Raw genomic sequence first — 72,089 nt, 5'->3', positions numbered from 1 at the left:
GGAATTTGGGAAATGAAAAGAAGAAAGATGGCTTGTAATGTGCGTTTAAATAAAATCAACTAGAATGGTCTTTCATTATCTTTTCTTATAATAAAATGGTAATCTAAATTCCCAATATTGAGCATATAATGTTATATTAAACACAAACTTTCGTATATACACTAAATTTATACTTGATGTTGCTCAATCCGAGGTAGTGCACGAACCGAGGAGAGCAACCAGATAGTCCTTTCCAATAGGGCAGAGCTGAACTACAAGGATGAGGCTGCATTATAAGATCTGCGATCAATAAAGGAAAAGTCAGAGGCCCGATGAGCTATCCTCGGGTAGATACTCCAATGCTCAAGTCAGTAGGAGGTGGTAGATGGTCGGGCCGAGCAATGAAAGAGTTGGTCCGAGCTAAGAAGTAGTATGTGTGTCAAAAGTTGGGGGTCCCTTACCTTGAGCATGGAGTACCTTTTTATAGCCGAAGATTCGTGTCCTGATCGGATTGGGCTTCTGGGATTGTCGGAATGAGGTTAGCCACCGATGTATTTGGGATAGAGTCTCATTCCCCAGTGGATTCATCTTCCTTACTCCTCTTTATCCATAGTTGTGCTCATCCATGTGACGTATAGCTAACGTGGCTGAAAGGATAAGATGGGGGGGGGGGGGGGGGGGGGGGGGCACAATAATAGCGTGGCTCAGCCAAGCTATGCCAACATGGCCAAGTGATGACTGGGTGGCCACATGTCTTTCAAGACCAGCTCGGCCATGACTCGAACACCACTCCCACAGTTCTGAAGTCGAGGAATGAAGTGTTCCCACTTCGTTCCTCGGCTGAGGAACTTCCAAGTTGATGTCTGGTCCCTTGATGTTCCTCTATGTTTGCTAGAATGTGAGGTCCACACAATGTGGGCTGTGGCTGGGGAGTTCTTCAATCGTCGGCTGTAGAACTCAGAATATTCTAACTTCAGAATCCAAACACCACTCCCCCAGTTCTGGAGCCAAGGAGGGGGGATGCTCGGTTGAAGTGTTGCACGGACGTGTAGCTCAGCAGGGCGTTGAGGTGTCAAGCTGAGCTTCGGGGTTCATCTCCCTGGTGGAGCCGAGGAAGGGCTCTTCGTTCCTCGATTGAAATGTTGCGTGGTTGCTTAGCTTGGTCGGCTATCGAGGAGGGGCTTTCCGATTCCTGTGGAGGCCGAGCTTCGGTGTTGAGGTCATTGTGATGCTCGGCCATGGTGTGCCGAGCTCTGAAGTTGGGAGCTTAGCTCGATTGGGTGTCGAGGAAGGGCTTTCTGATGCTGATGGGAGGCCGAGCTTCGGTGTTGAGGCGCCAAGCCGAGGAACTTTGAGTCGAAGTATTCGTATTTCTTGGCATTTGACTGTGAGACGATTTGTACAACCGCGCAATGTAGATGGTGGTCGGGGAGTCTTCAATCGTCAGCTATGGAACTTTAAGGTTTTTAATTCTGGAATCCAAACACCACTCCCCCAATTCCGTAGTCGAGGAGGAAGAATGCTCGGCCGGAGTGTAGCGTGGTTGGTCATCCTGACTAGGATGCCAAGGTGTTGGGCCGGGCTTGGTAGGCTAGCTGTTTCGGTGCTCGACGATGATGTGCCATGGAAGATTGTCAAGGTGCTGAAGTTCAGGTCACCATGATGCTCGGTGATGCTACATCGGGGAAGGTGTCGAGTCATCAAGCCAAGGAAGGTTCCGAGCTTTGAAGTCTGGGTCTCTCTGAGGCTTGGTAGTGCAGTGCCAAGGAAGGTTCCGAGCTTTGGAGTCAGCACCTCTCCGATGCTCGGTAGCGTCGCGCCGAGGAAGGTTTTGAGCTTCGAAGTTAGGTCTCTCTGAGGCTCGGTAGCGCTGCGCCGAGGAAGGTTCCGAGCTTTGAAGTGTAGGCCTCTTTAAGGCTCGGAAGTGCAATGCCGAGGAAGGTGTCGAGCTTTGGAGTCTACGCCTCTCCGATGCCCCGCCAAGGAAAGTTCTGAGCTTCGAAGTTTGGGTCTCTCCAAGGCTCTACAGCACAGTGCCGAGGAAGGTGCTGAGCTTCGAAGTCTACGCCTCTCCAAAGCCAGCTAGCTTCGCACCGAGGAAGGTTCCGAGCTTCGAAGTCTAGGTCTCTTCAAGGCTCAGTAGAGATGCACTGAGGAAGGTGCTAAGCTTCAAAGTTTGGGTCTCTTTGATGCTCGGTAGCGTCGTGCCGAAAAAGGTACCAAGTTTTGTAGTCAGCGCCTCTCCGAGGCTCGGTAGCGCTACGCTAAGGAAGGTACCGAGCTCCAAAGTCTAGGTCTCTTCGAGACTTGGTAGCGCAGTGCCGAGGAAGGTGCCGAGCTTCAGAGTTTGCACCTCTCCAATGCCCCGCCAAGGAAGGTTTTGGGCTTCAAAGTTTGGGTTTCTCCGAGGCTCGGTAGTGCTACTATTAGACAGTTTTGTATGCCCTTAGCTTCAATCAGAATGATGTACTTTATGAGTTTATTGTAAATGAATAAAAGTGCATATTTGATTCATGTTCCCTTGGTATGTTTCTGTGTAATACCCTTAAACTGGACACTTAATGAGACTCGTGTTAGTTTAGAATGTTCACAGCCAGTGGATCGGTCTAGGGAGACCTATCCTGACAAGGTTGACACTGTGGTGCCACCAAGTCGGTTGGGGTGGTCTGTCTCAGCTGCCAGAGTGAGACCCTAGGCACATATAGTGTAGGATTAATTGAATCTTTGAACTGGACCAGATTTCTAGTATTGCCCTGGACCTTGGAGATTGATGGGCAAAACTGGAAAGTTACACCCGACCCCTAGACTCGATTATGATACTGCACTAGGTGTCGAATTGGGTTGTCTTTGATATACCATTCAATGAGATCCTTAGCGGGGGTCAAAACCTGGGTATGTTGGGACAGTCTGAGAATTCATCTGAGTGGGTGATCATAGTGACAGGATCAGCCCTTTTGTCGGACAAAGGTAATGATCGGGGATGCACTCTTACTGATGGAAACCAAGACTGCCGGCAGCCGATTTCAACTGTTGAGATTTGTTTTGCAAAGTATATTTAATATGAGATATAAAAGTATATATATTATGGTTTCTAAAATGTTTGCAAGAAGGTTTTAATTCCCAGGATCCATATAAGTAGAGAGTGCAACACTGTTCCTTGCAGCCAAGGGAGAGGTCCTCTCTTGTCAAGCAGTCTATGATCATTATGGGCTGAGAGGTTAAGTGTAAGACCATTGAGGATAATACTTGATGGGCTAATCTTGCATCTGCCCATAGTCACTGGGTGTTACAAGGTGGCTTGGCCCAAGGACCACTTAGGGTAAGTGTTGGGCCCATAGAGCCCATTTGATGGGTTTCAAGGGGTGCATTGCCCATAACAGTGTATTCGGCCAGGCCTTGTAACAAAGGCTAGGCCAAACCCATGTGGCTGATGTGTAGATCAATGCTTGGGTCCCACGCCATACAAGGAAGCCCAACTGGGCAGCAACTAGGAAGGTTAAGTGAGTACATAAGCTTAATGGGCCTAAAAACCATTTCGAACTGGGCTATTTAATTAGTTAATTATGGGGCGGATTCTGAGATGGATTAGCAGATAGGATAAGGTCTTGACCCTATCCACTTAGAGAGTCCAGATCTGAATGTGATTCAGATCTTGAAACCTCCTAATGAGATTAGGAGAAAGCTAATTCAACCTACAAATAAGATAAGTGTTTATCCCTATCAGCTAAAGAAAGGTCTGATCCAAATATGATTTGGATAAGCAGCTCCTAATTGGATTAGGAGCTGATCCTTTGGGTTAACAAAAGAAGGAGGGGGCGGCAGCCTTTAAAAGAAAGAGATATTCACATCCTCTTGAGTGCTGAAATCACAGAAGGAAGAATCAAGCATCCCTACAGAATTCTTTCTCGCCGCCTCCCTATTCTTGCCGCCCCTGTTTGCCAGTTCGATCTCCAGTTGTGGGAGAAGTCAAGATTCAATCTTGACATCAGTTCTTTGAGAAAGGATTGATAGGAATCTGTGCTCATGTGCCATCCTACTATTTCTTACGAAGGACAGAATTCTTGGAGAAGAATACTGTTGATTCTGCTCCATCCTGCACTGCGCCATCTTCAGTGGGAGTAGTCTTTGGATCCTTCCTTGAGCATGAACACCTTCGTTGGGAGATACTATTTTTCCGTATCAGGTATAATCTTCTCCTACTGCTTTTGGTTCAGATCTGGTTCAGTTTATGGTTCAAGAATGATCCTTGAAAATATGATTTTCTAAATAGGAAATGCGATTCCCAATTGAAGGGAGAGAAAAATTTTTGAAATTCGCCCCCTTTATTCCACATTCTTTGGGCATCCATACGATGGATCTCTCATACCTTTAGTGGTATCAGAGCCAGGTTCAAATCTTGAACCAATTTGTTTCAGATCTGAACCGACGCAAATGCGTAACAAGTGTTCTCTTCGCCGCGTCATCAAGTGCCAACCACCGTGCCTACAGCCGCCACTCCAGCGTCCAAGTGTGTGTCACGGGTGGGCTATGCATGTACTTTTGTATGGGAGATTGCCAATGGCATTTGTAATACTGTAGTATGCTTTTTCACCTTTTTGATGTTTCTTATTGTCACTCCCCCAAAAGCTTAACGTACTCTTTGAGGGGAGGTAGGTAGTAGAGTGAGCTCATAAGCGTGTAAAGGTTAAGCACGAGATCCCCTCGACACTGTACTGTGTGCTTGTGCTTACCACTGATTAATGCAATACAAATAGCCTTTTGCAAATTCGTGTGCCATCTTGTTGCCTTTTTGTGTGTGTTTGCTTTGTTGCGTAGGCTTACTCGCCCATTTCGAGTGCCGCACAGGGCCCCAACGATTACCCCCGTGATAGTTGGTATCAGAGCAGGAGCTCCTTTTAAGCCATTCGACCCACAATGCGAGTTACAGCATGAAGCAAAATAGGGACATCGTAGAGGAGATCGAGCATGGACTCTCTGCATCCCATGAGGCCGATGATGCGCCCGCCGATGACATCGACAAGGACAAGGAACCGAAGACCAGCAAACGTGAGAAATCTTCCAACAAGCATGCAGCCGTTGAGTTGCGCATGCTGCGTTGCGAAGCCACCGTAGGTGAGATGCGAGACTCGATAGATGAGCTGCATCAAAACATGGAAGCCAAGGACAACACACTAGTTGAGATTGAAGGTCGCTTGAGTGGAGTCGTGGACGAGGTCCGAGACATAATTAATGGCACGCTCAAGCAAATTTGCAGCACTGTGCACCAACAAGAAGCAAGCTCCTCCAACTCGTAGGTCCAAAACAGGCTTGACAGTTTTCAAGCCCAGCTCGATGAGATGAAGAATGAGTGGGCAATGTGGAGAAGAAGCACCTCCACATCAATGGCCGTCCAGGCCCAACTAGATGAAATGAGAGCGGAGTGGGCCTCACTGAAGTCCACTGCATGTGCCGCCTCCGACACCCAAGCTCAATTAGAGGAGCTCAAAGCAGAATGTGCAATCTTGAAGAGGGTCGTCGCTAATCCAGCCAGCACTTCCTTTGCACATACTCCCTCCCACATCAAGATTAGGGAGCCAACTCCCTATTCGGGTACCCGCAATGCACGAGAGCTCGACAACTTCCTGTGGCAAATGGAACAATACCTTGTCGCCACCAATATGACTGATGAAATGACTCAGGTATGCACTGCTACTATGTATTTGACTGATGTCGCTATGTTGTGGTGGCGCAGAAGGTGTGTTGATATAGAACATGGTACGTGTGTTATCCGTACCTGGGCTGACTTTAAAAGAGAGCTGAAGAGACAGTTCTACCCAGAGAACGTGGAATACCTCGCTCATCGCAAGATGAAGACTCTCAAGCACGGCGACTCCCTCCATGACTATGTCAAAGAGTTTTCATCCCTCACATTAGAAGTCACCGACATGTCAGACAATGACTTATTGTTCAACTTCATGGATGGCCTAAAGCCTTGGGCCGAGCTCGAGCTCCAATGACGCAATGTTCAGAACCTTGCCTCCGCCATGGCCATGGCTGAACAACTTATTGAACAGAAATTATCGGATGACGAAAGAAGCAGACCAACCAGCCCGCGTACTACACATTCGAGTGGGGGAGATGGACAACCAAGTCCCCCGAAGGAGAAGCCACCCTTCAACCACAAACCAGTCGAGTACCACAAAGGGAAGAAGCCCCAAGGAAGTCTAAGCTACTACAACAATAGATATCAAGGGAGACCCAGCCGTCCTCCCATTTGCTACATTTGTGAGGAGGAGCACTTCACCAGGAATTGCCCAAAGCGAGCAAAGATGAATGCCCTCATTGCCAAGCTAAGTGATGATGAGCAGAGTGATGGAGAACGGAGTACCCATGCGCCAAGAGTGGGCGCCCTCCAACTTTTCAATGCCATGATGAAGAAAGGGGCTACCTCCAAACAGCCCTTCTCAATCAAGAGAGGACCAAGGTATGTTGATGTAACCATTGGCGGGAGGCCAACCAGGGCCCTAGTTGATGTAACCATTGTAGAGGCCAAGAGACTTAATTTGGCCGTCTCAAAAGAACCTGGCTGGCTCAAAGCAGTTGACACAGGTGCCAAACCTACTGAAGGCATGGCTCGCCGAGTAAGACTACAACTAGGCACCTGGGATGGAGAGATTGACCTCTCTGTCGTCCACATAGATGATTTCGATATTGTCCTTGGAATGGACTTCATGATACAGGCAAAAGCAGCACCAGCGCCTCACCTCGACACCCTGATGATCTTGGACGAGCAGTCACCTTGCATGGTAAACATGATCGCCACCGCCAGCACCAAGAAGAAGCATGTCTCTGCCTTGCAACTCCAACACCACCCTCCACCATTGATAGCAGAGAGATCTACAACAACCACCATTGCAACCAGAAGTGATCGCAACAAATCCGGGAAGAAGTCAGTGCCAGTGCCAGTTCCAGTGCCGCCACAACAACAGCAGCGGAAGCCACCTTTGCAGCAGAAGCCGCACACACCCACAACTAGTGGGCCCAACAGAAGACCCAAGGCTGTGTCAAACTTTGCCCACACCTACTACCACAACCACTGGGGAGAGCGAGTGCCACCCGAGCCATTTAGGGACCACATTCACATCATCCCTCAAGATAAATCCTGTAGTAGACTTCCTACCATGAAGCAGCCAAGCAGGGACTTAACTTAGGGACTAGCCATAGGTTTTCCCACCATCAAGAACATCCACTAGCATTCTACCCAACCTACTATCTGGGCCTTGTAAGAAACCCGGTTCGTAGAGCAGTCGAAGAACCTTCTTTCACCAACAACAAGTTCAAGCCTCAAGCAGAAGCTAGTCTTCGAGGACGAAGACAAAATTGAGTGGGGGAGACTGTAACAAGTGTTCTCTTCGCCGCGCCATCAAGTGCCAACCACCGTGCCTACAGCCGCCACTCCAGCGTCCAAGTGTGTGTCACGGGTGGGCTATGCATGTACTTTTGTATGGGGGATTGCTAATGGCATTATAGTAATACTGTAGTATGCTTTTTCACCTTTTTGATGTTTCTTATTGTCACTCCCCCAAAAGTTTAACGTACTCTTTGAGGGGAGGTAGGTAGTCGAGTGAGCTCATAAGCATGTAAAGGTTAAGCACGAGATCCCCTCGACACTGTACTGTGTGCTTGTGCTTACCACTGATTAATGCAATACAAATAGCCTTTTGCTAATTCGTGTGCCATCTTGTTGCCTTTTTGGGTGTGTTTGCTTTATTGCGTAGGCTTACTCGCCCATTTCGAGTGCCGCACGAGGCCCCAATGATTACCCCCATAACAAATGGGTAGAAGGCGTTCTACCCGATTTGCGCAGATATGGGTTTTGGAAAATTTGTTCCCAAAATTAATGTGCGAATAATCTGAAATTAATTTTATATAAATCTGATTATTATTTAGAACTGTTCTTTATGATTTTCTTGATTTATGGGTTGTTCGTACAAGAGGAGATCGAAATCTTAATTTGCGCAGGGAACCTGCGATTTTGTAGTTTTTGGATTATTTTGTTACATTTGGTCTATAAAATAATTTTTTTTTTTTTTAGACTGAATGTATAGGTATTTGATCTGATGTAATCATTAACAGAAATAGGATTTCTATTTATTTTATTTTTGGATTGAAGATGGAGGCGCAGAAAATGAGATTTCGCAGAGAAGGAGATTTCACAGATGGGAGAATTACAATCTGCGATTTGCAGTTTATGAAACTGCAAACTGTTATCTAACCTCTATTTTGCAGGATGGATTGTGCGAACGGCCCCGATTGACTTATTCTTGATTTTCTTTTATCAATATTTAATTTCAGATTATTTTCTTGAATTAAAGATTTAATTAAAGATCAAACCCTAGACCCATTTGAACCAAGATTGGTTCAAACTGTTTGGACCGAATCTAGGATTTAATCAAGGCTGAAAGTCAGCCCTAATTTTTCCATTGATGGGCCTGAGGATTGATATTTAATTAAATGGTTAATTCGGCCCAACCTGTAAAGGCCCAGTTTTAAATAGTTAAAACAGCTAAAAGCCCACTTAAAACATAAAGCTATATGGGCTTAACCATTCGACCCATATACCTAGATAATATTAATGGTTAATATTATGGATTTAAAATGGGCTTCAAATGGGCCTTACAGATGATTAAATTGGATCAATTTATCCCTGCATAAGATGTATGGATGTGTGATGTGCTACGTACATGGGCCATAAGTGCTTGGCCCATGCTCAATCGACAGTGGCTCTTACACACACCATGGCTGAATGCATATCATTGCCATGGTGTCCCTTTTGGTCATTGGATGACCTCCCTCAATGGTGGGCCCCACACCTCATCAAGAGGTCACGTGCGGAACCTTAGCCGATTTAGGCCCACCAAAATCTGGTTTTATGAAAGTCAATGGGAGCCACTTTGGTTTGACCTAAAATTAGAACTAGGGCGTAATTAATTGTTCCCTCCAGCTAATATGAGTGCATGTGATAGGGAGATTCATATGATGAACTCTCTAAAGACCTTCCATCATTAGCATGAGGATGGGTCCTTCAGTAATGAGGAAACGCACCAGAAAATGGGCTATCTATTTGCTGTTGGGCTTGTCTAAGTGTTTCATAAGATGATAGGGGCATCATAGACCGATGTGGGAGGGGCTTCACCAGAAAATGGAAACTCTCTCACGGTACCTTGGCGTTCACGAATATGATGGGTAAGCACTCACTAGACAGAAAGGTTTACCTGAAAACGGCTCTGAACTTTGTCTGACAGAGGCCAAAGGGAAAACTCATATGATGAGTGGATATGATCCTTCACAGAAAGGTGGTGGGGCTATGCAGCTGAAACAGTTGGTTCCATGCACCCTATGTGATTTCCCACATTTCTAGAGACAACCCGTAGTCTCCGTCACTGAGAAAGGAGGGAAATCTCAGAGATGAATAAATGGAAATGGAACGTATATTAAAATCCATATCTATGAAATGAACATGAATCAAATATGGTTGTGGACTGATGTTTGCTCTTTTATTAGAAAATGGCAAACGGATCATTTGCAAAATTGCTTGATGACAACAAGTTGAAGGGCCCAAATTATGCCGACTGGTATAGGAACCTTATGCTGGTCCTAGCTTCTGAAACGTTAGACAAAGTGGCAAAGAATTCTGCCCCAGAGCGTTCGGGTGATAGGGCTTCTGAGGCCCGAAGGAGAGACTATCAGGAATGGGGGGAGAAAAAACTCCCTTGCCCGGTGTTATATCATTGTCTCCTTGGACAATCCAATACTGAGGCAGTTCGATCAGATCGAACTTGCCAAGGACATATTGGACAGTCTCAGGACGATGTATGAAGAGCAAAATCGTTATACTCGACAAAAGGTCTTGAAACAGTTCATTACCGCACAAATGACCAAGGGCCAACAAGTTCACGACCATTGTCTTCGGATGATGGGATATATCAACGAACTGGAGGCTCTTAGATCCGGGCTGGACCTTGCGACACAGAAACTAGACGGTCTCTATGTTCTACATCCTTCTCTAGAAACTAACATAACCGAAACTACGTCGGCTGAAATCCCCAAGAAGAGAGCCCGTGATACAGTTAATCCCACGTGTCTGTGGCATTACCAACTTGGCCATATCGGTGTTGACCGAATCACACGGTTGGTAAAGGATGGTCCTTTGGATTTTCTAACTGTAAAAGATCTTCCCACCTGTGAACCTTGCCTGCAAGGCAAGATGACGAAACGGCCATTTAATGGTAAGCCTGAAAGAAGTACAGGCACTTTTGACCTAATACATACTGATGTATGTGGTCCCGTGAGTGTTAGGACACGGAATCAACACGTGTATTTCATCACCTTCACAGATGATTTTTCACGATATGGTTACGTGTACCTACTGAGACACAAGTCTAAATCCTTTGAAAAGTTCAAAGAATTTTGACAAGAGGTCGGGAAACAGTTAGAGAGAGAAATTAAAGCCCTTCGATCAGATCGAGGTAGCGAGTATCTCTCTGATGAATTCAGGGACTACTTAAAGGAAAATGAGATAGTATCACAATTAGCTCCTCCTGCTACACCACAACTTAACGGTGTTTCAGAGAGGAGGAATACGACCTTATCCAGATGAACCCTGTGTCTACAGGAAGTACAGTGGATATAAGGTTACCTTCTTGGTTCTGTATGTAGATGACATTCTACTCAATAGGAATGATGTAAGAATGTTAACTACGATGAAAGTATGGCTTTCACAGCAATTCTCCATGAAAGACCTTGGAGAAGCCTCCTATATACTGGGTCTTCGACTCTATAGAGATAGATCGAAACAGATAATAGGATTATCCCAATCTGCTTACATTGACAAAATAGTCAAAAGATACAGCATGGAAAACTCCAAGAAAGGAAATGTTCCTTTCAGGCACGGAGTCACTCTTTCCAAGAAGATGTCTCCCAAGACTTCTGAGGAGATTGATGGCATGAAAGACGTTCCCTATGCCTCTGCCGTAGGGAGCATCATGTATGCCATGTTGTGCACTCGTCCTAACATTGCTCAGGCAGTGAGTGTAATAAACAAATTTCAGGCCAACCCAGGGCAGGAGCACTGGACTGCTGTGAAAAACACACTTAAGTACCTTCGAAGGACAAAAGAGTTTTGTCTAGTATTCGACGGTAGTTCACTACTGATCCAAGGGTATACATATGTTGATTTCCAGTCGGATCCAGATGATAGAAAGTCTACATCTGGATATGTTTTCACGATAGGATCATGTGATGTTTGCTGGAAAAGCAGTAAATAAGGGTCCACTATAGACTCCACGACCGAGGCCGAGTACATTACCGCAAGTGAGGCTACCAAAGAAGCCGTGGGAGTAGTTCCGTCTAGCACATCACCCATCCCATTGTTGTGTGACAACAATGGAGCTATTGCTCAGGCTAAGGAGCCACGAGCCCACTCGAAGTCGAAGCACATCGAGAGGAAGTACCACGTACTGCGGGAGATTGTTGGTAGAGGGGACGTCTTGATTCAGAAGGTAGCGTCAGTGGAAAATGTAGCAGACCCATTGACGAAGCCACTATCACAGAAAGTGTTTGAGAAACACGTGGAAAGCATGGCATTCCGGCTTGTACCTGATTGGACCTAAGTGCAAGTGGGAGCTGTTAGACAGTTTTATATGCCCTTAGCTTCAATCAGAATGATGTACTTTATGAGTTTATTGTAAATGAATAAAAGTGCATATTTGATTCTTGTTCCATTGGTTTGTTTCTGTGCAATACCCTTAAACTGGACACTTAATGAGACTCGTGTTAGTTTAGAATGTTCACAGCCAGTGGGTGTCTTTGATGTACCCGACCCCTAGACTCCTAGACTCGATTATGATACTGCACTACGTCGGACAGTTTAGAACGTTCACAGCCTGTGCAATACCCGACCCCTAGACTTGATTATGATATTGCACTAGGTGTCAAATTGGGCTGTCTTTGATGTACCATTCAATGAGATCCTTATCGGGGGTCAAAACCTGAGTATGTTGGGACAGTCTGAGAATTCATCTGAGTGGGTGATCATAGTGACAGGATCAGCCCCTTTGTCAGACAAAGGTAATGATCAGGGATGCACTATCACTGATGGAAACCAAGACTGCCAGCAGCAGATTTCAATCGTTGAGATTTGTTTTGCAAAATATATGAGATATAAAAGTATATATATTATGGTTTCTAAAATATTTGCAAGAAGGTTTTAATTCCCGAGATCCATATAAGCAGAGAGTGCAACACTATTCTTTGCAGCCGAGGGAGAGCTCATCTCTTGTCGGGCAGTGTATGATCATTATGGGCTGAGAGGTTAAGTGTAAGACCACTGAGGATAATACTTGATGGGCTATTCTTGCTTCTACCCACACTCCCTGGGTGTTACAAGGTGGCTTGGCCCAAGGACCACTTAGGGTAAGTGTTGGGCCCATATAGCCCATTTGATGGGTTTCAGGGGGTGCACTGTCCATAACAGTGTATTCGGCCAGGCCTTGTAACAAAGGCTGAGCCGAACCCATGTGGCTGATGTGTAGATCAAAGCTTGGGTCCCACGCCATACAAGGAAGCCCAATTGGGCTGCAACTGGGAAGGTTAAGTGAGTTCATAAGCTTAATGAGCCTAAAGCCCATTTCGAACTAGGCTATTTAATTAGTTAATTATGGGGCGAATTCTGAGATGGATTAGCAGATAGGATAGGGTAAGACCCTATCCACTCAGAGAATCCAGATCTGAATGTGATTCAGATCTACAAACCTCCTAATGAGATTAGGAGAAAGCTAATCCAACTTACAAATAAGATAAGGGTTTATCCCTATTAGCTAAAGAAAGGTCTGATCCAAATATGATTTGGATAAGCAGCTCCTAATTGGATTGGGAGCTGATCCTTTGGGTTAACAAAAGAAGGAGGGGGCGGCAGCCTTTAGAAGAAAGAGATTCACATCCTCTTGAGTGCTGAAATCATAGAAGGAAGAATTAAGCATCCCTGCAGAATTCTTTCTTGCCGCCCCTGTTTGCCAATTCGATCTCCAGTTGTGTGAGAAGTCAAGATTCAATCTTGACATCAGTTATTTGAGAAATGATTGATAAGTAGTTGTGCTCACGTGCCATCCTGCTGTTTCTTGCGAATGACATAATTATTGGAGAAGAATACTACTGATTCTGCTCCATCCTGCATTGCGCCATCTTTAGTGAGACCTGTCTTTGGATCCTTCCTTGGGCATGAACACCTTCGTTGGGATATACTGTTTCTCCGTATCAGGTATAATCATCTCCTACTCCTTTTGGTTCAGATCTGGTTCAGTTTATTGTTCAAGAATGATCTTTGAAAATATGATTTTCTAAATAGGAAATGTGATTCTCAGTTGAAGGGAGAGAAAAATTTTTGAAATTTGCCCCCTTTATTCTGCAATATTTGGGCATCCATACGATGGATCTCTCATCCCTTCAGTTATGCCGAGGAAGGTGTCGAGCTTCAAAGTCTGGGTCTCTCCGATGCTCGGTAGCGCAGTGTCGAGGAAGGTGCTGAGCTTCGGAGTCTAGGACTTTTTGAGGCTCGATAGCGTTGCACCGAGGAAGGTGCCAAGCTTCGGAGTCTACGCCTCTCTGAAGCCAGGTAGTGTCGCACCATGGAACGTTCCGAGCTTCGAAGTCTGGGTCTCTTCGAGGCTCGGTAGCGTAGTGCCGAGGAAGGTGCCAAGCTTCAGAGTCTACGCCTCTCCGAAGCCAGCTAGCGTCGCGCCGAGGAAGGTTCTGAGCTTCGAAGTCTAGGTCACTATGAGGCTCGCTAGCGCTACGCTGAGGAAGGTGCCGAGCTTCGAAGTTTGGGTCTCTCCAATGCTCGGTAGCACAGTGTCGAGGAGGTGCAGAGCTTCGGAGTTTGCACCTCTCCGAGGCTCGGTAGCGCTACACTGAGGAAGGTGTAGAGCTTCGGAGTCTGCGCCTCTCTGAGGCTCAGTAGCGCTACACTAAGGAAGGAGCCAAGCTCGGATGTCTAGATCTCTCTAAGGCTTGGTAGCACAGTGCTGAGGAAGGTTTTGAGCTTCAAAGTTTGGGTCTCTCTGAGGCTCGGTAGTGCTGCACCGAGGAAGGTGCCAAGCTTCGAAGTTTGGGTCTCTCCGATACTCGGTAGCATAGTGCTGAGGAAGGTGTTGAGCCGTTGAGTCGAGCTCCCCTGATGCTCAACGATGTTGCACCAAGGATGGGCTCTCTATTCTTCGACTAAGGAATTTGTAGCTTAATTTTCGGAATCCGAACATCACTCCCCCAGTTCTGAAGTCGAAGGGTGGAGTTCTCGGCCGAAGTGTAATGCGGCTTCCCTTTGTTGGCATTGCTGTCAATTGCCCTGCCGAGGATTGAACAACTGCAGGTTGCTCTTAGAATTTTGCCTTCTTTTGTCTTTTTCTTCTTTGATAGCTTAGTATGCTGAGCTTTAACTTGCTATACTGATGGCTTAACTTAATGAAACTGTTTTGTTCTAAACTTGTGTGCATACATACGAGTTGGTTCCTCGGCCTTACCTTGGCCGAGGTCTAGGGTTGACCATGATTTTTAGTCTCCGGCTAGTGGTGCCAGAGTAAATTCCAAGCTCTCATCTTTGGGACTCTTAATTTCTGGTCTTGGAAGCCTTTGGGCCCTTCGTGGGTCAGCCGTTGTTCAGCTGGCTTTATGACGTTTTGTCACCAAAGTACGAAGTATGATGACCACCCTTTGGCCTTGGAGGGGGGGAGCGATCTTCTCCAATTTGGGCTCTGGCCGTTGATCAGCCAAGTCAGATGTTTGACTATACGCTGCTAAGCTAGCTACTAGTTATGCGTTAAGGGCTCGAGCCGTTATAGGTCGGTTGAGTCGGTTTTCTTAGTCGGTGATACACTGACGAGCTTCGTGTCGTGCTTGCTGGTAGGTCAGCTAATTCAGTGTTGCGCTGCCCACGTTGCGCAACATTTTTTACGCGGCCTACATGATGTATGTGCAATGTGTCGTGCATGCGTCGATCAGTCGGCTATGTAGTGCGGCTGTGTAGCGTGGCAGTGTAGTGCAGCGGTGTAGTGCAGCTATGTAGCGCGGCGGTCTAGTGTGGCAATGTAGCGCAGCAGTCTAGCGTGGTTGTGTAGCGCGGCTGTGTAGCACAACTATATAGTGCAGCTGTGTGTGTGGTTGTCGGGCTTGTAGGAGCGGGCCGTGGAGGCAGACCACCTTGTTGTTTCTTTCTTCTCACGCTTGGACCACGCTCCCCTCCTTTCCAATTGACGCATTTTGGGGTCCTCGGTATGAAGATCGTCCTTCATACGCGTTGGGGCATGTAGGGGGACGGCCCAGTTGGGCGATGCCACGCATCCTAGTGTCTGCATCATCTCGAAGATCTTATCGACTCTCTTGCATTGCTCGGAACTGTACAGGATCAATCGCGGGTGGAGGCTGTGGAATTTCTTGATGCAGAGGGCTGTGATGGTAAGATTCCAAAGATGGGAATCGGCCCATTGATCATTCGAACTAGTTCTTGGGCATCTTGATCGCTTTCTAGATTGTGCGGTGAGGAATGAAAGATTTTCGGGAAAGGCTTTTTGTGTGTTTCCCACAAACGGCACCAATCTGATGTTGCTCAATCCGAGGTGGTGCACGAACTAAGGAGAGCAACCAGATAGTCCTTGCCAACAGAGCGGAGCTGAGCTACAAGGAGAGAGCTGGTCCGAGCGGAGCTGAACCAGTAGTATGGGTGTCAGAAGTTGGGGGGTCCCTTACCTTGAGCATGGAGTATCTTTTCATAGTCGAAGATCCGTGTCCTAGTCATATTGGGCTTCCGGGGTTGTCGGGATGAGGTTAGCCACCGAGGTATTCAGGATAGTCTCATTCCCCAGCGGAGTCATCTTCCTTACTCCTCTTTCTCCGTAGTTGTGCTCATCCGTGTGACGTGTAGCTGATGTGGCTGCAAGGATAAGATGGGGAGCCAAAATAATAGCGTAGCTCGGCCGAGCTATGCCGACGTGGCCGAGCAATGATTGATCGGCCACATGTCTCTCAAGACCAACTCAGCCATGACCCAAACAATACTCATAAAAATACAATCTAATTAAAAGATAAAAAAATGTATTTGTTAATGGATATGAGAGAATATTAGTTATAAACTAAATAAAAAAAAGTTGGTTCCTCCACGTTTTAATAGATTATAAGACTAATTTGCATATAAAATATTAATTGTAAGAGGAGTTATTGTGGTTCAATTAATATGTTTGAAAGATATTACAGAGTATGATAAAAATTCTCAACTGACTGTTACTATTTGAAAGATATTACAGCGTACAATTGAATTACCAAAATATGGTTTTTATACAATTTTAGAGAGTGTTCATACTGCCCCTCAAAAGATGTTTTGTTTTTCAGGTAAGAGGACTCTACCATGGTGTGCTTCAAATGGTAGGTTTTGAAATTCATTAATGTCATGTTTGGTTCATAGAAATAGAGGTTTGAAATTGGAATTGGAATGAGCCTTTCTGATTCTAATTGTTTGGTTGGGCGGTTTCATTCTTATTCCTTGTGGAATGGCATTCGTCCATTTGAGGGGATGAATTCTCATTCTACTTTTCATGTGAACCAAATAGATTATGGGAATAGATCATTCTGATTCTGATTCTAAAGGATTTTGATTCCAATTCTGACTATGAACCAAACAGACCCTAAGTACCTGTTTGAGTGGGTTTTTACATAGTGGCTTATCGCATTGTAAGGTAGTGCCACATAGAAAGCCGTGAAACTATATTTGGTGAAAAACCCGAAAAGCCAAACAATGCTTACATTGAGCTGAGAAATCAATTTTTAGATGAAGCTAGTTGTGGTAGCTTCTTCAAAGTAATTTAGGCAATGAAATTACGGTAAAGCCCTCGGGCCCCAATATATTGTGGTGGTGTAGGTTTCAATTTTTAAAGCATTAAAATTGCAAATATAAATACTATTATCAACATATACTATACCAATGTTTATTAAACATCCCAAGGTGTGGCATGTTTAGAAACACAAGATTTTGATTTATAAAACCAATCACAAACCCATCACGGACCCAGTCAGTTTAACTGTTTAAACTGTCACCCGGTCAAGATTCCAGGTCCGATTTACATGAAACTTATTAATTGGTCAAAAATCGTCCAACTCAGGTGATCGAACCATTGATCCATTTAACCTGATCACCGGGTCACAACTTGTACACTTTGTATAAACTTCCGGAGGCTATAACATTGTGCTTAAATGTCCGATTAGAGTGATCTTTTTTTATTTTGAGTAACTTTTTGAGACTTACGTATCCCAAGAGTCATAGGTGCCCTGCCCCGCTATTTTCGCAAAAAAAAAGAAAAGAAAAAACTTTCTTTGGCCTCATATCATAATTATTAGCATTTTTACAAATAAAAAAAATTAAATTAAATTTAAAAATAAGTTAAATATAAAACAATATTTATATACATATATTACATCTAAAAAATAATTATATATTTTTATTAATAAAATATGTATTTATACATACATATACAATTTGGCCTCAGTACCGAACACCCCCTTTGAAATATGTATTCTAAACATTTTACCGAACCAAATGATCTACCCCAGTACCGAACACCCCCTTTGAAAGCATTGGTTGGATATTATTTTCTTACAAATTAAATAATTATTCTTTTCTGGGCCCATTTCCAAGGGTAGTTATAAAAAAAGACTAAAAAATAGTAAGATGACTGACTTTTTTTTTATGGATATTGTTTTTTGACTTTGAATTCGAAAAAGTAAAAGAAACGCTTTGTTGAAAAGCATTTTTTTCTTTGGCTTCATTTATTTATTTATTTTTTCAATGTGAAAAGAGTGAAAAGTTATCCTTTCTTCTCATATAGTTTAATTATATTTCTCCTCATTTTATGTGGGGAACTTTGTTATCTGCCCCTTTTCACAAAGCATATACAATTTGAAAAAAGACTTTTGAAAACACTAAACAATTAATAACTTTAGGCTCTGTTTACGTAAGCTTTTGCTTTTGAACTTTAGACTATAGGAAATAGAAATGAAGCATGAAGTGTTTTGAGTGTTTATCAAGAGTTTCTTTCAAAAACCTAATAATCTAGCTAAAACACTTTAGATTATTATTATTATTATTATTATTATTATTATTATTATTATTATTATTATTATTATGTATGATGTGATTTGACAGCACATATTTCTTATAAACTTGTATTAATCAATCCAAGTGGCAACGGCAATACAAGGCTATGTACCAAACACCTCCTTAGAATATGAAGATCCTTTGGTAGACTATAGAAGGATGCCATATAAGAAAAGACATTAATCAAAGGGCAGATTTCTCAAATTAATCATACTAATTGACTAATTATACTCTCACCATTTAACTATTGTCTTTCACCACCCGTGGAACCCTCAGCTGTGAAATGATGAATGTTTTTCGTCTTCCACTAGTTATGAACTCTCAGCTGCGAAATGATGAGGGCTTTTGTTCCGTCTTCCACTCCTGATGAACCCTCATATCCTGAGGGTATCGACGACAACGTGGGAACAGTCAGCTTTGCAGCTTGTCTCTTCATGACCGGATAATAGAGGTAAAGAACAGTCTGTAAAATGTTACCGATGACAAGGGGAGAGAGGGAGAAGAAGAGGAAGAGGGAAGAAAGGAAGAGAGAGAGAGAGAGAGAAGAGATCAAAGCAATTCTCGTTGTTGGCTCTGTTCGGTTTTGCAAGCTTGAAGAAGCTGAACAGGGTCGTCGGAAGGTAGAAGAAGAAGAAGGAACTGGAAGTCTAGACCCAAGAAAAGCCAGTTGAACCTCAACCACCGGTTAAGAGATGGACCTCTTTCAAGAATCTGCCATTAAAGCTCTTGCAAAGCTCAAGAAAAATCCCAACACACACACACAGTCAAATAGATTCATTTCAAGGGTCAGGGGGTCAAGGGTGATCATTGATTTCGTTGGAAAACCGTCCCCTTCGACGCCATAATATTAACGAATTCAAGCTCACGACACAAACCGCTAACGAATTCGTATTGCCACTAAGATATGCTTTGCTCTTATCTTCTTGATCTCAAGCCGGGCAACATCCTCCTCGATGCCAACTTCATTAGCAAGCTCAGTGACTAAGTTCCGAATCGAATCAAAGGCCCTTATACTTTGTCTTTCCTAAAAGATATTTTTTCCCTTTTAGTGGTTAATTCATTTTTCAGTCACTAAAGAGAATTTCATCTTTACTTGCTTGTTGATTCAGAAGGATTTGCAAAAGAGAGAACACGAACCAACTCTTCATCAACAAGATTCGATTACTTGAATCTGAACCCCCAGCTCAAAAAGAGAAAACAATATCATTAAAATAAAAAAAGAAAAAAAAATTGATTAATTTTTTTAACCTCTTTCCGCATCAGAGTCTTGGGGAAACTCAAAAAGAGATAATAATATCCTTGAGTCTCTGTTATGTCTCCTTTGCCCTTCATGCCACCCATGTCTCCATCTGCAAATGGTATTAACCACTCATCCTTGGCTAGGTTAAATTTGGAGTTTTGAATTTAGGTTACCAGAACAGGTTGATGTTCAGAAGTTGGTGGAAGAAATTGAGACGGTGCAGATTTATATGAAGATCTAATAGGGTGGATAGAGCAGAAATTCCCCAACTTCCCCATCCTCTCTTTGTTAGTTCAACCACCATTTTCTTCTCTCCTAACTGTACTTCTCTCTCTCTACAGTGAAAAAATAAAAAATAAAAAAAAAAGAAGAGAGAGAAAGAGAAGAATTGTCTTGCCCAAACCCGTCATAAAAGGGTAAGTTAAGAATTTTTTAAAAATACAAGTGGTGTGATATTACATGTGCATGGTTTATGATGGAGCATTAACAATAAGGGGAAGTTTTAGGTAATTATCAGAAACAGTAGGAATGGTATAAGCCAATAGCTAAATAATAAGGATAGAGTTAGTCAATTAACTAAACTATAAGGATAGTTTAAAAATTTTTTCTCTAACCAAATGATCATGATGATGAAACGTTTTTAGAGCATATCAACCATGCATCATTTCCAGAGCTTTCAAAGACTTCAAAATAATGACATAAGATGAATTTGGGCCTGGTTTATCTTCAATATGGGATATGAATGATAGGCCATGATCATCCTACTCTAAAGTCAGATGCCTGGGGTCCTATATCCTCAAACCCAGAGCTTTTGCTTATCTTTCTTTTCCTAGCTCTGCTTGTTTGCAGTGCAAAACTGCAAATGTGGACCTAGTTTTTTGTCCATTTGTTTATAGTCATGATTTTACACTCTAATTTCATATAAATTTGCACTTTTTGTCTCATTCACACTTGTTTACAAATACAATTTTACATCTAAAAAATTGATATAAAATTTGCATCACTTTCCTCCCATCTTAATTTTCTTTCTAAAAGAACCTTCTACCTTAATTCTCTCTCATGTGAATGGGGATCACATCATTTTACTTTTTTTTTTGGATATTTGGTGCATATGCACCGTTAATAATTTCCCCTGACCCCTTTTTCCCGAAGTACTGATTGCGAGATTTGATTCATCATCAACATGGAAATAAACCAGTTAGCACACCATCAAGTTAGGCCTCGTTGATGCATCATTTTACTTCTTTTCTTACTCAATTACTCCTCCCAAGCAAATAATCATCCTTGCTTTCCATTCTCTATGATGTAGAGTGAAAAACAGTGAATCACATCATTTTACGTTTATTTTACTTCTCGCAAAGAAACATGCTTAAATGTTTTTGGAATTATAAGGTGTAACATTGGTGAATTGAATTGATAGAACCATCTACCCTGTTCAACCAGCCACTAGATTTTTGTATTATTTTAATTTTTGAAATGTTTTTATAATGATGATACCACAGGTTTGGCTCGTTAATCCAAGCGTGTTGAATTGTTGACCTCTACTGGCCAGGTTCAAAACATTGGTATACCGTGTAAGGTACTAATTGGCCCTAATTTTGAGTTTTGATGAGATGAACTATATAGATTTCAGACCATCAATGTTACGAATTGGTGGCAGGTATTAATTGGACGCCATTTTGAGTTTTAACAAGGCTAACTAAATGAAATTCATTTTTTTTTGGTAAAACAGGAAAATAATAGAGGGGTAGCATGTCCCCAAAAATTTAAGTAAGAAATTAATGTTAAAGGTCTTGCAATCAAAACAGAAACTTCATGAGCTTTGTTTGCTAACCACTTAGCAGCTATATGTGTGCTTCTCTGAAAATATGATGTTGGTGTTGAATTTTTCCTTCTAAGCTATATCCCATTCCCTGCAGTCTTCAATGATAGGCTTTAATCTCCACGGCGGTTTGGTTTTGTCGTTGAGGCAGTTGATGACGAGTTTTGAATCACCTCCAACAACAATGTACTCGTTTCTAAAATTGTTTGCTACATTGTGGGCCTCTCAAGCAGCCCAAGCTTCAGTTAAGTTAATAGTGGTAAATCTGATTTTATAGGCTTTTAGGTCAAGAATATTTTTCAAATGGTCCCTTGCAACACAGCCTATAGAGGATAGAGCAGTGACCATTTATACATGAGGCATCAAAATTTATTTTAATAGCATCTAAACATAGACTTATCCATCTTAGTGGGATCCAACTTTTTTCCTTTTTTTTCTTTCCCTTAGGAGACATAGTAGCAGCACAACTAATGAACCTTTCATGTCTTCTTCTCAAGAAACCGTTCAACTTAACTGAATAGATTTGTGTTCTCTAATATACCCTCTCATGCAAAGGTCCATTGGAGTTGAATGAAGTGTGAACAAGCACAGGTCCACTCATACAATATTAAAGAATTGTTCAATCCAAAAACTTAAGCTATTAGGTAAAATCTCTGAATAAGTTTCTATTTCCTTAACACTTTTTCTAATTTAGTGATTGAATAGTTCTAATAAAATGTTATTGGGAGTAGCAAGCATCTTCTGTAGTGTACTCTCCACCTTGAAAGGTTTTGTGGGGTGCCATTTCATGAAATCTGGGGCCCGCACTTGATTCCAAAATTTGGTTGTTTGTGAAATTGAAATTAAATGAGCCAATTCTCTCCTTTTTCAAGTTCCACACATTACAATTTACATCAGCTAAGCAAATACATAGGAGGTCGGACGAAGATTTTTCACATTTAAGAAGTTTCAAATTTTCAATTCCTGAATCAGATAAATGTTGAGTCCTATAACAGTTTTGGAACCAGAGGTTTGGTGATCAGATTTTTTTTTTTAAGAATTTGGTTGATTTGGATTCTTGAAATGGTGGAAATTGAAATAACTGTGTTGGTAAATACACCCGTGACCCGAGCACATAAAAAGGAATTTTTTTTAATAAAGAAGAATGCGGAAGAGTTATATAAACTCTGAAATAGTGGGAAATTATGTGAGAAAATGACAAGCCGTAGATTAAGGTTGTATTTAGTTTGATAGGAAATAAGAGAAAAATAGAAAGTTAGGGAAAAGTAGTTAAAAGAATTTCACAAATTTTGTTAAGAAATTTTTCATAACTTTTAATTTCTCTCATATTTTCAAGCAAAGCAAACATGGTCTAAAAAGTAAACATTTTGAAAAATTGGTGGATAAGACATTATATAAGTTATGAGGTCCTTTTATGGAATGACATTTTACACGTTTTATCCACTAAGATTATGTTTGGTTTGAAGGAAAAAGTAGGAAAAAAAAGAGAGACAAGAAAACCTATACAAGGCTTGTGAAGTTTTCCTACCTTTCTCTTCCTTTTCATACTTTTTCTTTCAAACCAAACATAGCCTAAAAGGCGAAGAAATAAGCCATTCAGTTCACGTATCAGCTCTTACTGGATGACCCCTAAACTCGCATCAGGTTCATCAGCCATAAGGAAGGAGCAACAGGAGCTCAGCACAGTCAAAAAATTTTTTTCTATAGATTTATTGATTCAGCCTGCAATTTTATAGAGCCTAGTATTGGATAGTATTGGATTTTTTATCTTTGGGTTAGACCTGAGACCAAAACTTCAGCTTTTATTTATTTAACTTTTTAATTTTTTGGGCTAAGAGTCTAAGACCACATAACCTAAACTTCGCTCAATTATACAAATATATACCTACATATATGTATACATATTTGAATACATGCATGCATAAACACATATATATTAATTTTAATATGAACTGCCAAAAAAAATTCTATAGATTGGTTGACTAACTCGAGCCCCGACGAAAACCTAACCCAACCCAAATACCTCAAATTTCAATATGGATTGGGTCAAGGTTGAACAGATCAGACCATATCTAAGGCTCAGTCCAGACTTGGGCCTTAGATCCAATTATTAGGTTTCACCCGGCCCCAGGCTGTCTTACTTGCATCCTTATAAACTGAGAGGCCCACAACCATAGATTTTTCTGCAAACTTAAAATTGAACTGAACCCAAGCCCGTCCAAGCTTGGTACCAAGGATAGGCTGAGACTTGGCCTTTCACTTACAAGCCAAAAAATTGAGCGTAGAATGTCAGATCAACATAATAACGAATCCTAAGGATTTTATTTGTTTGCACTGCAAATATGAATTGGATATAAATTTTGCAGCCAGTTTAATTTTTACATTTGTTTATTTGTAACTATGAGTTACATTCCTACCTGATACAAAATTTGTACCTCATTGTCTCATTTACACTCAATGGAAGTGTAAATATTGCATCCCAAAAACTGATGTTAAATTCATATCACCTTCCTCCTATTTCAATTCTCTCTCATATGAAATGAGAACCATTGAACCACATCATCTTTCTTCCTACCTGAGTCCTAAACAAATAATCCTTTTCCTACCTCCAGTCTCTTTCATATAAAATGGAGACTATTTCATTTTGCTTCTTACAAACAAATTAGACAAGGTCAAATCTAAAGTAAAAGTAAACTAGAATTTACAATCAATCTATTTGCGTTCCTTGCATGCATGAGTGCAAATTTCCATTTGCACTGCAAACAAACTAAGCCTTAACCAAACACAATTACTCAAATTAGAATATCAGCTAAGATTGGGTGGAAACTGCAAAGCCTTTTGCACCTTTGACAAGGCCATTGAACTTGAATCTCGCCACAAGAAAGTTATTGTTGCTGATATAGAAATTTCTGTTCCACTATTTACGCAAGACTTGTGAATAAACGGACTCAGCAAACTTGGATGCCTTAATCAAGTTTATATTCAGGTCAGGTTCGGAACCAAGACGCTACTAGGAACGCAACTGGGGCAGGCCCAAGCCCATGTATATAATAATATGGATCAGAGTGCAGATGCCAAAGGAAAGAGTGGCAAAATAGGGGTGTCAACGGTATTTGAAAATTCGATTTCAAATTTGAGATTCAACATAATCGAATTGAATTCAGATAATTCAGATATCTAATCGGTTGAATTTGGATATGACTTGATTCTATTTGATAAATATCCGAATTCGACCAATTATTTAATTTTTGTATATAATATATAAAATATTTAACGTTTTATATAATTTATATATATAATAAATAAATTTTATAAATAATTTATATACTTTATATAAATAAAATATTTATTTTATATATTTATTAATTACCTAAAATAATTAATTAATCAAATCAAATATTTGAATGTTTAATTGAATTCGAATTCAAATATTAATTTTTAATATCCATCGGAGATCGAATCAAATTCAGATATCAAATTTTTTAATCAGATTCAAATTTAGATATTGTCTGATCCAATTCAAATTTGATCCATTTACACCCGTAGGCAAAAAGTGGCAACAAAAAGAAATTCAACCCATGCCCAAGTTTTTGTTAGGGATTAGTCCAATTTTCACATCAAGTTGAGCTGAGCCTCTAGTTGAGGGACCAGCTTTTAGGGTTGGACTTCAGGTAAACTTTATTGTTTGTGTTCATATGTTGCTTTACACATGGAGAAAGAGAAACCCAATTTTAGGTTCAGGTATATACACTAATGAAATAGACTTTTCAAAACAATTAGCTGAGGAGTCAATTCACATTCAGGTTTGATCCATTGTAAAGACACTATTAAGAGTACCAAACTACCAGTTGATTTGAAAACAAAGCCAAACTATACTATTTGAAAATAAATTGGGATCTTAAAATAAAACACAGAAAACATGTTCTTGGCTGTATGTGATTTCTTTATTTCCAAGATTGAAATAAAAATGCGTTGTTGAATTTCTGGTTTAAAGATTTACCAAAACTAAATTTTGATTTATACATGTTTCCATATGGTGATTGATATCATGTTTTGTAGATTATATAAATATCCATACTCAAAATTTTATTTTTGTTTTAGAAATCATTATTTTGATGGTTGGAAGAAACGCAGATTGTTTTTTGTTTTGAAGCAAAATCTTATTGCTTTTGCTTCTCAAAACAAAAAAGAGTTCAAATTATTTATTTATTATTTTGATGTTGAAAAATGAGAAGAAAAGCACTCATATTGTTCTTTAATGCTTTAGTTTGTGTATAGCAGCATTGTCCTCCTACAGAGTTGGCCATTATTATCTGATTCAAATAATCCCAAAAGTTGTACATTAGTGGTTGTGCCTTGGGGTTGAGCTTGCCTATGCACAAAATAGTGGTTAAGGTGATATGCTTTATAATTATACCCTAAGAAATATCAAATCATTATAATAAGACAACTAGACCTTAATAATAATCGGACAACCATTTTCGTTGGTAGATTTATAATAACTAGTTTGTTGTTGGGCATCTAATAGCTAGTTTTATTAAATGCCCCAATAGTTAGTTTTATATTAAATGCTCCAATAACAAGTTTTGTTATTTATATAAGTTATGTAATCCTGACCATGGGGTAATCAAATTCTTTCCTTTGGTTTATAAAACTTAAAGTTTTCTTTAAGAGTTAAGAGAATGCTTTCTTAGGTGGGTGAGTATTCACTTTTTTGATTGAGTGAATCCCCAATTTTGTTGGCCTCTTTTTTGTAATTCATCTTATACTAATAAAATTTTATCCAATTTTCCTTCTTTTTTGTATTTATACCATTTTCTTTTTTTTTCCCAATTAAGTTAAACCAATTGATATCAAAGCTTCTTCAATCGGTGCCAGAACTACATCAATTTGTATTAGAACTATACCAGTTGGTATTAGAGTGAGTTGAGTTAGAGCTTGCAACTTCATTGCTCTACTCTCTTTCTTCATCCAAAAATAGTATTGTAGTTTCAAAAATTAAGTCAAATGATATCTTAATTTTAGCAATAAATCTTTATCAAACTATGTTATGCCATATCTATCTATACTACTTTAAAAAGCACGAATGGCTTCAAGAATATTTCTAAAATTTTCTAAGGACAAAATTTATCCCTCTATATTTATATTTATTGATAAAAAATGAGGGCAAATAGGGTAATCGGTTCTTGATATTAAATGAGTTGAAAAGAGGTAATTTAAATAGATTCAATGCATTCAATTCTCTCTCATTAAATCCAACACTTAAGTTATTAACTTGCATTCATGTTCATTGAGTAGTATATTTATGTCAATTTTGTTTCTTTTCATCAATAAGTTTTATTAGTTAAATTCATACTTAATAAATCAATAATTCCAATAACATAAAAGCTTATACTTTTAAAATCTACCAAGCAAAAATAGTGTTTTCATCTAGGTGGTGGTAAAAAATTAAGTCATTTTGGGTCAAATGGGTTAATCCATATTGCCACAAGAAATTATAAAATTAAAAAATAGATAAAATTAAAAAATTAAAAATTAAAAAAAAATGGGAACATTTTTAACATGCATATTAAACAACAATAAGTATGATAAATACAAAATGTTTTTATTAATGATGGAAATGGAATGTAAAATTTAAAACCAATTGGAAATAAAAATATTTTCCTATTCTCTCTCATTAAATCCTCTATTTAAGATATATTCTCATCATTAAATTCTTATAATTAAATCCACAAAATCAATTTTAATAGTATAAAAATAAATATTTTGAAAAGTAATTTGAAAACAAAACCACTTTCTTCCCTCCCGGTGGTGTATAAGCAATCTGACCATTTGGGGTCAAATGGATTAATAAATAATGTCATAATGTCATAATAAAAAATTAAAATATATAACTATAAAATGTAAAAAGTATTTTTATTAATAATGAAAATGAAATGCCAAATTCAAATCTAACTAGAAATGAAATGATGTCATAGTCAAATAATAAAATTTTTAATAATAGAAAATGCAAGGAATCACAAAAATAAAATAAAAAAAAAGATAGAGAAAATTTTGAGCACATATCTAATGTTATATATTTATAAAAAATAAAATATTGGGTACATTTCTAATATTGTGCATTCATTATATTGAACAAAATAAGTTTTATACATAAGAAATAATTTTATCAATGATGGAAATGTAATACAAAATTTAATGTCAACCTAGAAGCCAAACAATTTTTATTTTTAGATGGTGGGTTAGTGGTTTGAGTCAAATGATACCATAGACAAACAAAAATTAAGTGTGATAAGTAAAAAATATTTTATATAATGTAAATGAAATATATAATTTAAAGGGAAAATTATAATCAAAGTCGGTTGTACAATTAAAATTAGGTTTCAGGTTGGTCTAGAAACCAACAATACTCTGACAACCAACTCTACATTTCAAATTATAAAAACCCCCGCCATGTCATTAGAGGCTTATGTGGTTGTTTCCAACATGAGACTCTTAGTCCATGTTGGACACAGCAAAAATCTATGCCAAAAATAGGCTTTCACTTTCTCTCTCTCTCAATCTCCCTCCCTTATCATTCACTCTTACGGTCATCTCTTGATCTCCCTCTCCTTCTGTCTCTCCCACCCTCTCAGCTTCTATAGCCAAATCAAAACCTCTCTCTCTATTGTTCTCCTTCAATCTTTCTCATTCTTCTCCCTTACTCTCCCTCTCGGCCAATATCTCATTCTTCCTCAATGTCTATCGTTCTCCAATTGATGTAAATTTCATAGCCAAGAGCTTCTTGTGAATTTTTATCAAATTGGTGTAATAATTTTTGAACCATACCAAGAGAGAGAGAGAGAGTGGGAGAAAAACTGAGGGAGAATGAGAGATTGACCGAGAAAGAGTGAGAGAGATTGAGGGAGAATGATAGATAGAGAGAAATCGATATAGAGAATGTAAATATATAAACCAAAAACCATTTTTATTTATTTTCAAATCACACAGTCGTTGAGTAGATAAAGATGAGAGAGAGAGACTAAAAACCCTTTTATTTTCCAATCACCCAACATTAATGGGCAATTTTAGTATAAGATTTTTGTTGTGTCCAACATGGATTAAGAGTCCCATGTTGGCAATAACCGCATAAGCCTCCGATGACATGGTGAGGGTTTTTATAATTTGAAATGTAGAGCTGGTTGTCAGAGTTTTGTTGGTTTATAAACCAATGTAGCCTAACTTTAAATGTACAGCCTGGTTATGACTATAATTTTCCCTAATTTAAAATTAATCCAAAAACAAAGCTATTTTCTTATTTAGATGGTGGGTCGGTGATCCAACTTTTCAAGAAACTTATGATGTCATAATTGAATAATAAATATTTAAGTATTTTTAATTATTTTGTTACTTTTTTAATTTTCAATTTCTATCTTAACTATGATATATTTAAAATTCAAGTCATTAATATGAAGAAAATTTTCTCACGTGCATGTTCTTAATTACTAGTACTACTTTAAAAGCATGAATAGCCTCAAGAATATTTCTAGAAATTTTAAGGACAAAAGTTACCCCTCTATATTTAAATTTATTGATAAAAATGAGGGCAAATAGGGCAATCAGTTATTGATATTAAATGAGTTGAAAATAGTTAATTTTAAGATATTCAATGCATTCAATTACCTCTCACTAAATCCAACATTTAAGGAATTAACTTACATTCACCTTCATTAAATCATATATTTAAAACATTTTTGTTTCTTATCATCATTAAGTTCTATTAATTAAATTCATACAAAATAAATTAATAATTCCAATAACATAAAAACTTATACTTTTAAAATATACCTAGATAAAATAGTGTTTTCATTTAGGTGGTGGTAAGTAATTAATCCAAGTTGCCAAAATTAAATAATAAAATTCAAAAATAGATAAAATGCAAAAGTATAAAAATTAAAAATAATTGGGAACATTTTAGCATCATATATTCGACTTAAACAATAATAAGTATGATAAATAAGAAATATTTTTATTAATGATACAAATTTAATGTAAAGTTTAAAACTAATTGGATATACTCTCTTATTAAACCCTATATTTAAGATATATTTTTTCATCATTAAATTCTACTAATTAAAGACACAACATTAATTTTAATAGTATAAAAATAAATATTTTGAAAAGTTTTGAAAACAAAACCATTTTCTTCCCTCCCGGTAGAGGGTAAGAAATTCAACCATTTGGGGTCAAATGGGTTAATAAATAATGACATAATTAAATAATAAGAAATTAAAATAAATAAAATATATAATACAAGAAAAAAGAAATTGAGCATATCTCTAATATTGTATATTCGTTATACTAAACAAAAATAAGTATGAAATGTAAGATGTATTTTTATTAATGATGAAAACGAAATTTCAATTTTAAAGTCAACCTCAAAATGAAATGGTATCATAGTCAAATAATAAAATTTTTAAAAATAGAAGATGCAAATAATCACAAAAATAAAAAAAAATAAAGAAAATTTTGAACACATATCTAATGTAATATATTTATAAAAAAAATAAAACATTGGGTACATCTCTAATATTATACGTTCATTATATTGAACAAAAATAAGTATTATACATAACAAATAATTTTATTAATGACGGATATGTAACACAAAATTTAATGTCAACCTAAAAAGCAAACTATTTTTCTTTTTGGGTGGTAGGTTTGTGGTTTGGGTCAAATGGATTAATCGATGACATGATAGTTAAATAATGAATCTTTAAAAAATAAAACGTACAAATAATGAAAAGAATATATCAATTATGTCAAACAAAACTTAAGTGCTATAAGTAAAAATTATTTATGTAGTGTAGATGAAATATATAATTTAGAACTGATATGAAAACAAAATTATTTTCTTATTTAGATAGTGGGTTTGTCAATGGTTCAACTTTTCAAAGAAAATCATGATGTCATAATTGAATAATAGATATTTAAAAAAGATAGAACACAAAAAATAAAAAGTATAGAATTTTGTTAAAAACATTTGCGAACATTTCTAATGTTCTATATTCATCATAATAAAACATTTGCGAACATTTCTAATGTTCTATATTCATCATAATAAAACATTTGCGAACATTTCTAATGTTGTCACAATTAAATACTAAAATTTAAAAATAAATAAAATAAAAAAATATAAGAATTTAACATCATATATTTGTCATAGTAAACAATAATAAGTATGATAAATAAGAAATTATTTTATTAATGATGAAAATGGAATGCAAAATTTAAAATCAATTGGAAATAAAACTATTTTCTTATACTTTCTCATTAAATCTCATATCTAAGGTATATTCTCTCATTAAATTCTATATTTAAAATATATTTTTTTCTCGTCATTAAATTCTACTAATTAAATCTATAAAATTAATTTTAGTAGTATAAAATAAATGTTTTGACAATTAATTTGAAAACAAAACCATTTTCTTCCCTCTTGGTGTTAGGAAAATAATTCAACCATTTATGGTCAAATGGGTTAATAAATAGTGCCATAATTAAATAATAAAAATTAAAATAAATAAAATATATAATACAAAAAAAATAATTGGGTATATCTAAAATATTGTATACCTATTATACTAAACAAAAATAAATATTAAATGTAAGAAATACTTTTATTAGTGATGATCATGGAATTCTAAATTTAAAATCAAACTAGAAATGAAATAATGCCATAGTCAACTAATATAATTTTTAAAAATAAAAAAATAGAAAAAATTTTGGGCACATATCTAATATTATATATTTATAAAAAATAAATTATTGTGTACATCTCTAATATTATACATTCATTATATTGAACAAAAATAAGTATTATACATAAAAATAATTTTATTAATGATGGAAATGTAATACAAAACTTAATGTTGACCTAAAAGTCAAACTATTTCCTTTTTGGATAGTGGGTTAGTGGTTTGGGTCTAATAAATTAATCGATGATATTATAGTTAAATATAATAAATATTTAAAAAATAAAAAAAGTACAAATAATCAAAAGTATATAAAAAATTATATATTAATTATGTGAAACAAAAATTAAGTGCAATAAGTCAAAGTTATTTATGTAATGTAGACGAAATATATGTAATTTAAAACTGATCCAAAAGCAAAACTATTTTTTTTATTTGGATGGTGGGTCAATGACCCAACTTTTCAAAGAAATTCATGATGCCATAATTGAACAATAAATAGTAAAAAAAGATAGAACACAAAATATGAAAAATTACAAAATTTTGTCAAAAACATACGGGAACATTTGTAATGTTATATATTCATCATATTAAATAAAATTAAATATTAAAATAAATTTACTTTATTTACGATAAAAATGGAATCAAAATTTAATAATAATAGTAATAATAAAAAATAATAATAACAACAACAACAACAATAATAATAATAATAATAATAATAATAATAATAATTGTTATTATAATTTAAAATTTCCACATGCAATGCACACACATATTTACTACAAGGATTTAAATTTATTTTTAATAATATTACTACTTTTGTAAATTTTCAATTTTTATCTTAACTATGACATATCTAAAATTCAAGTAATTAATATAAAAAAAAAAATTCTGATGTACAACACACATACTTGATTACTAGTGTCATTGAAAAGCTCTTTAAGTCTATTTTCTAATGCAACAAACTAATCATCAATTGTAGTTTTTATATAGAATGTTATAAGCAATAAAATATTGATTGACGGAATTGCCTACTAGTGAGAAGCATCACATCATTTTCAATGAACAAGACAAGTGAACCTTTATTTAAACTCGCTAATGGGCTTCCAATAACCATTTTGATCAGTCGGTTTTTAACATCTAATCGGTTAAATTAGCTAGTTTTACATTAAATGCTCTAACATTTAATTTTGTTCTTAATATAAGCTATGTAATCGAACTCTTCCCTTTGTTAATGTTACAGCCACCTAAGCAAATGCAACAACATTAAACACAATGTTTTGTTTGGTAAGGTGTTTCTTACAACTTCTCGAGATGTAAATATAGACTGCCAAGTCAAAGACACCTTATCACATCGTAGTTCTTCAAGAAACATCAAAATTAACGTTTGCGTGGGAGGTAGGCTTCCTAACTTCAAAGGAGTGACCTTTTATTGGTGTTTTCTCAAAGAACACTTAACCAAATAGGCAAATAAGCATTTTGTTCATTTAGGTCAAAATGCCAATATGATACTTATACCTACGTGGCACCATTTTTTGGGAAAATGGCATCAGTACCAAACATCCCCTAGATAGCACTGAACTAACTCTGAATTTTTGTTTTCCAACTCAACTTGCCCCCTCAAAGCTTGTTTATTTTCAAATTCTTGTTGTAGTTTAATGCATGGTTTTTAAAACTAAACCGGACAGGGGTTCGGTTATTGGTTTGAACGGTCGGTCCGTTCTGACAAAAAATAAAAAAATTAAAAGAAATTAAAAAATGATCAAAACCATTCGAACGGTTAACCAGTCGGTTCAGCAGTTTATTGACCAAAATCAATGATTTTGGAGAAAAACAAAACCGATCAAATGATCAATTCCCAGTTTTTCTGGTCCGACCATCCAGTTCAATCTGATTTTAAAAACCATGGTTTAATGTAAGAATTTCTAAGTCTAATTCGGAGCATACACACCCAATTTTTCATCATGATCATCTAAACTTTGTTCCAATTATATTGGAGTTGGGTACATGTATGCTCTTTTTTCCATTTTCCTCCCCACTAGACCTTATATACATAAAGTCGGGGCCTAATCCGAGTAGAACCCATGTTTGGCACGGGTGATTACTGATGCTAGGCCTAGACCTGCCCAATGATTGGAATCAACTGGGCATGTAGAAATTGGTGAAAACCTATTAAAGATCAATAAAATATAACCTTTAATGTACATATATAATAGGTGAGAAAAATGGATCCACTTTTTTCTGTTCTTTTAATTTCAAAATTCAATATTTAAATGTTTTTTTGGTACTTTGCTACTAGGTTCAAAATTGAACTCAATACCTCAATGTTTTCAACCCGTTGTTGACCTAAACAGTTGAATCGTCATTTGATCTTATTTTCAGGTCCGGTTTTTTTAAAACCCAAGATTGGATAAAAAAATTGACTTGGTCAAAATCCATTTTAATGTAAGTGGTTGAATTGTTGATCCATTCATCCCGGTCATCAGGTTATATTCAATTGTCTTATTGGGGTGATTTTTTTTTTAATATTTTGGATAACTTTTCAAGACCCAGTGTTTCAAGGTGTTGAGCCCCTGCTATTTAATGTTTTGCCAAAAAAAATCATTTTTGGCCTCAAATCCCAATTTTTTATTTTTATTTATTAAAAAATATATATAAATTAAAACATAATTATATCTATCATACATATACATATATCACATGTAGAATGTAATTATATATTATTTAATCAATAAAATACATATTTATACATGCATACATACATAAATACATGTGCTAACGTAAATATGTATATTTATATTTTGTTTAAATTGATGACAGATCACAGCATGATCCATCCAACCAAACTGTGACCTAAAGGCAAAAATAGTTCAAGCTCGAAGTTGGTTTTAAAACACCACTTTGGTAGACCTGAGCTGGAGCAATTTTGATAAGAGTCCATAATTTGTGGACCCAAATGCTGCTAATTGGGGCTGAATATGTTGGACGCTCAGATAATAGGATAGCTCTCATAGCAAAGCTGTTGTTTTTTTCTTGATGCGGACTCTACCGGCGCGGTGCTGTATGCTAGACCTAATTAGGAGTTAGTGAGGTTAGTGACAAGATGCACATAGGGCCCACTAGCACGACGTGGAAAGCCTTCATTTCCATACAACCAACTCGACAAGAATGGATTGGCAATAAGGTGCTTTCAGGCAACATATGTGGAACCCACAAACCTTGTGCAGGGGAGTGATGGTTTGTGTATTCCCCAATTTTCCTAATTTCCTAGAAATTGTCATGCCAAAATTATATTGTAAGGTGTCAACCAGTTGGTTGGTAAGGTTTCTTATTGATCGTAGCAGAGACTTAGGGTCGAATCCTGTCTGTACCTGGATTAGGGGGTTATGGGTTGGGGGATGAGCTACCTCCATTGTGTAACCCTTCAAAGAAAAAAAAAGGTAAATCATACCATCTTCTCCTGGTTCTTCTTTTTATTGGGCAAACAATCTACCTATTGGTTTGTTTATCAGTTTCTGCAGGTTACCTTGATTTTGACTATGTAGCTAAATTCTATGTATCCAGTGTTGTTGATTTATTCTCCATGGAGTCCTGAGCAACATTTGTTACTGGTTCAACCATCAGAACCCCCTTTTCCTCAGATCTGAAAGGGCATTTAGATGAGCAACTGCCTTGAGAGAGAGAGAGAGCAACTGCCTTGCTGGTAGAGTAGGTGCAACTTATTTGTCTGAGGAGAGAGAAAGTTGTGCAAATTATAATTGGATTCCATCTTGGAGAAGTAATTAATTAAAGGGTATGGTGTGGGCTATCTGATAATGCCATAGCATGTGAGGCCTTAATCAACTGATCATGGGCCTTGCACTCTTTATTAGAAGAACCCATCGTTCAGTGGGTATCATCTATATGTGTTTCGAATATGGAAACCACTTGATAATAGCATCATAACCATCATCATAGAGCTACTTATTTATTGTTTGCTATGCTTAGTATATGTAATAACTCTTAATAAGTGGAAATGTAGCCGATTTCAAGCCCCTTAACCTAAAACGACCTTAGCCTATACCCATTAATAATTACATCTTGTGGTTGTGGGTCTGTGATTCTTTATCATTCTTTCCAATTTTCATATTAGACCAAAGAAAAAACACTTTTTGTTAATTTACAAAGATAAGGTTTACCCAAAAATATATACATAAAGAGCTTCAATTCTTATCATGCCCACAAAACAGAAAAGAAAAGAAAAAAATGAAAATAAGAAGCAATTATTGGAACCTTTTATTCCTTAGTTATTAAAAATCATATTTAAATATTGCTGGATTAGGATTGAATCAAATCGGATGGAGATGGGTCCTTATTAAATTAATCAGATTGGATACCCATTTGAGTTCGGACAAACAGATACTTACTGGACCCTACCTTTGGTGACTTGGGTAGAATTGTACCTACCACATATTTGCACTTCACCACCGTTATTCCCTTACAAATTCTTCTGCCAATTGCTCTACCCAAAGTTATCAGGGTGTTTTGGCAGCAGATAAGGGTTTAAGGATGTCGCCATCCCACTTAATTATACGAGTTTTGTCCTTTTGGGCTTCACGGGCTCGTGGGTGTCTGCTGTGGGCCATGGCCCCCATCATTTCTCCAAATTCTTATTCTACTTGGGCTGGGGATGCATATAAATAAGTGAGGCTCCATCATTATCCATGATGAGATGAGATGTTATTAATTATAGAGTTTAATAATCTCCATCCAGGTCATATGTACTTTGTCAAAATATTGTTAAATCAAAATTAAAAAAAATAAAAGAATTCTTTTTTAAAAGAGAAAATAATTTTTTCTTCATAAGCAAGTTTCTCTTGATATTCCATGATAATATTTTGTACATACTAGACGTCGCGGTCCCGTAGCTCAGTTGGTTAGAGCATTGGTCTTATGAGCCGAAGGTCGCGGGTTCGAGCCCCGCCGGGACCATGGCTTCCTTAAAACCTCTTTTTTTGCCAGGCCAACGAACGCCAAATTCTCGGGTCAATAGTCAAAACATACAAACATGGTTTTGTCTTCATGAAGCCAATAGATTTGATGAGAAATCCAACCCAACCAGCACCAGCCACCCGACAAATGACCAAACAATCCGCATGAATCATCGTAAACCATCGGTTTTAATTTCTGTTCTTTCTCTAATATATACGTGAAAAATTTGTAAATAGATTCGATCTTAGAGGGCTAAGAATAAAGAAAGGAGAAGCATCTCCATCAGACATTGTCATCGACTCATCGTCGGTTCCCCTGTCACTGTAGCCCCTATAGTTGGACCTCACAAAGATCAACCACCAGCTTCAAATGAGTTGGGGCGTCGGTTGAGGCTCTGATTGACAAATACAGACAGAGAATGAGAGAACTATATGCAATTTTATAATTTTCCATTTGTTCTTTTATTTATTTTTAACTCCTTTGTCAAAAGCTGGTGATGGCCTGATGGGCCATGGCAATCCACACCTACCTTTTCCTTTCTCTTCCAAGCATTTCTTCTCTTGCACTACTACTTCTACAGCCTTTTTTCTCCTAAATCTCCACAACCCATCTCGCTAAAACACCTCCTCAGGGCGCACGCAGCTGCTTCTCTGGTATGTCGTCCTTACCCATCTCTGCTTTTGCTTCTATTTCATTATTCTGGTTTTGTTTTGTTGCCTTTTCTTATTCTATTAGAAATGTGAGTGCCCAAGCTCTCTTAGAATGGAGAGGGAAGAGCGAAGATAGAAATATTCCCAGTAACCATAAGAATAACTGATGGGGACTTGAAGAACATGCTTTATTTGTTCTTATTATTTGAATAGCTTGAAATACTCTGGCTGTCAAGAAGGAAAATAAGCAAAAAATGGAGACAAGCACAAACACAAAGAAACAGGTCAACTATGTTGCAGAGGGTACCGTAATAGCAATAATAGGGCTGTTTTTTATTTTAAAGAAAATTGGGTCTAAGGTATTTAGGCAGATCTCAATTATTGCTAGTTAGATTGATAACGTGTGCTTTCCTTTATCTAGAATATGTAGGGAAATTTTTTCCACCTTGAAGATTTTAGATCACAAAGTTATATAAAATCTCTGATCTCAACATATCTAACACATTGAAACTTTGACCATTTTATTTTCATGATTCAAATGGTAATAGGTATTGTATTTCATTGTTCATGCTTAAAAGCACATACAATAACTTATTCATCAATGCCTTTCTTATTCCTGTATTCAGTTCCATTAAAATTTAAACCTATAATGGGAGATTGAGTTATTTTCGCTCTTGCAAATTTTGTTTTGGAAAGATAGCTAGGACTGAACCAAGGAATATCTGTTGCATTTTCCTTGAGCTATGCTTGGTTTGACAGAAAATAAGAGAGAAACAGAAAGTTGAGGCAAAGTTCTGAAGGAATATCTTAAAGTATAAGACTGGATTGCCAAGGAAAAAAGGTGTGAAAGTGAGTCTATGTTTCCCTTTGATTTTTTTTTTTATTTGGAAAATTTAAGGACTAAACTGTGAACTCCATTTAGGTGCAACTGTCTGTAGTGGCACTCGTGAGTTTACTCCAAATAGACAATAACTGTCCAAGATGTTGCATATGGATTGGTTGTCTTATGGATTTTACAAGCAGGATTGTGGTGTTAGGTTGCTTCAAGATGCAATTGACAGTTACTAAGATAGAAGTTAGGATCTCTGACAATGCATGAAGTGCCATAGCTTTCAGTTCTAATAAAAAGGAAGATTCATTATATTCTATTTTCTATTAAGGATGGTGATGGATGGATATGAGATTCCATGAGCCATTTTGTGTTACTACAATTGTACATTTCCCACACTTGTTGGGAAGTGAATCCTTGTTACTCTTCATTGAGTTAAATAAATGGGAGTAGGTACTTGAGTACTGCTTCTAAAATTTCCAGGAAGTGTGGGTGCCTATAAGCATCTAAGATGCAATATTCTTCCAATTTTATAAGTTTTATAATGATAGAAAAGCTGGTGGTAGGAACAAGAGGAGGTCCATAATAAGTGATAATCACCTAGGGTGGAAGTTTTTTTGGTTCTAATTTACGTGCCTCATTGGACAAGAAAAGGAAGGATATTGCTAGAAAAGTAGATTATTGGTGGATATGGACATAAACATGTCTCAGAAAAATCCTTGCATATTACATTGAATCCAGTTACAATTGTAACTTTCAGAGATTTACAAGCGATATAATTGGAATGCATAATCAAATTAGCAGTATTTCTTCCTATATCATCAAATATAGGGGATAAGGAAACAGCAATTGAAAATCATGTTGATTAGACATTTTGTTTGATCATCTGAAGTACTGAAAGCTTGCTTAATTCCTTTTGGTGCTTGTGTTGCTCCAAATATCTACTTGGTAACTGTGAAGATCATCCATTTTTTGTAGTTTATTAGTTCCATGATAGAACAAACTGATAACATTACAACTAATGACTCTTGATAATCCTTTTTCTTTCTTTCATCATTTAAAAAAAAATACAAGTATAAGGCATTGTTTATTATCTCATGGTTACCTATTTTTCTGAGTTTGTGTGGTTTGATTTGTGACCATACTTCATAATTAGCTGGGGTAGGCTTCTATTTTGGTTCGCTGCAGGTTCATGTTCTTGTTAACTAGTGTATGGATTTCTTGGTATACATGTTACATATTATAGAGATACTCAGGCTAGGTATGTTATTTACACCTTTTATGCTGCATTGATACTTAAGATTCACAAGAATGCAGGTTCAAATTTGAGTGTTTGGCCATGGACAAGGAGATAACCGTTGAATCTATGAAAGGTCCAAGGAGTGGCGGTGGTTTGGTGAATTGGTTGAGGAAGAAGAGGAGTGCCCAGATCCTTTGATGGGCTGCTTTACATGCCCTCTTGAGAGGGATCAGACTGGTCATAGCTCTGGTGAAGTGGTGGGGAAGGCAGAGATTGGAGTTAGAGCGAGAGTGAAAGTCAGTGGGGAGGAGAAAGAGGGAGAGAAAAAGAGAGAGCAGAGAGAGAGGAGATCTTCCCTCGGATTTGAGAATGAGCCTCCTTTATATACTTCTCTCCTCTTTCTTAAATGTGATTTGTGATGGTTTATAGAATCTTCTAACTATGCCATGTCAACATAGGTGGCCAGTTGTCAGCCACTAGTGATTAGTCCATATGTCTAATTCAAGGCTTGGCTCAGTTTGCTATTCTGTGACCCGGGTTGGACTGGGCCGACTCAGTTTTGGTTCAAGATGGGTTAAACCAGGTCTATGGCCTTTTACATGTCTATGCCCTTGCACTGAGAGCAAAATTGCTGGAGATTATGTCCTTATTGAATACCCCTCCCAAGGCCCAAAATAGCTAGAATCAGCATTGATTGGTCTTTATGGATGCGTAAGTAGATGATTTACCTTCTTTTGGTATGGGTTTCATTGATTACATGTGTGTGTGAAAGATTTTAGGAAAAATTATGGAACTTACTTTCTAGTTTCCCATCTTTTAGGTTTTATCTATTGTTTTGTGAATCATGTCTCATATACCTTTTAATTGGTGATGTCTTGATTAGAGTTTTCTTTCTTTAAAGGAGCATATTTGTTGGGCTAAATATGTTTGCATGAATTATCATGAACCAACTTCCTAATTGGGTCAAACTGAACCTATTCCAAATCTAAGTGACAACTAGCGATTTAGGTTGCTGTGCCTTATCCCAAAAAGAAAAAGTCTTTCATTCAACGTGTTCTTCTGTTTTCATTTGCCTTTTCTATAAATTCAATTGAATGTTGAAAGGCATGGAATATATAATCCACAGGGCTGATAAAAGTTGCTGTATTTGATAATTTTTCTCAGGTATGTTATCCACATAGAGCTGCATTTAGCAACTGCCTTCCTGGCATTTTTCTTTTGCTTGAAGGAAATAGGGGCAACGGTGTTTTCCAACCCCTGGAACTAGTTTTGTTTAGACTTCTTTGGATCCTTGCATATATGATTGTTGGGGGAACTTTTTTCTCGGTACTTGCTGTCTGGACACAGTTGGGATATTAAGACCCAGTGTCTCTTTTACTGTTTCTTAAAATTACTAAAAGTTTAACTATGGGCCTATAAATTTTGAAGTCCCGAATGCCTACATCTTTCATGTGTTTGTAATTCTTATGTCATCTCTTTTCAATATACCAGTTTTCCTCGCTCATAATCATGAATTAGGTTTCTTGCTTCTAGTGAAGGGATATGCATACTTTTACCTATTATTAAGTTCACAAAAATCACTTCTGTGTGTACAAAGCAGGAAAACTTATGTGTGACCAGAGTATCAGGGAGACTTTGATATGCATTTATCTATTTAGCCATCAACCTTCAACTTTTACTTCTCTTATTTATTCATGTAAACTGGTTTCCTTTTTTCTTAAAATGTCCACTTATAGCCCAAGAGAAGTGTACTGACCATTGGTTCATATTAGGTTGTATGTACTCATCCAACACCAGATAGATAGCAATGGGTTCTGGATACTGGTTTAAGGCAATAATTAGCCTAAGAAAGCAGAAGGAAGACAGATTGAAGCAAGTCAAGGTAAATTTTCCTTGGAATACTATTACGATACTTAAGTTGCTTATTTCTTTGGTAGGCCATTATTTTTATAAGGAAATAAGTGTTGGCACTCTACTTAACATTGCTAATGGAATAGATATTTGCTTTAAGTAAATCAGATTATCAAGAAGATTAAGTTTTCATGGGACATGAAACACTTTTTCTCTGAGAAAATTAGCAGGGTTCGATTGTACATGAATTCTCTAATTTGAATGGATTCCCTTTTGTTCCCTTAGGTCTATCTATCCATCTAGTACTGGTCTGTCTTTATCTATCTTTTGATTGTGTATATCTAACTACCTAACCAACTAACTTGCAAACATTGACAATACCCCGTTACTTGAGATGTCTTTTGGTCAGCAGTACTTGTCCACAGGCTGTAAGTAGCTAGGGGATATATAGTCTTTCTGTTTCTTATACAAATATTTTGTTTATAATTCTCCAATTTGTAGTATTTTTATTATACTAAGTTCCAGTGATAGAATTCTAATTTGATGATTATGGAGAGACTATGTACAATTAAAGAAATGAAGTATCATTCCTGTTTGATTCTATTAGAACATTAAACTGTAAATGGATATAAATGTTCCTATTTCCTATCCAATAAATGAATAAATAAATCCTTATATAAAGTTTGGAATATAAAATTGCAGAAAATTGTATCCATTGCCTTTATAACACAAAATAAGTATGCCAAGTGCCAATATAATATATTGTTTCTATTAGGCCACAAATTGATGCCATAATATGATGTAGGCTGATGATGAACCCTTTTAGATGTTTGAAACCTGTAATGGGACAAAATGTTGAACTTATTGAATGGTCATCCTGGCACTAAACCAGGCTATTTTTGTTTAATCCAGTGAACACTTGCTTGATTCAACATTACTTATTTTAGATATTTAAATGCTTGAAAACATTTATAAATCAAAAGGAAATCAACAAGTTCATATTTGTTTATAAACTTTGGCAGTTTGGATAGTCCAACCAGTTTGGATATGACTACTAACTTTGGCAGTTTGACATTTGATTCAGGTCTAGAAACATTACTTTATAGCACCTCAGAAAGTATAGTCATGATCCTATAATAGAATAATCTTCATCTACACTCTAAGAAAATATAATAGTCATGATCCTATAACAGATATGATCTTGATCTACACTATAAGGATTGAAGGGATGAGAGATCCATCCTATGGACGCCCAAAGATTGCGGAATAAGGGGCGAATTTCAAAAATTTTATCTCTCCCTTCAACTGGGAATCGTATTCCCCATTTAGAAAATCATATTTTCAAGGATCAATCTTGAACCATAAACTGAACCAGATCTGAACCAAAAGGAGTGGGAGAGGATTATACCTGATACGGAGAAATACTATCTCCCAATGGAGGTGTTCACGCCCAAGGAAGAATCCAAAGACTGCTCCCACTGAAGATGGCGCAGTGCAGGGTGGAGCAGAATCAGCAACGTTCTTCCAAAAGAACTTGACCCTTCTTAAGGATCAACTGGACGACTTGAGTACAGCTCCAACCAATCTTTTCCCTAAAAGATGGAAATCAAGATCCAATCTTGATTGCGAACTGGAGATCGAACTGAAGGAATGGCAAAAGCAGGAAGGTGGCGGTAGGAGAGAATTCGCAGTATGTAGGAAATCTCTCAATCTCTCTTTCTTCAAAGAGAAGAATGCTATGGATGTTGTTGTGTAGTAGGCTGCCGCCCCCTTCCCCTTTTATAATCTCAAAAGGGATCAGCTCCTAATCAGATTAGGAGCTGCTAATCCAAATCATATTTGGGTTAGAAGTCCCTTAGTGATAAGGGATAACCCTTATCTTATCTGTCTCCTAATCTAATTAGGAGGTTTCCAGATCTAAATCCCATTTAGATCTTGGACTCTCTGAGTGGATAGGGTCTAAGCCCAATCCTTTCAGCTGACCCTCTTTAGAATTCGCCCCCTTTAAATGACTGATCAAATCAGCCCAGTTCGAAATGGGCTTAAGGCCCATTTAAGATTATGTACTCAAAAGGCTTCCAAATTGCTGCCCAGTTGGGCTTCCTTGTATGGCGTGGGACCCAAGCATTGATCTACACATCAGCCACATGGGTTCGGCCCAGCCTTTGTTACAAGGCCTGGCCGAATACACTGTTAATGACAGTGCACCCCCTGAAACCCATCAAATGGGCTCTATGGGCCCAACACTTACACTAAGTGGTCCCTGGGCCAAGCCACCTTGTAACACCCAGGGACTGTGGGCAGATGCAAGATTAGCCCATCAGGTATTATCCTCAATGGTCTTACACTTAACCTCTCAGCCCATAATGATCATACACTGCCCGACAAGAGAGGACCTCTCCCTCGGCTGCAAGGAACAGTGTTGCACTCTCCACTTAAATGGATCCCGGGAATTAAAACCTTCTTGCAAATAATTTAGAAACCATACATATATACTTTTATATCTTATATAAAATATATTTTGCAAAACAAATCTCAACGGTTGAAATCGGCTGCCGGCAGTCTTGGTTTCCATCAGTGAGAGTGCATCCCCGATCATTACCTTTGTCCGACAAAGGGGCTGATCCTGTCACTATGATCACCCACTGAGATGAATTCTCGGACTGTCCCAACATACCCAGGTTTTGACCCCCGCTAAGGATCTCACTGATTGGTACATCAAAGATAGCCCAATCCGACACCTAGTGCAGTATCATAATCGAGTCTAGGGGTCGGGTGTAACTTTCCAATTTTGCCCATCAATCTTCAAGGTCCAGGGCAATACTAGAAATCTGGTCCAGTTCATAGGTTCAATGAATCCTACACTGTATGTGCCTAGGGTCTCACCCTGGCAGCTGAGACAAGCCACCCCAACCGACTTGGTGGCACTACAGTGTCAGCCTTGTCAGGATAGGTCTCCCCAGACCGACCCACTGGCTGTGAACATTCTAAACTAACACGAGTCTCATTAGGTGTCCAGTTTAAGGGTATTACACAGAAACATACCAAGGGAACATGAATCAAATATGTATCTTTATTCATTTACAATAAATTCATAAAGTACATCATTCTGATTGAAGCTAAGGGCATGCAAAACTGTCTAACAAGGATGTGAAATACTGCTAGAAGCAAACTTTTTCCTTCGTTTTTTTTTTTTTTTTTTTTTTTTTTTTGGGGGGGGGGGTGGGGGTTGGGGGGCAGTCCTTCATGTCTAGGCTCTGCCAAAGGATGGAGTTGAAAATTTTTCATAATGTTTATGTTTGATTCTGCAATTAGGATGGTTTTCTAAAAATTTCTTCAAAGCATTGGTTACTTTCCCTTCTAGCAAGCTTCCTTGACAAGATTTATATATGATTCCTCTACTCCTATTTTTCTTTTCTTTACAAGAAAAAAGGAAAATCTAGGGCATCATCACTTTACACATTTATATATGCAATATGAGGGACTAATATTATCTAGAGCAATGCATGTTATTGAATGTTTGACAAGTTTGAATCTGTCAATAACATTATCTAGAGCAATGCATGTTGACCACTGTTTGGGAACTATATCTAAGGGTAAAATAAGTAGCTCATCTTCAGAGGTTTTGGATTCCCCTTCTGTTTTATGGGCATCAGAAGCTCAACTTTAATGTTTTCCCCTGGTACTCCTGGTCCTGGCATTAGAGACACTTATAAGTTGAGGAATGAAGAACTTGAAAGCCTTAGGCCATTGAGTAATCTTTACTCAATCAAGCCTTATCCCAACTATATGGGGTCAGCTACATGAAGGTTGTTCCACCATATCGTTGAAAAACTTATCCCTTTAACAAATCATCATTTAAGGGGAGTGCCCTAGCCGTAGATGCATAAGCTTATAAATCCCCTATAGTGTCAATGAGCCCCAAAGGTGTAAAGAGGTAGGTCTGCTTCCCAAGAAAGGAGAGCATGTCTGATTCATTTCAAGCCCAGCCTACCATACCATGGTCCATGGCTCATTCTTCAGTTCAACTTTGAGACCTACTCCAGCAGCCCACAGCCAGAGGTTATAGAGAAGGAGCATGTTAGATAAGCACGTCTAGGGTTTCTTAAAGAGGACAGGAACCTTCTCTTGCAAAGAAATTTTTGCCACAATAAAGATAAAAATTGCAAAATATCTCCCCAACACATTCTCCAGAGCATAAAAACAAGGAACCTGATAATGGGCCTGCTTAGGGGTCCCAGTCCATCATGGCTACATTAGTTGGACGTCTAGTAATAATACCTTGCCTCTGCACCTCCCTCTCAGAGGAACCGGCCTATTATTTTCTTCCAAATGCTATATTTTTAAGGTCAATACATCATATGGGGTTGGCTCTTGGAAAACATTGTAAAGGGGTATTGAAGATCCTTGCAGATCTGGACTTTTCAACTTGCAAGAAGGTTATTAAGTGTTGATCCAATGAATGTGAAAGACACCAGTCCCTGTTGACAAGTTCGCTACTAGGATATAACCAGAATTGAATCTTAACTCTTACTAGCACATGAAACTGAATCAGCTCTCCTATTTATTCCAAAAAATATCAAAACGTTAGAAGAGCCACTAGTTGGGGTTTCATTTCTCTCCAAACATTCCAAACTATTTCTAGGCTGTGTTTTAACTCCTCCTGGTTGAGACAAGTGTCTCTATGGGCAGGATTCTCTCCTAAGAGCTTGCCAATTACCCATTGACTCTATCCAAGTCAAACTAATAATATAAATGACTTGGCAAGAGTCCAATTCACATAAGACATTTCCACATGTGATTTGCTGAAAACACAATTAAGGAAAACAAACAAACATTTTTAAGAAAATAATAATTGATGAGGGGTAATTTGATCCGACCTGTTAGCATGCGGACATGTGCAGTGGCCTGATGATTAGATGACATCTCAGCATTTCCGAACACCTCAGCAAGCCAGGTCAGCTCGGGCACCTCAGGTACCTTGGCTAAGACTGAGGTCTGAGCAGCTTGTCATGTCCCGACCTGCCGAGGTGCCATGTAGTGCCCTTCTAGAAGGGAGCCAGTTGTCTCCGATCTCTTTAGGATCACATCGCTCGTCAGCAAGGCTTATATATATCCCGCCCGAATCAGATAGACCTGGCTGGATAAGCTTTATGCACTCGCATAGAGCTCGCCTTCGGGTACGGAACAAACTCCCAATCTGGCAGGCCGATGACCTTGGAGGTGTTTCGTGAGGACTACGGAAGCTCACCTATATAAAGAGACCACCATCATCCTTGTGAGGTACACGTGTTTTAGCTCTTGAACTCCCATACTTACTAGCAATCTAGCTCTCTACAAAAACTCTTCGCTGACTTAAGCATCGGAGTGCCCACACCGAGTAAAGTACCCCAGGACCTCCAATTCCATTTTCTTGCAGTTCAACTGGCCACGTAGCGGACCGACGTCTGAGCTGCCTTCCAGAAAGGAGCGTTCAGACCTCTGATACCATTGACTCTATCCAAGTCAAACTAATAATATAGATGACTTGGCAAGTCCAATTCACATAAGACATTTCCACATGTGGTTTGCTGAAAACACAATTAAAGAAAACAAACAAACATTTTTAAGAAAATAATAATAATAGATAATATTAGAAAAAACTCATGTGTGTGTAGTGTTCACATGTAGAGACTTATCCTATGATGGTGACTATTACCACTGACCAAATGGATTTGTACTTCCACCACAGATCATGAGGGCCTATAGCCATGCAGTTCATCATCTCCCACTTGGCCATTAAGGTCCAAGATGATCTGGTGCCCCCAGCCCCATTGAAGCAATGTGGCTCTAAAACTCTTTAACTCCAATGGGCTTTGTCAATGGGTCGGCTACCATATCTTTCGTTGGCATGTATTCTACCTGGAGATCTTTCCGTTGGTAAACATCTAACAAGTATCTATATTGAAGATCAGTGTGTTTCCCTTGGGTCCAACTTCCCCATTATTGTTCTATTTGCAGCTTCATTGTCGTTGAAAATCATAATAGTTCCTTCTGGTGCACCATCAATCCCTAAACTCTCAATAAATCTTTTAATTCAGACTGCTTCAGTGGCTTTTGAGCTATAGGCAATGTATTCTGCTTCCATTGTATACTTAGCTATGCAACTTTAGTTCTGCTGATCCAAGAGATTGCTCCCTAGAAGGAAGATGAAACCTTATGTAGATTTTCTATCATCTAGATCTCTTGCAAAATCAGTATCACAATAACCTATTAATTCAGACTCATCACAACAATAGGCTAGTTTATAATTCTTTGTTAGTCACAAATATCTTAGTATTCTCTTAATGATTGCCTAATGAGCAGCCCCGGGTTACTCTGAAAACAACTCACAAGGTTCACTGCATAAAATAAGTCAGGCCTAGTGCATAGCACTGCATACATTAAGCTACCTACAACTTGTGCATAAGGAATCTTGTTCATTTAAGCCTTTTCTTTTTCTGTTTTAGGACACATTTCCTTATCGAGTTTCTTATAGATAAGAGTATCCATTCCTTCGCAAGTTTCCATTGTTAAATCTTTTAATGATGATTTCTATGTAGTCTTGTTGTGAAAGACAGGTTTTTTAGACTTTCTATCTCTTTCTATTTTTATGCCCAATACAAAATCAACATTTCCCATGTCTTTCATCTCAAAATTACTTTTTACCCAATTCTTATTTTCTTCAACCATTTTCAAATCAATGAATCATTACTTGCAATCGAAATATCATCAACATATAATGATAAAACAACAAAAGAACTCCCACTGTTCATGTAATATACACAATGATCAAAGGCATTTGGAACAAAACCCAGTTTTACAATAGCATCATGAAGTGTGTAACTCCACATTCTAGAAGACTGTTTCAAATCATATAGGGATTTCTTAAGTATATACTTCATTTTCATTTCCTTCTAAAATATAGTCTTCCGGTTGGGTCATATAGATTTCCTCATGCAATTTCCATTTAAAAAGGCTGTCTTTACATCCATTTTGATCAATTCCAAATCAAGATGAGCTACCAAGGACCTTAGCATTCTAATAAATGTAAATTTGACTACAAGGGAGCATGTTTCTTCATAATCTATGCCTTCTACTTGTGTAAACCCTTTAGCCACAATTCTTGTCGTGTATTTATCTACACTCCAATGTAATTTTAACTTTTTCTTTAATATTCATCTACATCCTATTGGCTTCCTGCCCTTTGGTAGGTCCGCCAATGCCCAAACTTCATTTTTGTTAGTGCAGTCTATTTCTTCTTTAATTGCTTCAGCCCATTTGTCATTATCTGGTGATTTCATGGCCTAATCATAATTTTCAGGGTCCTCTAAGATTTCATCTTTTTCACTTGGCATCATATAATAATATTTATACTTAGATGGTAGCATTCTTTCTCTTTGTATCCTTGTTAGAGTATCAGGTTCTTTTGTATGAGATTGATTTTCACATAGAGTTTCATTACCTTTTTTCCTTCTCAAATAATTCTTCTGACTGATTTTTATCTTTGGGATCTATTTCATCCTCTAAAAAAACACCATCTCTACTTTCTATTAATTCTATTGCTCCGTCTATTTTATGATTAATAAACCAATAACCTTTGCTATTTTCGGGGTATCTTATGAATGTGCACCTAGTACTCTTATTATCCCATCTTACCTCTTAATTGGTTTGGAACTTTAACATAAACAGTTGATCCCCAAACTTTTAAATTTGACAAGTCCAGTTTCCTACCATTTCATAGTTCACAAGGAGTCAATTTATTTATTTTAGTAGGATTTCTATTCAATATATACATGGCATATTTAATGCTTCTCCCCAAAAATGATATCCTAAATTGGAGTTTGTTAACATAGATCTCACCATGTCTAAGAGTGTCCTATTTCTATGTTCTGCAACTCCATTTTGTTGGGGTGTGTAAACCATGGTTAATTGGTGAATAATCCCATTTTCTTTACAAAAATCTTCAAACAATTCAGACATGTATTCACCTCTCCCATCACTTCTTAGAATTTTTATTTTCCTTTCTAATTGATTTTTAACTTCTAGTTTATACCCCTTGAATTTCTCCGATACATTCAATTTCCTTTTAATTAAATAAAAATAACCATACCTAGAATGTTCATTTATAAAGGTACTCCGTTCCTCTATGGGTTTTCACATTCAAAGGTTCACATACATCTGAGTGTATAATTTCTAGCAATGTTTCAGACTTTTGTCCTTTGTTAAATGGCATCCTAGACATTTTTCCTTGAAGACAAAATTCACAATAATTGAAATCAAATTTCAAGTTAGGGAGTAATCTACTAGAACACATTCTTTTCATTTTTTTCTTTTTTATTTGACATAATTTCATGTGCTAAATGAAACCATCATAAATCACATTGTTCACACAATCAATATAAACTAAAACATTCATGGCTTTATTAGCATTAAGGCAGTACAATCCATCAATTTTATGCCCATGTTTACCAATAGACACTCTCCCTCCCCTAAAATGTACATCAAATCCTTTCTCATCAAGGAGAGGTACAAACAACTAATTGCACCTATGGTAGGTGCATACAATACATTAGTTGAAGTCAAAACAATATCATTATTGATGGGGATTTTCACAGTTCCCACACCAAGTACATCACAAAAAGTATTGTTTCCCATGTTCTCCATCTCTCATTTCTTTCATTTCAGTAAAAACTTCTTTTTTATTGTAAACATGTCGAGAAGAGCTAGAGTCAATATACCAATCCATAGAAGCAACAAAAACAATCTTTTTATTTTCTGAGTTATGTTTCTTATTCTATTCAAGGAAATTCAATTTAATGTGTCTAGGATTTCCACGTTCAAAGCATTTTCCTTTTGTTTTTCTTGAAATTATTTGAGGGTTTAAATTTGTTGTTTTTCTGAAACTTCTTGCCCTTTGGTTTAAAGTTTTTGCCTTAGAATATTTATAAAAAAAAAAAAGCTTTTTCCTTGGAACTTCCCACTTTCATTGGAGGTTTCAGCTAATAAAGAACTTGCAACTATGGGATTATTCATATTCTTTTTATTCTTTCTTTTTGCTTCTAATCCTAGGAGAGTGGGCAAATTTTTCATATCTACTGCTCTTTCAGATTTAAGGCAATTACTACAGGTTCCCATGAATCTGGAAAGCTATGTAAGACAGTAGAAACCTGAAAATTACCCAGAATGGGGTTATTTGTAGCAGCCAACTCTTTAGCTATTATGTTCATTTTATTGATATGATCAACTATAGATTCTCCCTCTCTTATTTTACATCCATAATATCTTTCAATTAGTAATTGCACATAGGTTTCTTTACCTTCCTATATGATTCCTTGAGAGCTTCAAACAAATCTTTGGCATTCTTATAATCCTCAAAAATAATTTCTATATCTGGTTCCATAAATGTTAGCAAACAAGACTTAACCTTCTTATTATCTTTCTCCCATTTTTTATATTCATGTATCTCAGTTAAAGGAGAACCATCGATAAGCACATCAAGAGCAGTTTTATCTAGGATATAATCAACGCTTTCTTCTTCTTCCAAAATATGCCTAATGCTACGTTTCTGATGCTGATCAATCCGAGGTGGTGCACGAACTGAGGAAAGCAATCAGATAGTCCTTGCCAACAGGGCGGTGCCGAGTTACAAGGACGAGGTCGCGCTATAAGACCTGTGGTCAAGAAAGGAGAAGTCAGCCCGAGGAGTTATCCCCAGGTAGGTACTCTGACGCTGAAGTCAGTAGGAGGTGGTAGATGGTCAGGCCGAGCAAAAAGGGTGTTGGTCCGAGCTAAGTAGATGTATGGGTATCTGAAGTTGGGGTCCTTTACCTTGAGCATGGAGTATCTCTTTATAGCCGAAGGTCCGTGTCTTGGTCAGATTAGGCTTCCGAGGCTGTCGGGATGAGGTTGGCTGCCGAGGTATTTGGGATAGAGTCCTATTCCCCAGCAGAGTTGTCTTCCTTACTCCTCCTTGTCTGTAGTTATGCTCATCCACGTGACGTGTAGCTATGGCTTTGAGGATAAGATGGGGGGCCACAGTAATAGTGTAGCCTGGCCTAGGTCGCTGAGGCCATGTATGCTGCGGATCTGGCTGAGCTATACCGACGTGGTCGGGCTGACTGGGCGATGACGGGGCGACCACGTGTCCCTCAGGACCAATTCAACCATGACCCGAACACCACTCCCCCAGTTCTGAAGTTGAGGCATGAAGTGTGGTTGAGCGTCTGATCCACTTGATGTTCCTCGGTGTTTGCCAGAATGTGAGGTCCACGTAATGTGGGTTGTGGCCGGAGAGTCCTTCAATCGTCAGCTGCAGAACTCCAAGAATTCTAACTTCAGAATCCGAACACCACTCCCCCAGTTCTAGAGCCGAGGAGGGGGTGTGCTCGGCCGAAGTGTTACGCGGTTGTGTAGCTTGGCAAGGTGCCGAGGTGTCGAGCTGAGCTTCGAATTCTGTCTTCCTAGTGGAGCCGAGGAAGGGCTTTTTGTTCCTCGGCTGAAATGCTGCATAGTTGCTTAGCTCGGCCGTGTGTCGAGGGAGGTCTTTTCGATTCTTGGTGGAGGCCGAGCTTTAGTGTTGAGGTCACTATGATGCTCGGCCAAGGTGTGCCGAGCTCCAAAGCCGAGGGCTTGGCTCGGCCTGGTGCCGAGGAAGGGCTTTCTAATGCCGATGGGAAGCCGAGCTTCGATGTTGAGGCCACTATGATGCTCGGCCATGGTGTGCCGAGCTCCGAAGTCGGGGACTTAGCTCGGCCGAGTGCTAAGGAAGGGCTTTCTGATGCTGGTGGGAGACCGAGCTTCAGTGTTGAGGCCATTGTGATGCTCGGCCATGGTGTGTCGAGCTCCGAAGTCGGGGACTTAGCTCAGTTGGGTGCCGAGGAAGGGCTTTTTTATGCCAGTGGGAGGCCGAGCTTCGGTGTTGAGGCCATTGTAATGCTCGGCCATGGTGTGCCGAGCTCCGAAGTCGAGGGCTTAGCTCGGTCGGGTTTTGAGGAAGGGCTTTCTGATGCCGGTGGGAGGCCGAGCTTCGGGCGGCAAGGAAGCGGTCAGTTGCGCTGGAGAAGGAGGTGGCCGAGCTGAAGGCCCAGTTGGCTGAGCAGGCGAACGTAGTGCGTGGCCTGAGGCAGGAGATCACCGAGCTGAAGACAGAGAAGGAGCGGCTAAGGCAGGAGGCCGTCGAGGAGGCGGTAAATCAGTACAAGGCCTCGGTAGAGCTCTGACAAGAGATGGACCAGTATGCCTCAGCTTCCTTTGAAGTTGGATTCAACGTCTTCCGTAGGAAGGCTCTGCGTCACTACCCAGAGCTGAGCGAGATTGCGTAGACTTGGGAGGCGTATGACTTAGACGCTCCACCTGCTTTTAACAATCTCGTTGATGGGGAGGTCGATGGGGACGGGGATGGTGAAGATGGTGAGGACGGTGACGAGGCCACTGATCCCCCCGCCGAGGATTGAATGGCTGTGGGGTTCTATATTTTTTCCTGTTCTTGTAATAGCTCGATATGCTGAGCTTTAACCTGTTGTACTGATGGCTTAATGAAACTTTTTTGGTCTGAACTTGTGTGCATACATACATCATTTTTTTTCAATTCCTCAGCCCTACTTTGGCCGAGGTCTGGGGTTGACCGAGATCTTTAGTCTTCGACTAGTGGGGCCGGAGCATATTCTGAGCTCTCATCTTTGGGATGCTCAGTTTCTGGTCTCGGGAGCTTTTGGGGCCCTTCGAGGGCTGGTCGTTGCTCGGCTAGCTCTGACCGACTATTAGTCAGTGGGTGTGTGGAGTTTAATGACCGTCCTCAGGCCTTGATGGGCGGGGGCGTTCTTCTCCACCTCAGGCTCGGGCCGTGGGCAACCGAGTCAAGTTGGTCGGCAATACGCTCCCGAGCTATGCGTCATGGGCTCAGGTCGTTCAAAGATCAACTGAGTCAGTGACGTGCATCGAGCTACGATGTAGCGTGGCTGTGTAGCGCGCCGGTGTAGCGCGGCTTACGCGGTGTGTGCAGTGGTGCGTGTGTGCGGTTGTCGGGCTCGCGGGAGTAGGCCGTGGAGGCGGACTTCCTTGCTGTGTCTTGCTTCTCATGCTCGGGCCGCGCTCCCCTCCTTTCCGGCCGGCGCGTTTTGGGGTCCTCGGGATGAGGATCGTCCTTCATACGCGCCGGGGCGTGAGGGGGGGACAGCCCGACTGGGCGGTGCCGCGGATCCTAGTGTTTTTATCATCTCAAAGATCTTATCGACTTTCTCTTGCATTGCTCGAAATTGTACAAGATCAACCATGGCTGGAGGCTATGGAATTTATTGATGTGGAGGGCTGCGATGTCGAGATTCCCGAGATAGGGCTCGGCCTGTTGATCGTCCGGACTGGTTCTTGGGCATCTTGATCGCTTTCTTGATTGCGCGGTAAGGAATGAAAGATTTTCGGGAAAGGCTTTTTATGCATTTTCCACGGATGACGCCAATCTGATGCTGCTCAATCCGAGGTGGTGCATGAACTGAAGGGATGAGAGATCCATCCCATGGACGCCCAAAGATTGCGGAATAAGGGGGCGAATTTCAAAAATTTCTCTCCCTTCAACTGGGAATCACATTCCCTATTTAGAAAATCATATTTTCAAGGATCATTCTTGAACCATAAACTGAACCAGATCTGAACCAAAAAGAGTAGGAGAGGATTATACCTGATACGGAGAAACAGTATCTCCCAATGGAGGTGTTCACGCCCAAGGAAGGATCCAAAATCTGCTCCCATTGAAGATGGCGCAATGCAGGATAGAGCAGAATCAGCAATGTTCTTCTCCAAGAACTCTGTCATTCGCAAGAAACAGCAGGATGGCACGTGAGCACAACTTCCTATCAATTCTTCCTCCAAGAACTGATGTCAAGATCAAATCTTGACTTCTCCCACTGGTGGAGATCGAACTGGAAAAACAGGGCGGCAAGAACAGGGAGGCGGCAAGAAAGAATTCGCAGGGTGCAAAATTCTCTCTTCTTGTGATTTCAGCACTGAAAAAAATCTGATTGTGTGTCTCCTAAAGGCTGCCGCCCCCTCCTTCTTTTGTTAACCTAAAATATCAGCTCCTAACCAATTAGGAGCTACTTATCCAAATCATATTTGGATAAGACCCCTTTTAGGTGATAGGGATAAACCCTTATCTTATCTGCAGATTAGATTAGCTTTCTCCTAATCTCATTAGGAGGTTTCTAGATCTGAATCACATTCAGATCTGGACTCTATGAGTGGATGGGGTCAAGACCCTATCCTATCTGCTAATCCATATCAGAATTCGCCCCATTATTAACTAATAAAATAGCCCAGTTCGAAATGGGCTTTAGGCCCATCAAGCATATGTGCTCACTTAACCTTCCTAACTGCTGCCTAGTTGGGCTTCCTTGTATGGCGTGGGACCCAAGCATTGATCTCCACATCAGCCACATGGGTTCGGCCCAGCCTTTGTTACAAGGCCTGGCCGAATACACTATTATGGACAGTGCACCCCCTGAAACCCATCAAATGGGCTCTATGGGCCCAACACTTACCCTAAGTGGTCCCTGGGCCAAGCCACCTTGTAACACCCAGGGACTGTGGGTAGATGCAAGATTAGCCCATCAGGTATTATCCTCAATGGTCTTACACTTAACCTCTCAGCCCATAATGATCATACACTGCTCGACAAGAGAGGACCTCTCCCTCAGCTGCAAGGAACAGTGTTGCACTCTCTACTTATATGGATCCTGGGAATTAAAACCTTCTTGCAAACATTTTAGAAACCATAATATATATACTTTTATATCTCATATAAAATATACTTTGCAAAACAAATCTCAACGGTTGAAATCGGCTGCCGACAGGATAGGTCTCCCCAGACCGATCCACTGGCTGTGAACATTCTAAACTAACACGAGTCTCATTAAGTGTCCAGTTTAAGGGTATTACACAAAAACATACCAAGGGAACATGAATCAAATATGCACTTTTATTCATTTACAATAAACTCATAAAGTACATCAATTTGATTGAAGCTAAGGGCATACAAAACTGTCTAACAGCTCCCATTTGCACTTAGGTCCAATCAGGTACTAGCCGGAGTCACATGCTTTGCACGTGTTTCTCAAACACTTTTTGTGATAGTGGCTTCGTCAATGGGTCTGCTACATTTTCCGCTGACGCTACCTTCTGAATCAGGACGTCCCCTCTACCAACAATCTCCCGCAGTACGTGGTACTTCCTCTCGATGTGGTTCGACTTCGAGTGGGCTCGTGGCTCCTTAGCCTGAGCAATGGCTCCATCGTTGTCACACAACAATGGGATGGGTGATGTGCTGGACGGAACTACTCCCAACTCGTGAACGAATTTCTTCATCCAGACGGCTTCTTTGGTAGCCTCACTTGCCGCAATGTACTCGGCATCGGTCGTGGAGTCTGCAGTGGACCCCTGTTTGCTGCTTTTCCAGCAAACAGCACACGATCCTATCATGAAAACATATCCAGATGTAAACTTTCTATCATCTGGGTCCGACTGGAAATCGGTATTTGTATACCCTTGGATCTGTAGTGAGCTATCGTCGAATACTAGACAAAACTCTTTTGTCCTTCGAAGGTACTTAAGTATGTTTTTCACAGCAGTCCAATGCTCCTGCCCTAGATTGGCCTGAAATCTGCTTATTATACTCACTGCCTGAGCTATGTCAAGACGAGTGCACAACATGGCATACATGATGCTCCCTACGGCAGAGGCATAGGGAACGTCTTTCATGCCATCAATCTCCTCAGAAGTCTTGGGAGACATCTTCTTGGAGAGAGTGACTCCGTGCCTAAAAGGAACATTTCCTTTCTTGGAGTTTTCCATGTTGTATCTCTTGACTATTTTGTCAATGTAAGCAGATTGGGATAATCCTATTATCCGCTTCGATCTATCTCTATAGAGTCGAAGACTTAGTATATAGGAGGCTTCTCCAAGATCTTTCATGGAGAATTGCTGTGATAGCCATACTTTCACCATATTTAACATTCCTACATCATTCCCAATGAGTAGAATGTCATCTACATACAGAACCAAGAAGGTAACCTTATCTCCACTGTATTCCTGGAGACACAGGGTTCATCCGAATTCTGCTCGAAGTCAAACGATTTGACAGCAGAGTCAAAACGAATGTTCCAACTTCTAGAAGCTTGCTTAAGTCCATAAATGGATCTGTTAAGTTTACATACCATGTTTTCCTGACCTGCAGCAATGAAGCCTTGCGGCTGCTGCATATAGATATCTTTAGTAAGATATCCATTCAGGAATGCAGTTTTGACATCCATCTGCCAAATCTCATAATCATGGTATGCTGCTACAGCTAGCAGGATCCTAATGGATTTAAGCATGGCCACAGGCGAAAAGGTTTCCTCATAATCGATGCCCTTTTTCTGAGTATACCCTTTCGCCACCAGACGAGCTTTGAAGGTCTCAACCCTACCATCGGGGCCCTTCTTCCTCTTGTAAATCCATTTGCAACCGATTGCTTTTACCCCGGAGGGCGGATCTACTAGAGTCCAGACTCCATTGGTCTCCATTGAGTCCATCTCGGCCCTCTTGGCCTCCACCCACTTCTGGGAATCTATGTCCAACATAGCTTCCGCGTAAGTCACGGGATCCTCCTCACTAGTCAAGGTTTCCACCAGGTAACTATCTTGGTCATAACCATAACGGACTGGTGGCCTGGATACCCGAGTGGATCTTCTAGGTTGGTCACTACCTAGAACTTGTGGGACATCTCCCACTGCTCCGGAGCTCTCCTCATCAAGAACAATTTCCTGACGATGGGTGTCCAGGATGTAATCGGTTTTCAAGAATTGCGCATTTCGACTGTAGAACACTTTCTGCTCACTTGGGTCATAGAATAGATAACCTACAAAGCCTTTTGGGTAGCCTACAAATAGGCAACGGCTGGTCTTGGATTCCAACTTATCTACACTCATTCTTTTAACGTGTGCTGGACAACCCCAAATCTTCAAGTGTCTGACACTTGGTTTCTTTTTGGTCCAAAGTTCATATGGAGTATTCGGAACCGATTTGGTTGGAACCTGATTCAGCACGTAAATCGCAGTCTCTAATGCGTAACCCCAAAAGGATGTGGGTAACTCTGAGTGTATGAGAAGTGACCGGACCATATCCAATAAGGTCCTATTCCTCCTCTCTGAAACACCGTTAAGTTGTGGTGTAGCAGGAGGAGCTAATTGTGATACGATCCCATTGTCTTTTAAGTAGTCCCTGAATTCGTCAGAGAGATACTCGCCACCTCGATCTGATCGAAGGGCTTTAATTTCTCTCCCTAACTGTTTCTCGACCTCTTGTCTAAACTCTTTGAACTTTTCAAAGGATTCAGACTTGTGTCTCATTAGGTACACGTAACCATATCGTGAAAAATCATCTGTGTAGGTGATGAAATACACATGTTGATTCCGTGTCCTAACACTCAGGGGACCACATACATCAGTATGTATTAGGTCAAGAGTGCCTGTACATCTTTCAAGCTTACCGTTAAATGGCCATTTCATCATCTTGCCTTGTAGGCAAGGCTCACAGGTGGGAAGATCTTCTACAGTTAGAAAATCCAAAGGACCATCCTTTACCAACCTTGTGATTCGGTCAACACCGATGTGGCCAAGTCGGTAATGCCACAGACACGTGGGATTAACTGTATCACGGGCTCTCTTCTTGGGGATTTCAGCTGACGTAGTTTCGGTTATGTTAGTTTCTAGAGAAGGATGTAGAACATAGAGACCGTTCTCCGGTTCCCCGTATGCGATGAATCTGTTGTTTCTTTTAATAGTAATCGTATTACTAAAGAAGACAGAATAACCATCTGCACACAGTTTTGAGATAGAAATCAAATTTCTCCTTAAATTTTGTACATAAAGACAATCTCTCAGTACAATAGTTCCTTCTCTAAAAAGTAACTCCACGGTTCCTATGGCTGCGGCTGCAACAGTTGCAGTAGTCCCCAAGTAGAGTGTGACTTCTCCTTCACTCAGCCTTCTGCTTACCTTGAACCCCTACAGTGAGTTACATACATGAGTTGAAGCCCCGGAGTCAATACACCAGGACGCAGAAGCTACCAATAAATTGGTTTCTATAACACAAGTTTCGAAATTACCTTTCTTGGATTCCAAGTAGGCAGGACAGTTCCTTTTCCAATGGCCGGTCTTCTTGCAAAAATGACAGGCATCTGATGCCTTGTCCTTCCTCTGTTTCTTGGGTTTGGCAGCCTTCTTCTGGGGCTATCTCTTTGCCTTCCTTTTCTTGCCCGATATGTCAGTTTCAACAAGCATGGCAATGGGCTCATCATTTTTAATCAATTCTTCGGCCCTCTGCAACATATTGCTGAGTTCCTACAAGCTGACGTTCAGCTTGTTCATGTTGTAGTTCATAATGAATGGATTAAAGGATGGAGGCAGAGAGTTGAGAATAGCATCGATCTGTGTTACCAGATCCAGCCCGGATCCAAGAGCCTCCAGTTCGTTGATATAGCCCATCATCCGAAGACAATGGTCGTGAACCTGTTGGCCCTTGGACATCTGCGCGGTCATGAACTATTTCAAGACCTTTTGCCGAGTAGAACGATTCTGCTCTTCGTACATTGTCTTCAGACTGTCCAGTACGTCCTTAGCTAGTTCGATCTGATCGAACTGCCTCTGAATAGGATTGTCTAAAGAGGCAATGATATAGCAGCGGGCAAGGGAGTTTTTCTCCTCCCATTCTTGGTATTCTCTTCTCCGGGCCTCGGAAGCCCTATCTCCCGGACGATCCGAGGCAGGATTCTTGGATACCTTATCCAAATTTTCAGAGGTTAAGACCAACATAAGGTTCCTGTACCAGTCCGCATAGTTTGGGCCTTTCAACTTGTTGTCATCAAGCAATTTTGCAAATGATCCGTTTGCCATTTTCTGATAAAAGAGCAAACATCAGTCCATAACCTAATTTGATTCATGTTCATTTCATAGATATGGATTTTAATCTACGTTCCATTTCCATTTATCCATCTCTGAGATTTCCCTCCTTTCTCAGTGACGGAGACTACGGGTCATCTCTGGAAATGTGGGAAATCACATAGAGTGCATGGAGCCAACTGTTTCAGCTGCAGAACCCCACCACCTTTCTGTGAAGGATCATATCCACTCATCATATGAGTTTTCCCTTTGACCTTTGTCAGACAAGGTTCAGAGCCGTTTTCAGGTAAACCTTTCTGTCCAGTGAGTGCTTATCCATCATATTCGTGAACGCCAAGGTACCGTGAGAGAGTTCCCATTTTCTGGTGAAGCCCCTCCCACATCGGTCTATGACGCCCCTATCATCTTATGAAACACTTAGACAAATCCAACAGCAAATGGATAGCCCATCTAGTGCGTTTCCTCATTATTGAAGGACCCATCCTCATGCTAATGATGGAAGGCCTTTAGAGAGTTCATCATATGAATCTCCCTATCATATGCACTCATATTAGCTGGAGGGAACAGTTAATTATGTCCTAGTTCTTATTTTAGGTCAAACCAAAGTGGCTCCCACTGACTTTCATGAAGCCAGATTTCGGTGGACCTAAATCGGCTAGGGTTCCGCACGTAACCTCTTGGTGAGGTGTGGGGCCCACCACTCAGAGAGGTCATCCAATGACTAAAAGGGACACCATGGCAATGATGTGCTTTCAGCCATGGTGTGCGCAAGAGCCACTGTCGATTGAGCATGGGCCAAGTACTTATGGCCCATGTACGTAGCACATCACACATCCATACATCACATGCAGGGATAAATTGATCCAATCAATTAATCATCTGTAAGGCCCATTTGAAGCCCATTTTAAATCCATAATATTAACCATTAATATTATCTAGGTATATGGGCCGAATGATTCAGCCCATATAGCTTTAAATGTTAAGTGGGCTTTTAGCAGTTTTAACTTTTTAAAACTGGGCCTTTACAAGTTGGGCCGAATTAACTATTTAATTAAACATCAATCCTCAGGCCCATTAGTGGGAAAATTAGGGCTGACTTTCAGCCTTGATTAAACCCTAGATTCGGTCCAAACAGTTTGAACCAATCTTGGTTTGAATGGGTCTAGGGTTTGATCTTTAATTCAAGAAAATAATATGAAATTAAATACTGATAAAAGAAAATCAAGAATCAGTCAATCAGGGCTGTTCGCACAATCCATCCTGCAAAACAGAGGTTAGATCACAGTTTGCAGTTTCATAAACTGCAAATCGCAGATTGTAGTTCTCCCATCTGCGAAATCTCCTTTTTTGCGCCGCCATCTTTGATCCAAAATAAAATAAATAGAAATCCTATTTCTATTATCGATTACATTAGATCGAATACCTAATACATTGAATCTAGAAAATAAAAAAAAAATTATTTACAGACCAAATGTAATGAATAAATCAAGAAACTGCAAATCTTGCAGGTTCCCTGCGCAAACCAAGAATTCGATCTCCTCTTGTACGAACAGCCCATAAATCAAGAAAATCATAAAGAACAGTTCTAAATAATAATCAGATTTATATAAAATTAATTTCAGATTATTCGCCCATTAATTTTGGAAACAAATTTCCCAAAACCCATATCTGCGCAAATCGGGTAGAACGCCTTCTGCCCATTTGCACAGGTTCAGATCTGAAACAAATTGGTTCAAGATTTGAACCATGGCTCTGATACCACTGAAGGGATGAAAGATCCATCCCATGGACGCCCAAAGATTGCGGAATAAGGGGGCGAATTTCAAAAATTTGTCTCCCTTCAACTGGGAATCACATTCCCTATTTAGAAAATCATATTTTCAATGATCATTCTTGAACCATAAACTGAACCAGATCTGAACCAAAAAGAGTAGGAGAGGATTATACCTGATACGGAGAAACAGTATCTCCCAATGGAGGTGTTCACGCCCAAGGAAGGATCCAAAATCTGCTCCCACTGAAGATGGCGCAATGCAGGATAGAGCAGAATCAGCAATGTTCTTCTCCAAGAACTCTGTCATTCGCAAGAAACAGCAGGATGGCACGTGAGCACAACTTCCTATCAATTCTTCCTCTAAGAACTGATGTCAAGATCAAATCTTGACTTCTCCCACTGGTGGAGATCGAACTAGCAAAACAGGGCGGCAAGAATAGGGAGGCGGCAAGAAAGAATTCACAGGGTGCAGAATTCTCTCTTCTTGTGATTTCAGCACTGAAGAAAATCTGATTGTGTGTCTCCTAAAGGCTGCCGCCCCCTCCTTCTTTTGTTAACCTAAAAGATCAGCTCCTAATCCAATTAGGAGCTGCTTATCCAAATCATATTTGGATAAGACCCCTTTTAGGTGATAGGGATAAACCCTTATCTTATCCGCAGATTAGATTAGCTTTCTCCTAATCTCATTAGGAGGTTTCTAGATCTGAATCACATTCAGATCTGGACTCTATGAGTGGATGGCGTCAAGACCCTATCCTATCTGCTAATCCATCTCAGAATTCGCCCCATTATTAACTAATAAAATATCCCAGTTCGAAATGGACTTTAGGCCCATCAAGCATATGTGCTCACTTAACCTTCCTAACTGCTGCCCAATTGGGCTTCCTTGTATGGCGTGGGACCCAAGCATTGATCTACATTTCAGCCACATGGGTTCGACCCAGCCTTTATTACAAGGCCTGGCCGAATACACTGTTATGGACAGTGCACCCCCTGAAACCCATCAAATGGGCTCTATGGGCCCAACACTTACCCTAAGTGGTCCCTGGGCCAAGCCACCTTGTAACACCCAAGGACTGTGGGCAGATGCAAGATTAGCCCATCAGGTATTATCCTCAATGGTCTTACACTTAACCTCTCAGCCCATAATGATCATACACTGCCCGACAAGAGAGGACCTCTCCCTCGGCTGCAAGGAACAGTGTTGCACTCTCTACTTATATGGATCCCGGGAATTAAAACCTTCTTGCAAACATTTTAGAAACCATAATATATATACTTTTATATCTCATATAAAATATACTTTGCAAAACAAATCTCAACGGTTGAAATCGGCTGCCGGCAGTCTTGGTTTCCATCAGTGAGAGTGCATCCCCGATCATTACCTTTGTCCGACAAAGGGGCTGATCCTGTCACTATGATCACCCACTCAGATGAATTCTCAGACTGTCCCAACATACCCAGGTTTTGACCCCCGCTAAGGATCTCACTGAATGGTACATCAAAGACAGCCCAATCCAACACCTAGTGCAGTATCATAATCGAGTCTAGTGGTCGGGTGTAACTTTCCAGTTTTGCCCATCAATCTCCATGGTCCAGGGCAATACTGGAAATCTGGTCCAGTTCAAAGATTCAATTAATCCTACACTGTATGTGCCTAGGGTCTCACCCTGGCAGCTGAGACAGGCCACCCCAACCGACTTGGTGGCACCACAGTGTCAACCTTGTCAGGATAGGTCTCCCCAGGCCGATCCACTGGCTGTGAACATTCTAAAATAACACGAGTCTCATTAAGTGTCCAATTTAAGGGTATTATATAGAAACATCCCAAGGGAACATGAATCAAATATGCACTTTTATTCATTTACAATAAACTCATAAAGTACATCATTCTGATTGAAGCTAAGGGCATACAAAACTGTCTAACAGTAATAGCATAGCCCGGCCTAGGTCGCGGAGGCCATGTATGCCATGAAGCTGGCCGAGCTATGCCGATGTGGCCGGGCTGACTGGGCGATGACGGGTCGGCCACGTGTCTCTTAGGACCATCTCAGCCATGACCCGAACAGTTTCCACATTGGGTAATTAGTGCCATTCAATTTTTCAGTCTTGCTTAATTCTTGAGATGGGAAATTTGAACATGACTCTCTATTTCCTAACATCTCAGACATGGGTATGTGTATGGCTATCCCATTAATATGCTTATTCATGCTTCTGTCTATTTTTAAGCTAAGTGTCATTTCACAATACTTATATCTTGTGCATTTAACTAAGATCCTAACTTAGATTTTTTATAGCATAATTTTCTAAACCTACCATTTTATATGTTTTAAAAGCGTTAATTCCATAGATTTTACTCTGAGTTGTACATGCAGTACCCTGTGTCACATTGGGTACATGTCATGTCCGACACTGGTTAATAGGTATCTACAAGTCTCCAGGTATCATAGTTTAATGATCATGACAAAAAACCACTACACAATTGAGAAATTATGAACAATGCAATTTATTTATCACTTACTGAGAGGTGGCCACCTATACAATCCTTTTGGTCACAGGTGAACCATATGTAGAGCATAATGCTAATAGTCCCTCACCTTGTTAAGACAACACTATGATCTATTACCTAGTTTTACTCATTTATCAAAAAAAAAGTGATCTATTACCTAGTTCAGTTCATTTGTTTCTACTTAGATAGTTATGCAATTTATCTAGAATTTTTTTGTAATATCTCCTATAATCTAGGAACATCATATGCTATTTGACTGTTCTTTAATCTGCTTTTATCCAATGAGACAGGAATCAACAACTACTGAAAAATCAAACGGGTTCAAGTGGAAGCATCGTTCTCGTAAAGAGACAAGTAATTTCTCCAATGGTGCTTCTAGTGGAAATCCCAGTGCACTCAGTGCACCAGTTGAGGATATAGCAGCAACTCGAATTCAAACTGCATTTCGGGCATATATGGTATACATAAGTACAATCTATTAGACATTAATTTCATGGTTAACTCATTTGTCCCTTTTGTTTTTCCAGCCTTTTCAGTTAGCATCATAAAGAGTTTCTTAATATATGTCTATATGTAAAGTAAAGAGGATAAGAATTCTTTGGGATATGCTTTACAAAAAAAAAAAATAGATCTTTGGGGTATAAAAGTTATGGGGCTACTCTTCTGACTTTTTTGTGTTTTTGGCTCCTTACAGTTTTATTAATGAATATCAAGTCAACCTCCTTGATGGGCCAGTATATTTTCTTTGGGAAGTTTTTTTTTTCCTTCCTTTCTTTCTTTCCTTTTTTTTTTTTGAGTCTCTTTTCCTTCTTTTGACTTCAACACAATGAAAGGATTGCATGAGAAACAAGGAAAAGAATATAAGGAAAAAATTGGATCTGTTTACACTTTTACCCATGTCACTTCAGTGAATGATGCAAAACGGAAAATGATAAGCAAATCCCTGATTAATTGTGAACTTCTAATTTTCATAATTGGGTCCTAAATTTTTAATAGAGAAGTGCATAATTTAGGAGCTGATACTATGGTCCACAGATAAGATCAGCAGTTTTGAGTTCTAGATAAATTCAAGACAGAATAAAAGACAACTATATTACTAGTTAAGTATATATTATATTATATTATTTCACCTCCTACTTTGGAACATGGAATTTAATCTAACAGAGCTTGATCAGGGTCTTTTATGGTAGTTTGAATCCATCAATTATCATCTTACTGTTTAATATGCAATTTGTGTATTAGTTAACTTGTTCCCACTTGTACTACATCTGGTGCTTCCTTTTGTAATACTTGTTCCCACTTGTGGCAGGCAAGGAAAGCTCTACGCCGTTTGAAAGGGATTGTAAGGTTACAATCCATTACTCAAGGCCATGATGTTAAGAAACAAGCCTCAACTACTTTAAGTTATCTTCATTCATGGAGCAGAATACAGGCCCAGATTAAAGCCCGCAGACTCTGCATGGTAACAGAAGGCCGCATTAGACAAAAGAAACTAGAGAATCAACTAAAACTGGAAGAAAAGCTTCATGAGCTAGAGGTATGAATGATTCTTGATCCCATATGCAAAAATTAGCAAAGTTTAAAAAATCAATATTATTTTGGACAACCATTGCTCATTTGTTTTTGTAACCAAAGATTGCATTATTCTCCTCTTGTTGATGACTGAGTCAGTGATTGCTTGGAGGTTCATCACTTGATAATTTAATAAATTCATTTTATTTTTATATTTATGGTGCTTCGATTTGTGTATGCTTGGAGATTTGTGGAATAAAGCACAGAAAAGAAGAAAAGGAGGTTAGATCTGAGTCCTAAATGGTAGTTTCTTCAAGGAATATATACTTAACTAAGTCAATACCACAGCTACTTCCCCACTCTGGTTACTTGTCAGCATGAACCTATTTTTTTTCTTTTTGAGCAGCAATGAAAGATTAATTTTATTAACGAGTGAGAAAACAAGTACCAAATTACAATAAAACCCAAGTTGTCAATCAAACCCAAAAAAATTACAATAGTGCCCAAAGCAACTTCTGCCTATAGCCCCCCCTGCTTGGCTAATGAGTTGGCCATTCCATTTGCAGTCCTTCTGATCCAAGTGAAAGTGGAATTTAGTTCCCTTGCCAGGCTTTCTATTTCTCCCTGGGCGTGTCTATAAATCCAGGGAACCTTACACCCTGTGGTAGTCCAAGAGATAACCAGTTTTGAATCCCCTTCAACCTCCAAATTTTGAAGGTTTGCTTGCTTAGAAAGTTTTTGACCTTGTAGCAGTGCTAACAGCTCAGCCTTTAGTAAGTCTCCTACCCTTAAAGGTCCTGAGTACATTGCCAACACTTTTCTTGATGAATCTCTAAACACACTACCAATCCCTGCCTGTCCCGGGTTTCCTATAGAGCTCCCATCGAAGTTCAGATTGATTTTATTGCTAGCTGGGGGCTTCTAGTCCATCACCTTTATTTCTCTTTCTTTGGAAGAGTGTGCTACTTCATTCCATGCCCTTATTATGCCAGTCAATATGAACCCATCTTGATTATAAACTCACTGCCCTTTTCAGGATCATAGTTTTTTTTTTTTGGTTTTCAGGATCATAATTGAGGAGTCAATAGAATACTACCCGCACTAGTGTGTATCTATATTTATGGAAATACATTTCTTTTATGCCTTGTTTCTTTCTAGATATAAATGTGTTCTTTTAATCTGTTTGAGAATGCAAAACATAGTAGCTTATTACTATTTCATCCTTTTCTCAATTGATGCATGTGAATATATTTCACTGAAATGTTAGTCAGTGACTAGAATCATGGAAAGATCCTCAATTGATTAGAATTGTGGATAGTGAACCATGCATTGGACAATATGGCCTCCTCCACCTTCAGTAATGGGTTTTGTGCCTAACAGGTGGAATGGTCTGGTGGTTCTGATACAATGGAGGAAATTCTTGCTAGAATTCAACAGCGAGAAGAAGCTGCAGTTAAACGTGAACGAGCTATGGCATATGCCTTCTCTCATCAGGTATGTTGACTATGCATATAAATTCTATAATTCTATCTTTTATTCTAATGGTTACATGGAAGGTAAGAATTGTGATCTCTGTGTTTTACAGTGGAGGGCTAATTCCAATCAGAACCAAGGACAGTTTCCTTATGGACTTGCAAATGCTAACTGGGGTTGGAGCTGGATGGATCGGTGGATTGCTGCTCGTCCATGGGAAAGCAGAGTTCCTTCTCAGTCCGTCAGTTCAAAGAAGGTTCAGAGTAAGCAGGTGAGCAAGGTTGGTAGAAGTCCAAATTCACCTGCAGTGAAAATCTCTGTTTCAGTTAAACCTATTGTGTCTAATGGGAGAGGAGTTACAAAGCCAAGAAGATTGTCTTACCCAACTGCTGATAAACCATCTGTGCAAGAAGCAAACAGTAAGGTAGTAAGCTCATCTCCTTCCAAAGCTGAAGAAACAAATACCAATCAAGAACAGCCTGTGTCGTAGTGAAAAAGTGATATCATCAAAATGATGAAACCAACATTTCTTTGGTATTGAGTTGGCCAAATTGCAGAGTAAGTGAGACAAAGGCCTTTATGTAGATCCTCTCATTTATTTATGGTGGATGGTGTGAAGTATTGTGGTGTGCCGTTCAGTGTGCATAATAAAAGAACATGTTCATTTTGTAGAATTAACTTGAGCATATGGTGTATATAGATGTGGAAAGTTTGTCTTTACCTAGATGCAAAGGTGTGTCTGAGAAGCATCATGTCATTCTGTGATCTGTAGCAACACTGAGGAGCATCCAAACTGCAAATTGGAAGCATACCACTTGGGAACAAGAAACCTGCCTTACTGCAGTCTTGAGAAGTTGACTTGAGATGCAGTTCAGCTTCGCTATGATTATTGATTTTTTCCATGAAATACACAAACAAGTTTTGTATTGTTAATGTTCCTTGTAATAATCATCAACCAAGCCTTGTTTTAATCATTTCTAGTAAGAATAGACATTGGAAGGCTACTGCATTCTGCTGTCAGTATTTTGGTTGTGCAGCTACTGGATCTTTGATAGGACGACTTTAAATGATATCTAAGAGTAGAAACTTCGCCTCAGCTTATTTTTATAGGGAATTTCTACTAACTGCTCTAGGTACTGGGGGAGATATCTCCTTCCTCGGGGGGAATCTTTTGTTCATCCATCTTCAAAAGCTGAGACCGGACAAACTGGTTAAATCTGTGAACAACCTAGATGGTAAGCTCTGCACAACTCCCGCCGGTTAAACTTCTATGTAAAACCCAAAACCCATATCTTTTTGTTATTCATTGGGTTGAAGTAGTTGAATGCGATAGGAATTTTTGTTTATAGGACAGTTAAAATTTAAGTTCAACTTTAACTTTGGATGTAAGACTACCAGAAGTTGAACTAAAAAAAATGGAAATAAGAGAAAGAAGAGCGATTGACTAGGAGATCTCAAGAGATTTCATGTTCAATACCAATTTGTACTGGTGTCTGTAGCAAAAGGAGATAGGTACAATATCTTGAAGTGTATGTATGTATATATGTATGGCAATTCTTTTCGTGAAATTCATGTAGCATGTGTATGAGATGCATATTATATGAGTTGGGCCACTTGGAATCTGCTGCTTGCATGGCTGTATATCACTTTCCATGTTCTGTACACATGGGACCCACATATCAATGTAGGGAACGAATTGGGATCTGCTCCTCACACAGCGCATCTCACACCGACCTCACAGGCACATCAACCCATGTATTGGGAACATCTCCCATGAATAATAATACAAGTACGGGAGATGTTCCTGATACATGGTGGGATGTGCCTGTGAGGTTGGTGTGAGGTGTGCTTTGTAAGGATCAGATCTGGTACACATAAGTACGAGAGATGTTCTTGATACATGGTGGGATGTGCTTGTGAGGTTGGTGTGAGGTGCGATCTGTGAGGACCAAATCTGGTCTCATATGACACATTGACACGTTCACTTGTGATTGATTGTGTAGCAAGTGATGCAATGAGCCAATGATGCACAGTGGTGCAAGCAGCAGATCCGGGCTCAAGTTGGGCTAGGGCCAAAGAAAATGAACCCAACAAAAGATTTGATGGGGGCCTGGGGTAAGAGTAAGACAACCTAAACTGAGCCTTTGGATGAAGCCTTGCTCAGCGATGGGAGAGTTCACTGCATATTAGAACAATGCATAAAGCAGTTTAGGACTTTCAAGCATTTGATGCATCTTATTGTGAAGGCCTCCAAGTTTCCAACTAGTAACATTAAGGGGGGTTCTTTTTTTGGATTTTGAGAGGGGGAAAGTTGGTCAATGGGATTTTGGCTCCCATTGTCCAAGAAGCCATGTTCTTTTTTCAGATTTATGTGAGGACTAGGGAAAATTTATTTTCTTAGGCACCACATACTCAGGTAAGTGATTCCTATCTCCTGGGTGAATAAATAACTTTCCCACTTGGGGGAAAGTTGTCAACACTTGAATGGAACAAAAAATGCCCCTTTTAATAATGGATTTTTATAGTTAAAACGGTCATTACCTTATTTACTTGGGTAAGTAATTTACCAAAAAGCGAACAGGGCCTAAGAGGGTGTTTTCAATGTGAATTATTGTTCTTGTGATTTTGGTTTTGAAAATCAGATCGGATCAAATGATTGGACCGGTTGACTTAAGAACTGGTCATGGCACCGAGTCTGGTTTTGGACCTCAAAACCATCAAATCAGGGTTTGGACCAAACAATCAGACCATTAGACCTGGGAACTAATGGCCAAAAATGGTTTCGTTTTCGGGTCGCTTTTTAAAACATGCTTATGGGTTTCAAAAAAATAAATAAAAACCTATCTGGTTTGAAAAACAAAAAAAAAAACATAAAATATGTTCTTTTTTTGGTATTTACATAAAATATGTTCTTGATTATACAAAAAATGTGTTGTTGAATGAATTTTTGGTTTAAAAACCATATTTTCATGTGACAATTTAGGGGGGGTTGCCGGTGTGAATGGTTGGGCCCTGTTTGGTTCCATTGCTTTTTTATGAGGAAATATTTTACATGAAATTTGTTTTGAAAGATGACACAAAACATTTTTCAACTTTATGACAGTTGAGTGCAATAAGGAACTACATAAGCCAAAAAGTGAAAATGTTTTATCATTCCAAGAAACGTCATTTTGACATTTTCCTAATGGACGTTTTTCCCATAACCCAAGACAAGTGTTTTTCCAATAAACCAAACTGCCCACAGAACCAAACACCCTCTAAGTGAGGCTCCTTTGCAACAAATGCCTATTTTATTTGGCATTGACTTGGCAACTGGCATATATAGATCGGAATTGAAGGGATTAAAATGATGGGAGTCCCCAAACATCACAGAAGCAAATAAAATTAAGAGACCAAGACAAAACATCCAAACATACAAGACCTCCGGTATGAGCATTACAGGCCAACCAATCCGCTGTGTGATTTGCTTCCTGAAAAACATGACAAAAAGAGATACTTGAGTCAAATGAGATAGAACATGATGACACTCCTCAATGATCTTCTGCAATCTCCACAGATTATATATTATCTGTATTCCAGACACCATTTTATAGTTTTTGCTATGTGGCAGTTGTTTTTTATTTTAGAAACCAAAACCATCTCCTCGTATAATGTTTTATAAATTATATAATATCTGTATTCCAAAATTTGCTTTTACTTATGGTTCCAAAAAATATGTTTTGTTTTCTTAAATAAAACTAACTTATTTTTCCCTCTCAAAATAAGAAAAAAAAGGCTAAATAACATGTTTCAATTTTTTGCTGACATGGCATTTTTAAAAACAAAAACATTTATTTACAAAACACACCCTAAGTAGGTTTGAATTCGGTCTTGGAGTACCATAAACTGCAACTATGTGCAAAATTTTAGGGAAAAAAAAGATAATATTGTAGACATTAAAATTTTAATAGGCTCCTAAATAGACCCTACCCCCATAAATTCAAATTTGCTCATGGGCCTTAGTATGGATCATTCTATTTGGATCATACCCCACACTCTAAAATATGTCCATGGGCCTAATATTTGGGTTTTCCTATTACAAATCTATTAGCATGGTGGAAGGGTCCATGTGGGATCCACTTTGAAATCAAATTCAAATTCAAATTCAATTTTGAATTACAAATCTTATTGATTTATGAAAATAATCCAACTAGAACCCATCTCAAGTCCTAAAGATGGAAATCTAGTCAATAATTAAAGAGAGAATAATTGATTAAAAATCATTCTCTCCACAAATAGTAAATTGCCACCTCTTCTTTATGAAAGGTAACTAGATCCAATCAAATCTCTAGTCAGTGAAGGCATATCTTCCCATAGATGGAAATTATCTAATGATTGAAGAGAGAATAATAGATGATAAATTATTCTCTCTAAGAATGGTAGTAATTACAACCTTTCACTCTCTAAAAAGAGTAAGGAGAGCTAATCAAATCCTTAATTAAGGGGATTAAGATATTAGACCAGGAAATCTATAAATAGGGGTTCCCATCAAGAGGGAGGGGACTTTTGGTCAAGGAGAAAATCTAAGTGAAGTAAGAAGACTCTTGGGAAGAAGGAAGCACATATACCATCTTCTTGAGAGTAAAACAACAACACTCTTGAAATATTGCAGAATCCTTCTCATGATCAAGCTTTCAAAGTCCAATTGAAGAAATCTCCATTATTTTCCGAAGTATGGGAGCACGTCATCCGACCCTCGGCTTCAACTCAAATCTAGATCCTCAAGTTGCAAGAAGCAGTCTCATAGAATCCTTCTTAAAATCAAGCTTTCAAAGCCCAATTGAAGGAAGAAATCTCCATCATTTTCTGAAGCACGGGAACACATCATCTGACCCCCGATTTCAACTCAAATACAAACCCTCAAGTTGCAAGAAGCACCATCAAGAGAGAATCAAAGGGTCTATCTCTTTTGTAAGAGAATTCAAATCCAAAGATTTTGTATCCCATTTATTTTAAATATATAAAAAATCAATTTATTTGAATTTGTCTTCACTTTTCTTCTATTTGGATTTATACACAAAATTTGTGTCAACAAATTTCTAGCACGCCTAGTGGGACACTCTTTCCTCTCATCTATCTCGAGTTAGCACTTATTTCAAAGTTATCAATTGATCAATGGCTTCGAAGAGGTCTTCTACAGCTATTGGCGGTAAGAAAAATGCTATGAATGGTCTTAACTCCACCTCTACAGGCACTAACTATACAGGCCCAACAACCCAAGGCAAGGTTAAGGTTGGAGTTGCCCAACCATTTGGGAGTACTTCTCTAGCGAATCATGGAAAATCTACTCAACCAAAGCCATTCATTTCATTGGTTACACTCATGACATATATAGGGGAAAAAAGTGCATCCCCAAGACATGTTAGTTTGATAGGTGCTCCACTATAAAAGGAGACATATGCATCTTCTGATGAACACTCTAGCACTGGATCAAGGCCCGGAACACCTTCAATGTTGTCACATCACAAGGGGTGTTTCAGAACCAAATCTTTTCTAAATCCTTGGGGTATTCTTCTGCCATGCCTATCATGATAGTAGAGGCTGCCACCATTAAAGAGCAACTTGCTAAAATGACTGCAACTATTGTGAAATTAACAAAGATCGTGGAAGAGAAGGATTTCCAAATTGCTTCTCTTATGAACAAGTTAGAACACACTCAAGGAGTGGCATCTAGACAAGCACCTTCCCACCCACCTAGGGTTATCTCATAGGTGAGGGCTCACAAGAACAAGTTACTACAATGACACCCAACACGTTTCGATTGCATCTTTATCTGTGCAACAACTTTGGAGGGATTCAACAATCACCTACGGTCTACACTAAACCCTACACTGAGCATATTGACAACATGCCCATGCCCTTGGGATATCAACCCTCAAAGTTCCAACAGTTTGATGGAAAGGGTAATCCATAACAACACAATGCACATTTGTAGAAACATGCAACAATGTAGGAACCTATGGTAACTTGATGGTGAAGCAATTTGTATGCTCATTAAGGGGAAATGCCTTTGATTGGTATACTAACCTTGAACCAAATTCCATTGATAGTTGAGATCAATTGGAAAGAGAAATTTTGGGTCATTTTTATAGCACCCGTCGCACGTTTAGCATGCATGAACTAACTATGACAAAGTAGAAAAAAGATGACCATGCTATTGAATACGTTGATAAATGGAGAAATTTCTATCTAAATTGTCAGGATAAGCTTAGTGAAACTTCAGCTATCAATACTTGTATTCAAGGAATGCGTTGGGGCTTGCACTATATCCTCAAGGAAATAAAACCTCGAAGTTTTGAAGAATTGGCAACTCATGCTCATGACATGGAGCTAAGTCTAAATG

At 39.0% G+C, this 72,089-nt stretch overlaps 1 protein-coding gene and 1 non-coding gene across 5 annotated transcripts; both read left to right on the top strand.

The window, feature by feature from the left end:
* The first annotated feature begins 35,847 nt into the window (after positions 1-35,847).
* TRNAI-UAU (transfer RNA isoleucine (anticodon UAU)) lies at positions 35,848-35,921 on the top strand. Its single transcript has one exon. It is a non-coding gene; the product is annotated as a tRNA-Ile (tRNA).
* A 124-nt stretch (positions 35,922-36,045) lies between these two features.
* On the top strand, positions 36,046-66,727 carry LOC104613159 (protein IQ-DOMAIN 10). 4 transcript variants are annotated; one of them, XM_010280871.3, is made up of 6 exons: positions 36,046-36,574; positions 40,413-40,522; positions 63,013-63,180; positions 64,032-64,259; positions 65,615-65,728; positions 65,820-66,727. In XM_010280871.3, exons 2-6 carry the CDS (start codon positions 40,448-40,450, stop codon positions 66,195-66,197), a joined length of 963 nt encoding a protein of 320 aa, XP_010279173.1. In that variant the 5' UTR covers positions 36,046-36,574; positions 40,413-40,447; the 3' UTR covers positions 66,198-66,727. The 4 variants fall into 4 exon arrangements, with proteins under 4 accessions (XP_010279173.1, XP_019055996.1, XP_019055997.1 ...); XM_019200451.2 differs by having other exon boundaries at positions 36,573-36,874; XM_019200452.2 differs by lacking the exon at positions 36,046-36,574 and adding an exon at positions 36,618-36,855.
* Positions 66,728-72,089: the final 5,362 nt, after the last annotated feature.

The sequence above is a fragment of the Nelumbo nucifera genome, chromosome 1, assembly GCF_055504915.1.
Source record: "Nelumbo nucifera cultivar China Antique chromosome 1, China Antique-T2T, whole genome shotgun sequence".
NCBI classification, from domain to species: domain Eukaryota; kingdom Viridiplantae; phylum Streptophyta; class Magnoliopsida; order Proteales; family Nelumbonaceae; genus Nelumbo; species Nelumbo nucifera.
The sequence above is the reverse complement of the archived record's forward strand: the minus strand, read 5'-3'. Positions and strand labels throughout refer to the sequence as shown.

Bases quoted from the DNA above. Each gene is read 5' to 3' on its own strand.
- LOC104613159 (XM_010280871.3), top strand. From the start codon at position 40,448: ATGGGTTCTGGATACTGGTTTAAGGCAATAATTAGCCTAAGAAAGCAG. The intron at 40,523-63,012 runs GTAAATTTTCCT...CCAATGAGACAG, and splicing joins ACAGATTGAAGCAAGTCAAG to GAATCAACAACTACTGAAAA. The intron at 65,729-65,819 runs GTATGTTGACTA...TGTGTTTTACAG, and splicing joins CATATGCCTTCTCTCATCAG to TGGAGGGCTAATTCCAATCA.